The 57,521-nt window shown below is 35.5% G+C and overlaps 4 protein-coding genes, 1 long non-coding RNA gene and 3 pseudogenes across 8 annotated transcripts; 5 read left to right on the plus strand and 3 right to left on the minus strand.

Moving 5' to 3' along the window:
- Positions 1–2,823: 2,823 nt before the first annotated feature.
- On the minus strand, positions 2,824–8,207 carry LOC132171855 (adenine phosphoribosyltransferase-like protein, putative (DUF2358)). 2 transcript variants are annotated; one of them, XM_059583267.2, is made up of 9 exons: positions 8,144–8,207; positions 7,891–8,051; positions 7,045–7,151; positions 6,184–6,249; positions 5,408–5,490; positions 4,616–4,662; positions 4,138–4,216; positions 3,896–4,029; positions 2,824–3,086 (listed from the first exon to the last, which is right to left on the minus strand). In XM_059583267.2, the coding sequence occupies exons 1-8, from the start codon at positions 8,183–8,185 to the stop codon at positions 3,940–3,942; spliced, it is 675 nt and encodes a 224-aa protein (XP_059439250.2). In that variant the 5' UTR covers positions 8,186–8,207; the 3' UTR covers positions 2,824–3,086; positions 3,896–3,939. The 2 variants fall into 2 exon arrangements, with proteins under 2 accessions (XP_059439250.2, XP_088367935.1); XM_088511809.1 differs by having other exon boundaries at positions 2,824–3,094.
- Positions 8,208–9,767: 1,560 nt separating this feature from the next.
- Positions 9,768–10,731, plus strand: LOC132168975 (DNA damage-repair/toleration protein DRT102 pseudogene; annotated as a pseudogene).
- Positions 10,732–14,180: 3,449 nt separating this feature from the next.
- LOC132168976 (DNA damage-repair/toleration protein DRT102 pseudogene) lies at positions 14,181–15,049 on the plus strand (annotated as a pseudogene).
- Positions 15,050–17,841: 2,792 nt separating this feature from the next.
- LOC148587900 (calcium-transporting ATPase 12, plasma membrane-type-like) lies at positions 17,842–19,505 on the plus strand (annotated as a pseudogene).
- A 269-nt stretch (positions 19,506–19,774) lies between these two features.
- On the plus strand, positions 19,775–20,970 carry DRT102 (DNA-damage-repair/toleration protein DRT102). Its single transcript, XM_059582198.2, has one exon. It carries the CDS (start codon positions 19,869–19,871, stop codon positions 20,790–20,792), a length of 924 nt encoding a protein of 307 aa, XP_059438181.2. The 5' UTR covers positions 19,775–19,868; the 3' UTR covers positions 20,793–20,970.
- Positions 20,971–27,869: 6,899 nt separating this feature from the next.
- LOC132172645 (uncharacterized) lies at positions 27,870–30,908 on the minus strand. Its single transcript, XR_015909805.1, has 3 exons — positions 30,707–30,908; positions 30,356–30,402; positions 27,870–28,289 (listed from the first exon to the last, which is right to left on the minus strand). It is a non-coding gene; the product is annotated as an uncharacterized LOC132172645 (long non-coding RNA).
- Positions 30,909–35,087: 4,179 nt separating this feature from the next.
- ZDS (zeta-carotene desaturase) lies at positions 35,088–41,665 on the minus strand. Its single transcript, XM_059582981.2, has 14 exons — positions 41,397–41,665; positions 40,450–40,574; positions 40,056–40,190; positions 38,850–38,922; positions 38,603–38,676; positions 38,203–38,307; positions 37,486–37,730; positions 37,286–37,373; positions 36,973–37,015; positions 36,740–36,896; positions 36,459–36,587; positions 36,100–36,172; positions 35,536–35,700; positions 35,088–35,389 (listed from the first exon to the last, which is right to left on the minus strand). The coding sequence occupies exons 1-14, from the start codon at positions 41,566–41,568 to the stop codon at positions 35,222–35,224; spliced, it is 1,752 nt and encodes a 583-aa protein (XP_059438964.1). The 5' UTR covers positions 41,569–41,665; the 3' UTR covers positions 35,088–35,221.
- A 6,767-nt stretch (positions 41,666–48,432) lies between these two features.
- Positions 48,433–50,519, plus strand: LOC132171507 (uncharacterized). 3 transcript variants are annotated; one of them, XM_059582834.2, is made up of 3 exons: positions 48,433–48,486; positions 49,236–49,338; positions 49,452–50,519. In XM_059582834.2, the coding sequence occupies exon 3, from the start codon at positions 49,503–49,505 to the stop codon at positions 50,421–50,423; it is 921 nt and encodes a 306-aa protein (XP_059438817.2). In that variant the 5' UTR covers positions 48,433–48,486; positions 49,236–49,338; positions 49,452–49,502; the 3' UTR covers positions 50,424–50,519. The 3 variants fall into 3 exon arrangements, with proteins under 3 accessions (XP_059438817.2, XP_088367344.1, XP_059438816.2); XM_088511218.1 differs by lacking the exon at positions 48,433–48,486 and adding an exon at positions 48,564–48,586; XM_059582833.2 differs by lacking the exon at positions 48,433–48,486 and adding an exon at positions 48,601–48,991.
- The last annotated feature ends 7,002 nt before the right edge of the window (positions 50,520–57,521 follow it).

Raw genomic sequence — 57,521 nt, forward strand, 5'->3', positions numbered from 1 at the left:
ACTTGTTAGAAAATAAATAAATAAAAAAACAAGAACGGATAAATAACAGCAACATTAACCCAAAAACAAGGAGAGCAGTACCAGTGCTAGTGTATGAAAACTCTAGTAGGAAAGACCCTTCTAATGTAAAATCTTGAAAAATTATTTGAATTCATTGCAAACAGCTAACAGCTGAATGCGAAAATAATTATTTTTTCAAAATTTTTTCTCATTCATTCACAAATCTTTTCTTTTTCTTCTTAATTACAGATCATGAAAAGTGAATAAAAAATCAACTCAAACTAACAATCAATTACAAAAATTTGGACCTTTCAAATAATTTACCTACTATTTCTTCATCTCATACGTCATACCCTTTTGGGTCCTTTCTCTATATTTTCTACTTTTAAATCTTAAAAGCTTGTATGAAATAACAAAATTCACCAAAAACAGACAACCAAATACAAAGTTATACTTTTAAATCTACATGTGTCGCTTTCACAATTCCATAGGTTGCGTTTGGAATTTTCTTATGCCTTTTGGTGGGAAAATTAAATATAATATTATTTTTAATTACTAGATGCCTACTAGCATTATTTTCTTTTGAAGGCTGTAAAGCATCCCAACACTTTTTCTTAAATTCTTTTTCCCAAATGATCTGAACCCTACATTCATTTTAAAAAAAATAATAATATAAATCTATTTATTTATAAAATGGACCAGATCATTTGGGAAAAGGAATTTGGAGAAAAGTATTGGTATGTCTAGTATTATCTTTTTCTTTTAAAAGACTCCTTAAGAGTTTTGTTGTAACAATCGAAATGTTGCCTCTACAAGTTATTTTTTAGAAAAATGAGAAATTTCTTATGCTAATATTGTTTATTTAATTTCCTATATGCCTACTGGCAGAAATTAGATTATAGTGCATGGTTTTTCACCTAAAATAAAGAACCCTGCAAAATCCCCATGGTTTTAGAGGCATTCAAAATTAACTATTTAAACCAAAGTTTCTTTTTGAAACTATTTGAAGGTTTTCCAGAAGTCGTTTTAACAACTCCTACAATAACTTAACAACACTTTTCGTACCCATTGGTGGCTATACAAAGCAACAAAGGCGAATCTATTTGGCTTAACAAATAAAATGTTAAGCCTTTATAAGTTCCTTTTCAAAAAGGGCCAAAAAAAAAAAAAAAAAATTGATTCATTTTCTCCTTAGATCCTTCTCCCATCTTAATTTTTAAAATTACCATTAGATCTGTGGACTCATGTATGAGACTCACATGAACCTCATAAAAGGATCCAATGAGGATATATAGCATGGCTGTTTTTTTTTTTTTAAAAAAAAAAAAAGGGAAAAAGAAAAAGATCTTTTTAAGAATTCCTTAAAAAAACGACAATCATACAAAAGTCGCCGTCAATAATGTCTATAAGGTGACCCTACAAAACTAACCCCAATAGAATAGGAATATTTAGGGACAATAAGATATTGAAGTCCTCAATTTGTTTTTTCCTAATTTTTTTATTTTATTTTTTCCTGAGCAATTGAAGTGCTCAAAGTCAATTCCTTTGAAACCCCTCTTCCTTAATTTCATGGTTTACACTAGCTGATAGTGATAAATCCAAAGAGGTCCAAATTCAAGAGCCTATAAAAATGGGACCAAAGTCAATTTCCTTACCCCAGTGAAAAAGCAATGCAATAAGTTTTATCTCCATGCGCGCATGCACCACCACCTTCTAGGATTCCCTAATAAGCAATCATCTCATACATACATCACATTATATAGCAGAGTTACAGTGGCGGGTCCCATCAAGATTCAAGACAACCAGGGCCATCATCCCCATCCATCCATCCCCCAAAGTTTTCAAGTCTTTTAATTTAGATATGTTTAGGTGAGATGAAATCTTCACGTGGATAGGCTATCCATCTTAGCTGGAATCATATATAATGATAGCACATTTTTTAGTTGGATTGGATAATGGGTACTTGCAAAATAAAGAAAAGGTCGCAGGAAAGACGTCAGCTTTCAGGGTTTGGGAGCCTCCCATAGGCCATAGTTAAGTTAATAATAGTTTTAAGTACAAAATTGAATAGAAAGAGTTTATGACTGAAGATGTCAATACCTATTTAGAGTTGGTGACTCTTTTTATGCTAGGTTCCTTAGAGGTGGTCTTTGATGGCTGTATAATTATTTGTCAGGTAGTGAGCTTGTTTGAATGGGCCTTTAATTATTTATCTTCATATATATTAACTCTTTAAATTAATCGATGATTCACTTTGTCATCTTAAGGATATCTCTAACTAGGAAGGAAAAAATGATTTGAAAAACCTCCATCTTCTTTTCAAACTCTGCTTTATCTTGGGTTCCCTATTTTGTGGTCACATAACCACTCATAACACCAATCTACCAATCCACCTCTTATCAATACTCCAATCTAAATTCCCATTGTCACGCTGTAAAGTCTTTTTATTTTATATATGGTTTGATTTTGAATTTGAATTCTATTGTTCATTTAATTTTTGTATTGTTTCAATGTTAAAAGAAAATTTTTCTAATCACTTATTATATATCCAAGTTATCCAGTCTTAGCCATCTTTGTCAAGCTTAATAGATATAATTTATATTGTATACCAATCGGATTATACGTACTTCTTTGATCTTTTGAATTTTGTTTATGATTTTTTTTTTTTTGGCATTTTTATATACAATATAAGACGTAATATGTAAACAGAATAAAAAAAAAAAAAAATTAAATCAGCACAATTCTAATTTGTTTCCTAAAGATTAAAGTTCTTAGCTCCATCCTTATCTCCATCAGTGCAGATTGTCTGAGTGGCCATTTACATAGAGTTTGAAACTTTTCCTTCCAAACCATGAAGAGCTCACGTTAGTGCCTTTACAACCCATAATCTCTATATCTACATATTGTTATCTGTATATATAATGATTGTGTTCCCTTATGATAACAAAGGTATATAACGCAGAAACATAACTTTCTAATATTAAAAGGAAACACGTACAGTTGTGGAGCCTGCAGTGAGGACGAAATAGATAATTCTTGTGCGTGTGTATAGGTCTAAAACTTGAAAGTTAATGAGTACCTGGAGCCTGTTTCACCATAAAAAAAAATATAATGAGTGCCTCATTGCCTCACACAAATGGACAACATAATTCTTATGGCCAATCGAAAAGGGAGAACGGACATGTTTTCCTCCAATCTAGTCTATAAAATTACTGTCGCTTGAACATGTGAGAAGTATATGCATTTTTAATAGCATTAACAAAGTAGGAGGAAGTTTTTATTTAAAAAAAAATGTATTTCTTACATGCTATTAAGAAAACATGGATTCTCATATGCTAAGGGATGTTGGGGCACTTTTCGGTTGTTGTCTAGATGTTAGACGTCGGGTGAGAAAACCCCTTTAGGCCCAGGTTTGTTAGAGAGGGAGTCAAGCTCAAAACTCATGCGAACTAAACCAGCAAGTGGTAACCAGGACGCTACATGCCTGCAAAAAGACTCAAGCCCAAAATTCCCTCGAGACAAGAAGGTCCACGTGATTGCAATCAATAGTCATTATATTTAGTTGTAATGATAATGACTATTTCAGTTGTAACAATGGTCAACAATAATTTGTTAATGAATCCAACAGTTATACTTGCAATAACTCTACTGACATAGATAACACGATTCAGCAATGATATAGTTCACAGCAATGTTGTTCAGCAATGATATCTTCTAACTTTTCATGGCATTTAACTCTCTGACGGTCCTACTAAAATCACAAGCCAAAACTCGAGTCACCTCAAAAATTAAAGTAGTTGCATTCTCAAATTAGAGCTCTGTTGTATCTTTTTCCCAATGTTTTTGTCTTGATAGTCCCAAAACACCCATAGATTTAAAATCTATATATAATTACCTTGAAAATCGTTGACTTCTTCAGATTTATTGAGCCTTGAACATTCAATCGTTAGGCCTTCCAAAACTAGGGGTGAATATCTGCCCAATTGCTTCAAGCGCAGAAACATTCCAACTCTCAGCATGCCTAACAATCTGTTAAATGAAAAGATGTAGGCACCCGTAACTAGTGGCAATCGCAGCATACGCATAAGAAATCCATATATGCACATTGCATCAAAATAAAGAGCTTTTATTTCTCACATTAAACTCGTCATCCAATTCGTAGACTGTACTTCCATCAATGCAAATGAGGGGCTTCCATGGAAGTTTTAGGTAAGTCCTGCGAAGAAGATTAAAAGCAGTTTTAGAATGAATTAGGGTGGACCTACAGCTAGTGGTAAAATGAATATTAATAAAGGTTTCTGTAATCAATCATGAGGGAAAGTAATAATCAGGGAAGTTTAGTGGCAACAGGCCAATAGTGAACCAATTCCAGGTTAAGTCAGATGATTTTATCCACCAACGGTAGAGGTGATGAAATTAGGCTTGAAAGAGCAATTTTTTTTTTTTAAAAGACCCAACCAGGAGCATCTGCCCCTCCTAAGAAAATATGGACTCATAGAAATAAAAGAAGAGCATCAAGTGAATTCTTAAACACATCCCTCCCCTGAAGGGACCACAAAGACAAAACAGGATCTGAAATTATAATGCAAAATATAAGGTAGGCCCAGGCAAGCACCTTAGTTTCCATGTTGCTAGCACAAAATTAGTTTTGGAATTGATACCCTGCAGTGAAGTCATACTATCAGACACTAATGAACTCCAAAAATGTGGTAACGATATTTGATAATAAATAGAGGTGAACAGCATTGTAGAAGATCCCACATTCCATGCACTTCAAATTATAAGCAGACACCTTTACAAGAATCAGTCATACAAGAACAAAAAGTAACATGCTGAATAATGTGCCTCACAAAATCCTTCAGGATCTGGAAAATCCATGGAGTTTCCATCTGGTAGATATGGGGCAGATGGGATAGAACTCTAGTTTTAAGCTGCATAACACCTTATGCTTGTAACCAGAATCAGATCAAATAAAAACCAAAACTGATATTTCTTGTTGTTGCCTCCTAAAGGTACAAGATGAAAGCAGCATTTGCTGAAACTGAACTCATCTTTTCCTGAACAGGATGCTATTTACAATTTCCTTCCAAATACCAGAAAAGAAAATTCTGTAAACAGTCACCTGCCATCTTAAACCCCTTCCCCCACGGTCTAAAGAAAATCCAAAAAAAAAAAAAAGGGAGTAAAGCCTTTTCATCATCCATTTTCTCATTTACTAGATAGTAAAACTATACAGAAGACATATCAAACCCAACTCAAAAACAGTAGGAAAGAATGCTCGTGTTCTCATTTTTCCGTAGAAGCATTTAATAATCTTACCCTCTCCATCAGTCAACACATTTTAATGCAGATGCTCAGCTATTCTGTTATTAAAACTGAAATGAAATTTCACATAGAGAATGACTACCTTGTCAATCTTTTGCAATCCAATTGATGGACGGTCAAAGAAAGGAACAAGCAATTTCAAGTTGCGTGAATACAATGCCTTACCTGAAGAAGGAACAAATAGAGAAATTGGTTGATTCTCTCATAAATACTTGCATTTTAACACAAAGTGGCAATTTTTAGTCAGTTTTTGAAATTCACAAACAGGAGAGAGAGAGAGAGAGAGAGTCAGAGAGTCAGAGAGAGAGAGAGAGAGGTTCTAAGGAATCTAGTACTATTTATGCATGTCAGAAAATCCAGTTTGCATAGAGAGAACTAAGAACTTTCACTTCCACAGTACACAGATTGATGCGAAAACAAGATAGTGTTACTTATTACAGGTCAATCACTTGGATACGCAATGTGACTTGGAGGAAAATTGAACATATCAGTCAATCAACGAGACAAAATTTGCCTTTAAATTTAGCATAGGTAAGTCATAAGGTCATGATTAACACAAGGCCAGTGAGGTAATGGTTCACTTTAAACCTTTTTTTGTTTAATAAGTAATTGACCCCAAAGGGAGGGGAATAAGAAATTCGAACTAGTGATATCCGCTTCATGATGCGTGGTCCTTAGCCAATTGAGCTACCACTTGGAGTTCAATTTTCTTTAAACCTATGCTTATAGAATCTAATAAAGTGGAAGTCAGATATATTAAATAACTAATTACTATTAAGTAAAACGGTATAGTCATGTAAATCACATTGAAAGTAGAGAAAACATGCTAATCAGAAAATCCACCATAAGCCTTCTTACCTCGAAATCTAATAGTTGGATCTTCAAATATACAATCTTCAGCATAAATTGCAGAAGTAAACGTCCCTAATTCAAATGAAAAGATAGTATTACTGCTCATAGGCTAGCAAAAAAAAAAAGTAATTAACTAAATTTTGATATAAATAAAAAATAAAAATAAAAATTGATAAGTACACAAGGAAAGGTTTGTCTCTTTCAAACAGTTCAACTTAATAGATTGTGCTTTCCCCCTCTCTCAGTGTTCATGTGTGTTCAATACAAGTACTGAGTGAGTTTCATGTGATTGTAGGTATGTACAGCAGTGGATATGGCTTAAAGTGCCAATGGTACAAGAATTCCAATGGAAATTTTAAATTTAGGAAAGATAGTGTTGTGACATATGTTGAGGTATTTATTGTGAGATAATACAGTCAGATGGTGTATCCCTACACATTTTCGGGCAAAAGCATTTTCATCAGACAATTTTATTGGTCAATAGTTAATCAGAAAAATATGAAAGTCAAAATTTGGCACTAGGTCTAATACATTCAAAAGATTCAAACCAAGTCATGTTAATTAAAATGATCAACAGAATCAAGCATGTAGTAGGCTACTACTGATGGCCACCCTATTACAAAAATAACCAAAAGACCTTTTCTGTGTTTTTTTTTTTTTTTTTTTAATCTTTTATTAATATCATGATTCTCTGCAATTCATAAAGCATGGATATAAAAATTTGAGCATAAATGAAAAAATGTTCAACAATGCAAAGGTCAAGTTTCATTTAATTTTTTCGGCTCTTGTAGATGTGTTGATAACTGAGAGCCCGTCTGATAAAATTTTTGAAAAGTAAACACAAATTTTCAAGACAGAGCAAGGTACCTGTTACAAAGTAGGCATTCTCATAATCAGATTTGAGGATCATTACAACATCATCAACACCTGAAACTGAAATCTCTACTCTCTTTTTATCATCCACTCTTTCCAATCTGCAAAACACTAAGGGCTATAAAAAACTCGCAAACACACACACAGACATACCACGGATTTCTTTTGTCAGTCAATTGTATAATTAAGAATGCAACTAAAACAACACCTACTAGATAACTAGTTATAGTGGCCTAACCAGATCTCATATATCATTAATCAATTGTTCCACAAACGCTTTCCTTTATGATTAGAACAGGCCATGATGCTTAGCCACAGGCCCACAGTTTAGTCATTATCCGCAGCGCATGATGGTAAATTTGCCCCCTCAAAATACTCGGTTAAGAATCTTGTGATCTATTTTGCAAGCGGTAGAGTGGAACCGCTTTGAGCATTCATATCAACAGTTTCAAAATGCCATATCAGGAAATTGTTATATACATATTTATAAATAGTGAATTCATAATCAAAAGCAATACAATACGCCATAGCAGGAAATTTAAAAAGTTTTTGACCTTTGTATAACGCTGTGCTCAATTCATTTTTTTTCGAGAAAAACGAGGAAACAATGCCAAAAGGAAAGAAAGCTTTAAATCATCAACTTTGTATTAACTCTCAAATTTTCTCGCAAAACAAACAGAAAACGAAGGAGGTAAAAAGTCCAATAAAAACCGAGCTAAGGATCGAGTTAGGCTCAGTTGAGAGCAGGTTTGTGAGCATAACGACAAATAGAATAGTATAAGATCCTAATGAATTTCAAATAATTGGACTACATTTTCCCGGGAAACAAACGGAAAGTACCTGTTTTGGTTGTTGGAGGAGGAGGAGAAGAGTCTCAAAAGCTCAGTGACTCCGCTCACCGCGAGTTTCAAAATCTGCGGGGTTTGGGTTTCTCTCTTATTCATATTGTTCTTGTAATTGTCATCCGGTGTGCTGGAGGAGCATCGGAGGCCGTGGAGTCTCTGCAAGATTAACGGTGATGAAGGGGTCATTTGAATTTGAATCAGGGGAGCGAGGATAGAAGGTACTAGAAAGTGTAACTTTTTGGGCGTACCATTAAATGAGGAGCTGTTATACCGCAATACAACCCCGCCATTTCCACACTACGCGCTCTCCCTCTCTCTATGAGAAAGTGATCCTCTGCCTTTTGTTTCTCATCCGCCGGTTTTACTAGCCGGGATTTTATTTAATGTATCACTTTGAAATAAAAAGTTTAAAACTTTTTTTTTAATATTTAATATTTTTATTATTATTATTATAAGTGACATGTATGACAACATGATTAGTGTTCATGTGACACATTAACTCATTCGGTCAAATTATCTAACCACAATGATCTATATGTTTTTGGAGAGTGTTTTCACTTTTCAGGATTGTATGATTATTGTAAGATAAAAATGTAATTTTTTTTTACTTAAAAAAAAAAAAAAATTATTTGTCCTGATAATATGATGCACAAGTAATCAATTTTTGAATTTCAATTTTAAAGTTGAAAAATCTTGATTTGTAGTTGAGTATAAGGATTATAGGAACACAAATTTGTCATCTTCTTCTGCCAGTTCTGCCCTCATGCGTATCTCGACACCATCTTTACCAGCCTCCCGCAACCTTTTGCCACCTCACATACCTTCACCTAGCTTTCACGCACTCACATGTGGATCTCACTTGCCCTTGCATCCTAGCCGTCTTCATCACTGTTGAATTTTGGATTTTGTGATTTATTAATATCTTTTTAATGTATTTTTGTTTCAAAATTCGTTTCTCTTCTCATACCTCTTGAATGTGCCATCTTCAGTACATCATGTTTAACTGTCTTAACTGGCTACCAACTTTCTTGGTGTTTGAACCAAGAATTCATCGGGCCGCATAATTCATTTGATGTATTTTCTTTAACTTCAGCTTTCTCACATTGGTTCGGTTATTTTAAAGCTTATTATTGGGTTGTCCAACTCATTATTATTGTTATTGTTTGTAGTTAGTTTTTAATTTACTTAGACCCTCCTCAATAAGCTTTTTAAAATTCACTTTTTGCCAAAATTTGGTTAAATTTTACACACCAAAAAAAACAAGCGCTCCATCAAGCTCTTTATTTTTGGGCTTGAAAAAATATCTCCCCACATTTGAAGAACAAAATTATTTCTCTTACTTCATTTTTTTTTTTTAATATTTTCCTTCACACTTTTTCTCTCTCAATTTTATAGGTTTGTGAGGGGCTTTTGAGAATAAAAAATGAATGAAGATAATAATAAAAGTTATATTTAAATAAAATAGAGTAAAATTTAGAGGATTTATTATTTGATATTTTTACAGCCGCTAAATTGAACTTGAAAAAAAAAATGAATTTTTTAGCCAAATTTTAGCTAAATAATAGAGAGTTAATCGATAATGGTCTAATAATAACAACAACGACGCTCCTGTTGGCAGAGTCCAGGTTCATCACAGTTCACTCTCCCACTTCTCTCTGAGCTTCACTATCTATCACACAACTCAAAGTTAGTTAACATTAGCTTAACTTCATCTTTCAGTTAGTTTCAGTTATTGTTCATTCTGTTTATTCTGTTTTAGTCTAACTTGAAGTTAGTTAGTTAGTTGAGTTCTGTTATCAATGTGACCAAGTATATATATAAGTTGAATTCTTTCATTTCATTGTAATTCATTAAGATTGAATACACAGATAATACAATATTACAATTCTCTCTCTCAACTTGTTCAATCTTCTTCTTCCTTTCTCTTCTGCTCTTTACTCTGTTTTTCACGACTGCTTAAACAGAGCAAGCTTTGCTTGACAGTTGACACTATCCTTACGCCACCACCATGGCAGAGCCCACCTCCACGACCCGCCCCCACAAAATCATAGCCGGAGCGGACTCCTTCGGCTGCGCCCTCAAGGACGCGCTCGTCTCCCAACTGCGCTCCCTCGACATCGAAGTCGAGGATCTGGGCACCTCCTCCTATGGCTCCATCGCAGCCGAGGTCGGTCGCCGCGTATCCTCCTCCCCCGCCGACACCCGGGGCCTCATCGCCTATGGCTCTAGCGTCGGGTTCGCCATCTTCGCCGACAAGTTTCCGGGCGTCTTCGCCGCCACCTGCCTAGCCAGCGAGGAAGCCCTCAACGGCCGCTCCATCAACAAGTCCAATGCCCTCGCCCTCGCCTGCCTGTCCACCTCCCCGGAGTCTGCCGTCGAGATCCTCAACACCTGGCTCAACACCCCCTTCAAGTCCCCTTGCCCCGCCTCCGGCTCCAACCCCTGGCCCGAATGTTGTTTGGTGAACGACATGGAATTCAGCCCGATCGACACGATTCCAGGTGGATCGATGAAGATCCTGAGGGAGAGCCCAACCTCGGCGATTGTGAGGTTCAAGGCCGGGAGTGAGGAGCCTGCTCACCACCATACCTTCGGGCTCCAACAGGTGGTGTTGGAGGGGAAGAAGAGAGTGTGGAATATCACAAAGGAGGAGAGGTACGATTTGGGGGTTGGCGACTATTTGTTCACTCGGGCAGGGGATGTGCATAGGGCTCAGTATTATACAGATACTGAGCTCTTCATCACGTGGGATGGAAAGTGGGATATGATCTTCACCCAGGATCTTGAGGCTGCCAAGGCTGCTATTGACAAGGAATTAGAAAATGGGTCTAAGTGAAGAAAAAGAAAAAATGGAACTATATTTTGAATAGTAGTAGTCTTTTTCATCAAATAAAACTGTTTGACATTTGCATTTTTAGGTTGAATTAGATGATCTGGTCATCCAATCTTTTGTTTGAATTCAGCAAATAGACCAGTGCCTTAATTAGTCTAGTGGTGATTTAGAAATTGTGGACTTCTGTTTGTGTCAAATAGTGCACTCCTAACAAAAGTCTTTGTCAATCAAAGCTTTTATTATAAACTTCTGTTTGCAAATGCTTGAGTTCTTGTCCAATCTCAATGTTTCTCCTCCTTGAGATAGGTAGAAATTGAAAGAAAATGTTCATCTTTGAAAGATCCTTTGGCTGCCTCTTTTGTTGATTCGCATTCTCATAAATATAGAGGTCAATTAGATTTCTCTTTGAAGTTTGATCCCCAACTAGGTAAGGCCATGCCATCTACTCCCATTTCTTTCCATTGTTCCCTCGATGGAGTAATTGGTTTGAAGGAAATTTTTGTCATTTTATCAATACTTCTAATATCATGCACACATATATTTATAAAAATACATGCATGAGAAATGAAATCAATAAATGTTATTTTTTGTATTATTACGGGAATATTTTGATTAATCGATAGTATACACCTAAGGTATGTTTGGTACATAAAATGGCTATTCCATTGAAAAAAATGAATAGCTTTGATTGGAAATGGAATACCTTGGAAAAGTCATTCACATGAGAATGATTATTCCAAGTGTTAAGAGTATATATGATAAGGAGGAGAGTCATCCTTATATCATTACTCTAGAAGACATAACGGTATTGCTGACATAGGGAGTCCTCCTGGAATCCTCCCAAATGTGATGTGTCATTCAAAATCATTAATAGATTAAAATTTAATAATAATAATCTCAAATTTAATATTAATTTTAAAAGTCAAATCATATTTGAGAGAATTTTAAAAAAATTGTAGTCATTTTTATATCATTACTCTATCTTCTATGTGAGAAAACCGTTGGGTCCGCCTGCCAAATTTTAAATTTCAGTTGCGTCATTTGAATGAGGGGAGCGAGGATCGAAGGCGCTAGAAATTAAGTGTAACTTTTGGGTGTACCATTAAATGAGGAGCTCTTATACTGCAATAGAACCCCGCCATTTCCACGCCATGCGCTCCTCTGCCTTTTGTTTCTCATCTGCCGGTTTTAGTAGCCGGGATATTATTTAATGTATCACTTTGAAATAAAAAGTTTAAAACTATTTTTTTTGAATATTTAATGATTTATTTTTTATTATAAGTGACATGTATGATAACATGATTAATATATTCTGTCAAATTATGATTTTAGGAATTATTTTTAGTATTGTAAGATAAAAATGTAGTTTCTTTTCCACTTAAAAGAAAACTCATTTTTCCTTTTAATATAATGCATGAGTAATCAATTTTTGAATTTCAATTTTAAAGTTAAAAATTCTTGATTTGTAGTTGAGTATAAGGATTATAAGAACACCAATTTGTCATCTTCTTCTGCCAGTTCCGCCCTCTAGTGAGTCTCGACACCATCTTTACCAGCCTCCCGTTACCTCTTGCCGCCTCACATGCCTTCATCTAGCTTTCACGCACTCGCACGTGGATCTTACTTGTCCCTGCGTCCTAGCCGTTTTCATTACTGGTGTTGCTGATTTATTTATATTATTTTTTGTGTATTTTGGTTGTGTTTTTTTTTTTGGTGGAGGTTAGAGCATCCCTACCAAAGACCGATGTTTGTTGGGGTTCGAAAAAGGTGAAGAGATCTTTCGACATTCATGTCTCTTCTCCTATCTATTGAATGTGCTGTTTTTGGTACGCCATGTTTAACTGCCTTAACTGGCAATCAATTTTCTTGGTGTTCGAACCAAGAATTCATCGGGCCGCGCGCATAATTCTTTTGATGTATTTTCTTTAACTTCAGCTTTCTCACATTGGTCCAATTATTTTAAAGCTTATTATTGGGTTGTCCAACCCATTATTATTGTTATTGTTTGTAGTTAGTTTTTAATTTACTTAGACCATCCTCAACAAGCTTTTTAAAATTCACTTTTAGCAAAAATTTGGTTAAATTTTACAAAAAAAAAAACCCTCCATCAAGCTCTCTATTTTCCTCTTCATTTTAGGGCTTGTCAAATATCTCCCCACATTTGAAGAATAAAATTAGGGTAAAGTCCACATACCCCCCTCAAACTACCACCCAATTGACAATGTCCCTCCCAAACTTTTAATTGTGACAATGTCCCCTCCAAACTACCAAAACATTGTCAATGTCCCCCTCAAAGCTAGCAATAAGACAAAAATGTCCCTATAGATTTTTCAATAAGACAGAAATATCCCTATAAATAAATAAAAAAAATGATTTTTTTTAAAAAACGAAAAATTTTAATTTAAAAATAATATTTAAAAAAAAAACAATTTTTTAAACAAAAATTTTTATTATTTTTTTTAAAACGGAAATTTTATTTTTTTATAAAAAAATCTATTTTTTATTTAGTTTTAAAAAACAAAAAATTTCATTTTATTAAGCGATTTTTTTTTTTAAACGTAAATTTTTATTTAAATAAAATTATAAAACAAGAATAAAATAAAATAACGAAAATTTTCAATTTTTATATAAAAAAAAAAATCGAAATTTTTTTAATTTTTTTCTTATAAAATTGATTTTAAAAAAAGAAAAAATTGGCCAAGTTTGGAATTTTTTTTTTTTTTGTTAGTTTTAGGTTTTTTTCTATAAGTTTTAGTATTTTTTTTTTAATATTTTACTAAGGGTAATTTCGTCATTGGGGGGAACATTGACAATTTTTGGTAGTTTGTGGGGGACATTGTCACAATTGAAAGTTTGGGGGGACATTGTCAATTGAGTGGTAGTTTGAGGGGGTTATGTGGACTTTCCCCATAAAATTATTTCTCTACTCTATTTTTTTTATGTTTTTATATTTTTCTTCGCACTTTTTCTCTTTCATTTTTACATGTTTGTGAGGCGCTTTTGAGAATACAAAATGAATGAAGATATAATAAAAATTATATTTAAATAAAATAGAATAAAATTTAGAGGGTTTATTATTTGATATACGCCACTCACAACTCCCACTTCTCTCTGAGCTTCAGACAACTCAAGCTTAACTTCATCTTTCAGTTAGTTTCAGTTATTGTTCATTCTGTTTATTCTGTTTTAGTCTAACTTGAAGTTAGTTAGTTAGTTGAGTTCTGTTATCAATGTAACCAAGTCTATATATGAGTTGAATTCTTTCATTTCATTGTAATTCATTAAGATTGAATACACAGATAATACAATATTACAATTCTCTCTCTCTCAACTTGTTCAATCTTCTTCTTCCTTTCTTCTTCCTTTCTCTTCTGCTCTTTACTCTGTTTTTCACGACTGCTTAAACAGAGCAAGCTTTGCTTGACAGTTGACACTATCCTTACGCCACCACCATGGCAGAGCCCACTTCCGCGACCCGCCCCTACAAAATCATATCCGGAGCGGACTACTTCGGCTGCGCCTTCAAGGACGAGCTCGTCTCCCACCTGCGCTCCCTCCACATAGACGTCGAGGATCTGGGCACCTCCTCCTACTACCTCGTCGCAGCCGAGGTCGGTCGTTGCGTATCCTCCTCCCCCGCCGACACCCGGGGCCTCGTCGCCTGCGGCACTGGCGTCGGGGTCTCCATCTTCGCCAACAAGTTTCCAGGCGTCTTCGCCGCCACCTGCCTAACCCCCGAGGAAGCCCTCAACGCCTGGCTCAACACCCCCTTAAGTCCCCTTGCCCTGCCTCCGGCTCCAACCCCTGGCCCGAAGATATCCAGTCCTTCCTCGACAACTCGCTCCCCGAGATGCCCAAGATCGGAGCCCAGCTCCAATCGGATTCCGATTCAACAACACCCTGTGCCTTACATTGTTGGGTGAAGGACATGAAATTCAGCCCGATCGACACGATTCCAGGTGGGTCGATGAAGATCCTGAGGGAGAGCCCAACCTCGGCGATTGTGAGGTTCAAGGCCGGGAGTGTGGAGCCTGCTCACCACCATACCTTCGGGCACGAACAGGTGGTGTTGGAGGGGAAGAAGATCGTGTGGAATATCACAAAGGAGGAGAGGTACGATTTGGGGGTTGGCGACTATTTGTTCACTCCGGCAGGGGATGTGCATAGGGTGAAGTATTATGAATATACTGAGTGCTTCATCACGTGTGATGGAAAGTGGGATATGCTATTGACAAGGAATTACAAAATGGGTCTGAGTGAAAAAGAAAAAAAAAAATTGGCTTTTGTTTTGATGTCTCTCATGGAAGGTTTAGCGATATGATTTCAATATATAGGCTGAAATGGCTTCTCAAAGAAAAAAAAAGAAAAAGATTTTCATCTTTTCAATCTTCAAATTCCCTTTTAGTCTTTTTCATCAAATAAACTGTCTGACATTTGCATTTTTAGGTCATCCAATCTTTTGTTTGAATTCAGCAAATAGAGTGCCTTAGTCTTTATCAATCAAATTAAGCTTTTATTATAAACTTCTGTTTGCAAATGCTTTAGTTTTTGTGGAACATGTTAAGATAGCATATCTTTGGGCCTTCGGCCATGTCTGAACTCTGTTTTTCCTTTAGCAGCTTAACATGAAAAAGGATTCAGGTTGTTTGACAATGGGTGGAAACTTTTAAATAACTATATATAAGCTCAAATTACCTCATAATTGTGGAAATGTTGTCACTATTCCTCACCTTTGAAGAAAACAGAAAACAGGCCAGGGTTACTGAAAAAGTAACTATGAACCCCTCTTCATCTTCTCTTAAGGTCCAGGCTAGGAGGAAAGAGTTTATAATTTTTTCTTTTCTTTTTGTGTGCATGTGTATCTTTAAATTGGATAGTTAATATGGTACATCATGTCTGCCCTATAGACTATAGTTGTTAAGCTGGCGTAATGTTATATAGATTTTCTGTTGGCTGTCACTTAAAAATCATTCAGGTTACTCAACAATGAACGGGAACTTTTGGATAACTGTATTTAAGCTCAAATTAGCTTATAATGTTAAGTGATTATGTGGAACATGTTATTATTTGTTACCTTTAAGGAAAAAAAAAAAAAAAGTAACTATGATCTCATTTGCACCTTCTCTAAGGTCCAAGGAAACACTTGGTCGTTTCTTTCTACGAGTCATTTTTTCTTCCTCCTAATTTTTTTGTATTATTACGGGAATATTTTGATTAATCGATAGTATAACACTTGAGGTATGTTTGGTACGTAAAATGGCTATTCCATTGAAAAAATAAATAGCTTTTATTGGGAATGGAAGACATTGGAAAAGTCATTCCCATGAAAATGATTATTCCAAGTGTTAAGAGTATATATGATAAGACATAACGGTATTACCAACACAAGGAGTCTTCCTAGAATCCTCCTAAATGCGATGTGACATTTAAAATCATCAATAGATTAAAATTCAATAATGATTATCTCAAATTTAATAGTAATTTTAGAAGCCACGTCGCATTTGGAAGGACTCTAATACTTATTATATTATTTATGTCTTAACCATGTGCGTACACCGTTGCGTCCGCCTGCTTTTTTTTTTTTTTTTCTTTTTTTTTTTATTGGTAAGTGATATGTCATATGTGGAAGGTTTTTCAGTTGTAGTAAAAAAAACCAAGCTATATCAGAAGCGGACAAGTGCACGTAAGAGAAAAGTTGGCCTGGTGGACTGCCTCGAGCTTAAATAGGCCATATATTGTTGGAGCCTGAGAGGCCAGCCTGCAGAAGAGCAAGAGCTTCTCAATCTTCAAGTAATTCGTTTCTGCATTTCATTATTTGAGTAAGTTTTTTTATATATCTATGTTCTTCATCATTTCCATTACGATTGATCTATTTGAGTTGTATTACAGGTTTGATCTATATATTATATATATGCATGTCACTCGAATCTCTCTCAATAGCTAGTAAGACTGAGGGAAATCTCATGTATATATATCCATGGCAGATAATGCTGAGGAGTGTTTCTCTTCATCTTGACAGAAATTCATCATCCATTTCCTCCAGCTTGGATGAAACAGGAGTAGTAAGTTTTCTATCGTCTCCCTTGTGAACATGAAGTTAGTTGGTGGTTCAGCATATGCAAGCAATGTTGCTTATAACAGTAAGGTCAAAGCCAGCAAAGTTAAAGAAGTTCAAGCTGTCAAGAGATCGAGCGTAGTTCCCTACGCTCGATCGCAAGCAAGCAGGCCTGGCCCACAATGGCTCGAGCGCAGACTCATACACAGACAATCCCCGTAACAACAAGAAATCAGAAAATCAATATGGAAAGTTTTGGATCATCCCACGTCCACCTATGACAACATACAGAGAAGATTCTCCAGCGTATACAGCCTGCAATCAGAGATATTCTAGAGGGAAAGATGCTCATTCATTGGTTGGCTTGGACAACAAGAAAGCATGCTAGAAGATTTGCTTAGTTCTAGAATATTTTGTAATATTTGATTTTGTCTTGTAATATTCTCACTAGGTCAAATTGTAGTATATATACTACGTTATTTTAAGTGTAATGTATCAACTTTGGTTATATCAATACAAAGTATTTTCATGGTATCAGAGCCCTAGACATGCGCCAAACCTTGTTCCTATTTTGCCTTGCTAATCCTTGCCAATCGTTGCTATGGCTTCTTCCTCTTCTTCATCCATCTTCACTCCACCAAACCTTAACCAGAATGGCTCTATTAAACTTGATAACAACAATTACCGCATGTGGTTGATGCAAGTACTTCCTATACTGCGCACCCATGACCTGATGGGTATCATTGATGGTTCAGAACCGTGCCCTTAGAAATTCATCACAGATGACAAAGGAAAGGAGATTCTCAATCCAGATCGAATTCATTGACCAGAACAAAAAGGATCAATATATCCTTAGTATTATCACCAACTCTCTCACTGAAAAGGTATTAGGACTAAATACCTCGAAGCAAGCATGGACATTTGGTGTCAACGGCATGGCCGACGGTTTACTCGACGGGGTCATCACAATTGCTGTTATAGTCATGGTGGTGGCACAGAACTATTCAGAGCTTCACCTTTCACAGAATATGTCAGGAAAGCAAAAACCATCATAAATAATGCCTCGAAAAGTTATAGTCAAGAGAGAGGGTCACGAAAAGGAAGTGTCCAGCTCTGATGTTTTAGTAGGCGACATAGTTCCCCTCAAGAAGAATCGTCTGGTCCCTGCTGATGGTTTGTTCTTCAAATCTGGAGAATCCCTAAAACTCGAACTGGATCATTGTTCCACCATTGATGCTAATAAGCCATTTCTGTTCTATGGTGCCAAGGTGACAGGTGGATCCGGTGGCATGCTGGTTACATCAGTGGGCACGGGTACAATATTGGGTCAGATGATGAGCCAAATGGGAGGTTGCGTACCTTAATAGCCACGCTTACTAGTTACTATGTCGCTGCTGGGAGTAAAGGGAGGAATCCCTTATGTAATCTCGCGCTATATTGATTATTGGCGGAACAAGATGCTGTCTGAAAAGGCCTTTTCTCAAAAGCCTTTGGCTAATTGGCTCACCATGGGCTCCGTGTCAACTATCTGCATCAACACAACTGCTTGGATGACACTAAAACAACCAGAAGTTGGCATGGAGAAAAGCGAAGCAATTATAGAAGCTTTGAAAAATTCACGAGTTAACATCATATTGGTTTCAGAAGATCGTAAAGTGTCATGGTTGGAAGCCATAGCTCTCGAGTCAAATGGGTTGGTGTTTGAAGGTGAAAACTTTCGAAATTACAGTAATGAAGAGAGGATGATGAGTAAAGTAGATAATATCAGTATCACCATGATGGAAAGCTGCTCCCCATCCGATAAGCTCCTTCTGGTGCAGTGTTTGAAGAAAAAGGGCAAGAGAGTAGCTATGGTTGGAGGAAAAACAAACGACATTCCAGCACTGAAAGAAGCTGATGTGGGGCTTGTGATGGAGAGTACTTATAGCAGCGAAATGGCCATAGAAAGTTCTGACATCATCATCAGGGACGGCAACTTCAGTTTCTTGGTCACCATTGTAAAGTGCGGGAGATGTACATACGCCAATATTCGCGAGTATATCCAATTTGAACTCTCTATGAATATTGCAGGGCTGTTGATACTCACCATCACAACCATATCTTTTGGATATTCCCCAATTTCGGTACGTAATCCAATTGCCATGGCCAACCTGGGTTTCGACCTTTCTAGGTGGCCTTGCATTAATGACCGAGCCACCGACAGAGCTAGGCAAAACGAACCACTTATCAACAAGGCAATCTGGAGAAACCTTGTTGTCGGTCAAGCTCTATATCAGACTGTCATCTTAGTACTGTTCTTCCAATTATCTTTAACAGTTTTGTTCTCTGCCAAGTGTTTGACATAGTCAACGCAAGGGAGCCCGAGAATTATAAGAAGAATGTGTTTAGGGGCATTATTCATCGTAACCCATGCTTTTGGGTGGCTGTGGGTGGGTGCATGTTACGTATTCTGGTGCTCCAGGTAGCCTTTATTGGGACTGCACACATCCTTATATGCAAATTTGAATTGGGTGCAGTGGTTCGTTTGCCTTCTAATTGGAATGACTTTATTGGCAACCGATTGGGCTACAAAATGGACATCAGGATGCATCATGGCTTGGTGCCCGGCCTAGACCATTTGGCTCACCATTTGGGAACCATTGGCATGACACCCTCAGCACCCTCACAATCTACTTCTAATGTTGAGCTGCCACTCATGATCACTTGCGTTTATGAGTGTTAAAAAGTCATTGTATTTAGGAATTTTGAAGAGATGGCACTTATAAAGAAATGCAAACCGTTGTGCGTTTGTAGAACTACTGTTTCCCTCACTGCTTTCATCATTTATATTAAATTTATAGATAAATTGTAAAGAAAAAATTTTATATATATTTTTTTATTTATCTTATTTTTAATCACGTTGTAAAAGTTTTTTTTTTTTTTTTTTAAAAAAAAAATTTGTTTATAATATGATAAACTTTTATCTACGATTTCAACTAAACTACAAACTCAAACCCATTATTATTATCATACGATCACACTCACTCAAACTCGGTCGCTTTTACGCCACTCACAACTTCCACTCCTCTTTCCTTACGCCACCACCATGGCCGAGCCCACCTCCGCGACCCGCCCCCACAAAATCATAGCCGGAGCGGACTCCTTCGGCTGCGCCCTCAAGGACGCGCTCGTCTCCCACCTGCGCTCCCTCCACATCGACGTCGAGGATCTGGGCACCTCCTCCTACTACTCCGTCGCAGCCGAGGTCGGTCGCCGCGTATCCTCCTCCCCCGCCGACACCCGGGGCCTCGTCGCCTGCGGCACTGGCGTCGGGGTCTCCATCTTCGCCAACAAGTTTCCGGGCGTCTTCGCCGCCACCTGCCTAACCCCCGAGGAAGCCCTCAATGCCCGCTCCATCAACAACTCCAACGTCCTCGCCGTCTCCGGCATGTCCACCTCCCCGGAATCCGCCGTCGAGATCCTCAACGCCTGGCTCAACACCCCCTTCAAGTCCCCTTGCCCTGCCTCCGGATCCAACCCCTGGCCCGAAGATATCCAGTCCTTCCTCGACAACTCGCTCTCCGAGATGCCCAAGATCGGAGCCCAGCCCCAATCCGATTCCGATTCAACAATACCCTGTGCCTTATGTTGTTTGGTGAAGAACAGGGAATTGAACCCGATCGACCTGATTCCAGGTGGGTCGATGAAGATCCTGAGGGAGAGCCCGACCTCGGCGATTGTGAGGTTCAAGGCCGGGAGTGTGGAGCCTGCTCACCACCATACCTTCGGGCACGACCTGGTGGTGTTGGAGGGGAAGAAGAGCGTGTGGAATATCACAAAGAAGGAGAGGTATGATTTGGTGGTTGGCGACTATTTGTTCACTCCGGCAGGGGATGTGCATAGGGTGAAGTATTATGAAGATACTGAGTTCTTCATCAAGTGGGATGGAAAGTGGGATATGTTCTTCGACGAGGATCTTGAGGCTGCCAAGACTGCTATTGACAAGGAATTAGAAAATGGGTCTAAGTGAAAAAAATAAAAATAAAGATAGAACTATATTTTGAATAGTAGTAGTTGTTGTGTGCTCGATGTTTTATGAGATTGACTGCAGTGTTTTCATCAAGGAGGAATCAGGTTGTCTTGTAATAAAACAAGTATGTACATAAACCGCCTCTTGTCTTGGAATATGATGTTGGTTTTTGTATTGATGTCTTATTGTTACTTTTATTTAATGTATCTGCTGTTTTTGATATGATCTATGACGCTATTATGTTCTGGTTTTTGGTGGGGGGTGTTTCATGCTTAGCATGGGGATCCCTCCAGTCATTCAATTAGCTTAGTTTAGCTGTTCATGCTTCAAGTTGATTGGAGTAGTGCTTCCAAGCAATCCATCTATGGGAAGTTGCGATGAATAAGCTCTTGGGTCTCACTGGGTTTATTATGGTCTTTGTTCAGACGTCTCATGGAAGGTTTAGCGATATGATTTCAATAGGCTGAAATGCCTTCTCAAAAATTGATACTCTCCATGTATGGGTGAATTGGGCAATTCATTGATTATGTAACTTGTTTATTGAAAAAAAAAAAAAAAATCCATCTTTTCAAACGTGAAAGTTCATAGCTGCATCCAGCTGCCCAATTTAAACTCTTTCTACCTTCAAATGCCCTTCTAGTCTTTTTCAGCAAATAAACTGTTTGGCGTTTGCATTTTTAGGTTGAATTAGATGATCTGGTCATCCATTCTTTTGTTTGAATTCAGAAAATAGCGTGCCTTCGTCTAGTGGTGATTTAGAAATTGTGGATTGTTGTTGTGTCAAACAGAGCACTCCTAACAAAAGTCTTTGTCAGTCAAAGCTTTTATTATAAACTTACGTTTGCAAATGCTTGAGTTTTTGTCCAATCTCAATGTTTCTCCTCCTTGAGGTCTGCAGTGATAGGTAGATTGAAAGAAAATGATCATCTTTGAAAGATCCTTGGCTGCCTCTGTTTTTTCAACGTATTGCCCAACCCTGGTCAGCCATAGACTCCATTTCAGGGTTGCTCACCTTCTTGCTGGTCATTGACCCTGTTGATTCGCATTTTCATAAATATAAAGGTCTATTAGATTTCTCTTTGATCCCCAACTATGTAAGGCCATGCTATCTACTCCCATTTCCTTTCATGGTTCCCTCGATGGAGTAATGTGGAGCAATATAGTCTGATCAGCAGTTGTTGAGATAGCATATCTTTGGGCTTTTGTCCATGTCTAGACTCTGTTTTTCCTTAGCAGCATAACATGGATCAGCCTGGCTGTCACTCTGAAAAGGATTCAGGTTGTTTGACAATGGGTGGAAACTTTTGGAAAAAGAAAAAGAAAAAGAAAAAAAAAAAGAAAAGAAAGAAAGTAACTATGATCTCATTTGCACCTTCACTAAGGTCCGAGGAAACAGTCGGTCGTTTCTTTCTACCGGTCATTTCTTCTTCCTCCTAATTTTTTTGTTATACTGGTACGCTACGGCATATTTAACTCGCATATATTTATACTCATAATTTAAAGGTTTAGGCTATGGCATTTTAACAAAGGACAAAACTTTTTTCCAAATTGGTATGGATGAAATATCTTTTAACCTATTTAAAATGATGTCAAGTGTCTATAAGCACATTAAATTTTTAAGGTCATTAATAGTAGTTTACTAATTAAGGTTAACTTATTAATTTACTAATTAAGGTTAGCTTTTCTTCTTCTTCTTTTTTTTTTTTTGTTTTTTTTGGTTAAACGTTAGACTAACTTCTTTTTTTTCTTATGGTTAGAACTAACATTTAAATGAAGACCTAACGTTAGCTTAGGAAAAAAAAAAAAAAGGCTTAGAAAGAAAAACACCTAACATTGTTTTCTCACATCTAAACAAGGTGAAGTTGAAGAGTCATGACAGAAGTATACATTTTTCTCAATTTTCTGTTTCTCAAGTTCTTTGTATATGCTGGCTGAAAGACTCTTGCTTCAGGAGAAGAAGGCATATGTTATTGGGATTTTTTGGCATATACGTGAAAACTAATATCATATTAAGGTACTCTTCTTGATATTTTAACAACTGAGTCTTCGTATTTTGGATAAGAATTTGATTAATTTTAATCTCTATTTAGCTATCCCATTAGCAGAGAGTTATCTAACATTTTGATTTTTTTTAAACTATTCATTTATTCCATTAACAGTGAGTTTTCTAACGTTGTATTTTTTTTATTTTCAATCATTCGTTTATCACATTAACAGAGAGTTATCTGATGTTGTTGTATTTTTTTTTTTTTTTTTTTTTTGACTTCGATTTTTCTTGTTTTTTCATCACTTTTATTTTTAAGGGTTAATAACTTTTTTAGTACCTGTGATTGCATTTTTTTTTTTCCCACCTAAGTTTTCAAAATGGTCACAAATGGTACCTGACCTATGGGAAAAGACCAACTTGATACCTCCATTAGATTCCGTGAGAGAAAATTAATGGTATGTCATGTGTCACTCCCAAAATATGCCACGTGTCCTTAAAAAAATAATAATAATAAACATAAGGGAAAATTATCCTTTCCCCCATGAACTACTATACGATGATCATTTCCTTCATCAACTACCAACGTTACATTATGACCCCATTAAACTACCATTTTGTTACCAAAACACCCATTCCATCAGTCAAGATCATTAAGTCGGACGGTCAACCTTGTGAATAGTGTCGTGAATAGTACCTACCCCGTGAACAGTACGGTTGACCGTCAGACTTAATGGCCTTAACTGACGGAAGAGGGGTTTTGGTAAAGAAATTATTAACAATGCAATACCAATGTGAAACAGATAAATGAAAGAGAGAAATGAGAGGAAATATCTCTTTATATTGCATTGAATGAATTGTTCTTTGTACATTTTCAATATATATACCATATACAAGATGCTATAAGAATAACAAATACCTGTTATGTACAACTGATTTAACAGAAAAGAAAAACTACTTTCTAACTTCCATGCTAACTAATCTTCAACTTAAATTTGATTCCAGCTTTGTACACGTGCATATATTCTCTGTAACTGGACTTGATCATGCATTCGATCGCACTTGACTTGCATTCTTCTTGTTATTGAGCTCGAGCTGTGCTCGATTGCACTCAACTTGCATTCTTCCTATTACTGCGCTCGATCACTGTGCTCGAGCGTACACCTGCGCTCTCTCTTAATTCGCTCGCTTACACTCCCCCTCAAGATGAAGGGAATATATTGAAAACATTCATCTTGGAGACTAGATTCATAAATGGACCTAAACCAAGAGATTTGGTGAACAAATCAGCAACTTGATGTTGAGAAGTAACATGCAAAGTGCGGATCGGATAGGGGAAAAGGGCGATATCCACCCCGCCCCGACCCGCACCCACCCCTAATAATCCCCGTGTGACTTCCTGCAATTACCTGTGAATCTCCCTTCAATCCACCCATGAAAATCTACAAGGACAATATTGTTTCATTAACATGGTACTAATATGCAATCCAACTACTAACCGTCCAAGTAACATAGCCTATCTTTTTTAAAGGATTCCTAGGATTAGTTCAGCTTATCAATTGTGTTTTTTTTTTTTACTAGTAATATAATGTATATCAAAAGCACAGAGGGGCACAACCCTAGTACAAAGGAAGTATATAAGAGAACGCATAAGTAGAAGAAGAAAAAAGTACAAGAAAGCCATTACTTAAAAGAAAATTAACATGGAAGCACATCTATTGTTGGGGTAACGCCCAAGTAGTTGAAGAAAAAAAAAAACAAGAAAACCATCATTTTGACCAATGCAGAGGAGGGTCTAGCTCTGGAGGGGTTAGCTGTGGCGGGGCCTGCTATGGCGAGAACGGCTGCGGCAGGGCCAACTCTGGTCATCATTTTGACCTCTGCAACAACAAGATATTATGAACACAATGCCACAAAGTTCTATTTCAAAACATTTTGGACAATAATTTCAAAAGCAATTAGGGAAAACTATCTGTTAATTAGTCACAAAAATCTCACACTACCATTATGTTTGCAACACTAGGTGCAACCCAAGTATACATGAAACAAACAAGAGAAATGTCAAACCAAAAGAAGAAAAAGGATCTAAGAAAATAACAAAAGCTAGAAAAATGAAAGCAATTCAGGCCAATTGTCCATTGGTTAAGGGTGTTGAAGAAGGATTATAAGAACCCGGCTCTCACACACACCATCATTCACTAACTTAAGCTGAACAGTGTTGTTTATGTGGTATTTTAGGCAGAAAAATGTTACTTGTATAATGTTTTGGGTTTAACAGATTGACTACTTAGTTACTATTGATGTTTTGGCAGACCAATTTGCTTATTTGGGTATATTTGTTGCTGGATTTAAACTGTCAATTGAGTTACTAATAATTTCTCTTTGACTTAGCTGAATATATGTTTAGATATGAGTTTTTGACAATGTTAAGGTAGAAGAGTCTTGAAAGATCTAAGTAGATAAAGAAGGGAAACACATGTTGTCCATATGAGTGACTGGCAAAATTTCAATAGTGTGTCAATGAGGTCGTAGAAGTATAAAGAAATTTCAAATTCGGCCCCCAAAACGACTAAAGAAATCCCGCGAGACAATCGACACTTAGCACTAGAATCTGTAAGGGTAATACTATTTGATTAACAAGGCACTAATTTGCAGTCAACCTACTAATCGTTCAAGTAACATAGCTTAACTGTCTTTTTTAAAGGATTATTAGATTAGTTATGCTTTTTTATCATTGTGTTTTTTTCTTTTTTGATAGATAATGTAATGCATATCAAAAGGAGAGAGGGCACAATCTTATTACACAAGAAGTCAACAAGAGAACAGAAAAAGTACAAGAAAACCATTACTTAAAAGGAAAGTAACATGGAAGCACATCTATTGTTGGGGTCTTGACACACAGGCAGTACCATGGAATTACATATAGTTTGGAATATTGACAGCAAAGTGTAAAGGAAATTAACAACTATGGGACGGTAAAACAAAGGTATATAAAAGTGCGTTTTTTTTTTTTAAGTCATTACATATTTGTAATTTCGCTTAGACAAGATGCTGCACATGAATAGAGACTCTTCTAGCCACTAGTTACACTCAAAGGATGTGTTTTCGTTCCAATAACAAGAAAGTGAGGAAACCCACATCAATAGCCAAGCAAAATTAAATAACTAGTACAACCATAAGGAAAAGGATCCTGGACCAGAGAATGTAAAGGGCTAGGATTTCTTTTTAAAAATCTTAGGGCCCAAATAGGACACATGTCCCACTACTAAAATAATAATAAAATATTATTTATGATTTAAAAAAGAAAAAAGAAAAAAAAAGGGGTGGTAGACCACCCTATGTTTGCCCTAGGGGGTGGCCAGCCACCCCTAGGGTGGCTTCTTGCTCCCCTGATCGACCGGTCTGGGGTGTTGGGGGTGGTCCGGCCACCCTCGAACCACCCCAAGTGCCAAACGAAAAAAAAATACTGGGTTGGCCCTTGAGGGTGGCCAAACCACCACTAAGGGCCCTAGGGGTGGCTTCTTCCTTACCACCCTTCAATTTTTTTTAATTTTTAGATTTAATTTTTTAAATTAAATTAATAAATAATTAATATTTTAATGAGGTAAAACGGTGCATTTTAAATGGCCCTAACAGCTGTTAAAAAATTTTGACAATAAGAATTTTATTATCATTTCAATTAACCCAAGAAGTAAATTGTCAAAAAAAAAACCTAGGGAGTTTAATTTTGACGCGTTAACTTAGGGACTTATAATATATTTTCCCTTAAATTTATTATATTTTTATTATTTTATGTTTTTTGATCAAATCTTGTTTTCACAATTTACCATAATTTCAGTTAAATATTTTACATGTTAAACCTTAATTGTGGTTTTAAACACCACAATCTATATCCTTTCACCCTGTCCGCATAACTTAAAAATATACATTTATTTGACCTAAGCTCAAACTTACCAACATTCACATGACTAAATCAAAGAAAATTTTGTTTTAAAGCTTGAAATGTTGAATTTGATCAAGAGTATGGAACATTCACATTAGGCAACGCAAAATTTATACCATTTCTTTCTCTTCAAAAAGACCACAAAAGCAGAAAATTTGGAGTCTATTGACACATCTTTAGGAATAGAAACATACTACACATTCCCCACTCCCACACTCTTTGACGTGCTTTTCAAAACCATCATTAGATCAAAATCCATTAATTAATTTAAATTCCACGTCAGCAAATACAAGAATGGGAGTGTAGCATTTATTGAATGGAATAAAACCCGCTCCAATAAATGAAGAACTCAGCAAAATTCCCTTCAACGCCATAGTTGTCGACCACGCCATGATATAACTTCACAACCATTTTGGGAAAAATGGATCTAAAATATGAACTTCTATTTCATCTCAAGTTGTTAGATGCTTCTGCAATAAGGCCCGCTCCACTACATGAAGAACTCAGCAAAATTCCCTTCAATGCCATAGTTGTCGACCACACCATGATATAACTTCAAAACCATTTGGGAAAAAATGGATCTAAAATATGATCTTCTATTTCATCTCGAGTTTTTAGATGCTTCTGCAACAAGGCCCGCTCCACTACGTGAAGAACTCAGCAAAAACCCTTCAATGCCATAGTTGTCGACCACGCCATGATATAACTTCACAACCATTTTAGGGAAAAATGATCTAAAATATGATTCTATTTCATCTCGAGTTTTTAGATTCTTCTGCAATAGCCACAAAAAATATAAAATTATTGCCAAATATCACCTAAAGCCTCAAGAAAATATAGTTTTAAAACGTATTCAAGCTACAAATACTTAAAAAGAAAGCTTCATGTGACATATGAAAGGTCGGCAAAACCAACTAGAACATTTAGAAACATAGATCATTTATAGGAATGCAAGGTAACATACAAGAAGAATGCATACGGAGAATAAAATTTGATACTAGCCAAATAAGCCTAGAATTAACTACAATCGCTCTTACAATTGCAATACTCAATTAGCTTGGCACATAGAGGTGAGTTATTGAGTCCAGTGCCTCTCACATTTGCCCTATTTTTTATGAATACATCCCATTGAGTGCTGACGATGTATCTCCTCCATTATATCCCCGTCATAAATTCAATTTTTATAGCTTAATAATCTCACTTTTCTACTAACCAAGAAAACCAATCCCAAAATGTGTAACACAACTCAAAGATTTCTTACCACATTATGCTGAGTAAGTGGGCTGTTGGGAGATTGTTTTCTTCCCACAACTACAAGTCATGTGCCAAAAACTTTAACAATTCCACTCGAGCACCTTTAAACATGAGGGAAGTTTTTAATTTTACCAGATCTGAAAGACTACATACAAAATTCTTCATTACTGCAAATGATTCTTCTCCAATGTCTATCATCTTTAGTATGGGAACACAATGGTCATTCTTTTCTACAAGCCACATATACTCCATTTCAAGATTAGTAAGCTCCGAAGCCTTGCATAACTTCAACTTCATTGTTGAAAGGAGGAGAGCTCTGTAATTAAGAGAAAGAGAAAACTACGGTTTTTAGCGTTTAAGTAAAGAGAGAGCATTCATATTAAACTACCAAACTTAAGCTACATCTTACCTAGAAAACTCAATTTTTTTTATTTTAACTAGCCACTTAAAATATGCATTAATATGTTACTCTTTGTTGCTTATGTGGGGATCAAGAAGGCAGGCATTATCCTCGATAGGATTCCATTCTAGAGTTAAGGAAGACATAGATTTCCAAAAAAAATTTCTTAAAATACTCCAACATTACATATTAACTAGCATATAACCTGTAGGTGTTTTAGAGGAAACATCTAGAAAAATATAGTAAAAAAAAAAAAAAAAAATAGTAAGGAAAACAAAAGTGTAATATATTGAAGTATATGTCCAACAATACATTTTGCTAAGAAGTATATATATATATATATATACAAAACATACAGAAATGTAGATTACTACACAATCACTAATACCTTTACAACTTATAACCTATCCACATTAGTTCGTAAACTTCAAAACCTTACAACCAAAACCAAAATACATTTAAATAATGAAGAATAAGTAATCGCTTTGCCCTTTAGAACCTAGTGAGCTTTAAGCATGCCCAACATGCTAAATTTCTCTTCATAGCATGTGAATCCAACATAGATTAAATAGAAACATTGGCAATTCTCAATTACTACTAAGGTGCTAGCAAACAGCCTAAAAGGAGTTTTGGAGAAGACCATTTCCAAGACGCAAAGTGCTTTTACCAAATGAAGACAAATCCCAAATCCCATTATTATTGCGAATGAAAGCCTTGATGGCAGGTTAAGATCGGAGGAGCCGAGCGTCGTGTGTAAAATGGACTTGGAAAAAGCATATGATCATGTTAATTAACTTAATTGGGACTTTTTGCTGCATATGCTCAAGACGTGTGGTTTAGGGGAAAATTGGTGCTCTTGGATATCCTACTGTATTTTTTCAGTGCGGTTTTCAACCATGATAAATTTTCAACCATGATAAATGACACTCCTAAGGGTTTCTTCAGTAGCTCCCGAGATCTGTAACAAGGGGATCCTCTCTCCCCTTTGCTATTTGTTTTTGTGGAGGTTTTGAGCCGCATGATTTCTGCAACGGTAAATGATGGGCTGATAGAAGGATTTAAAGTAGGTAATGTTACTGTATCCCATCTTTTATTCGCCGATGATACGTTGATTTTGTGCAAGGCTTGTCCCACTCAGTTGGGTTATCTAAGGACTATCTTCTTGTTATTTGGAGCAGCTTTAGGCTTGAAGGTCAACTTGGTTAAATCAGTGCTAATTCCCGTAGGTAATGTGCAACAAGTGGGTAGATTGGCTAGAATATTGGGATGTAGGGTTTCCACTCTACTGGTTCTGTACCTAGGGCTCCCATTGGGGGCTTCCCATTAGGCATTACACATTTGGGATGGAGTCATTGAGAGGATTGAACAATGCTTGGCCGGTTGGAAACGGATGTATCTGTCCAAGGGTGGCAAAGTCACTCTCATCGAGAGTACCCTTGCAAATATACCTACGTACCCTTCCCTTTATTTTTGATAAGGGGAAATTATATAATAAAAAGTGTAAGGCACCTACACAAGTAGTCTACATAGGCACCAAAACTAGAAAGAGCACAAAAAAAACCCAACCAAAATATGAAATGGATTCATGAATAGTGCATCCCCCATGTAGCATGAGATTGATCACAAATGGAGAAAAAAATGTGAAAAGCATGTTTTTTCTTTTTTTTTACATAATTGAATGGCGAAAGATTTTATAGATTTGGTTAGCCATTTTAGGTGAATGGTTAAGTCATTGTGCATACGCTTAACTCAAACTCTAAAAGGTTGATTCTATTAAAATTATTGATACATGGGTTTAGATAATCAAATGTTGTAAACTTTTCGCTCTTTATTTACAGCAATGTTGAGCAACCCAACAATCCAATAGAAATAAGCAGTAAAAACGAGATTTTTATGAAATCTAAAAGAGTATTATAGTTCTAGGGAATCTATATGCGTGATATATATTTCATGAATGTGGACTGAGGGTGGAAATAACTTACGAAGTAACCGTTTTCCCGTTAGTTCATTGGCCTCTAAAGATCGAATCCTGTCACAAGATAACAAAAACAAACAAAATAAAAATAACAAATTAAATATCGATACAAATGACGGCGTAAGCCTCAAATTGCATTAGAACTAAATTGACAATAAAGCAAATTATTAGAAACTATAAAGTCAATTTAAACAACACATTTAGATCACAAAACGATTCATACGGTTCTAAGTTTAAAATAAATAAATAAATGACAAATAATCCTCACAATAACAAGATATCTTACTCTCAAATCAACCAAAAACAATATTAAGATGTTCATAAGAATATGAAAAAAAATAAAAAATAAAAAATAAACCTTGTAATACAACTGGTGCTTGCAATCTGTTTTCCTTCGAGACAGAGGATTTCGAAGGAGTAGATCCTTCTGCATCCAACCTGCAAACCATGGAACTTTAGCTGTTAACATTAATCAGGCATTTTACTTGGATTTGCCATTTCCCCAACTAGAGGTGGGGTCGGGTCGGGTATTGTCCATTTTGGTCACCCAACCCGTCACATGCGGGTTTTAAAAATTGAAACCGTCACCTAGCTACAGTTGACTTTATCTGCCAGGTATCAGGGTTGCGGGACGAGTGAGAACGGGGCGGGTTCGGGTTGATTTTGTGGAAAATTCCATAAACAAATAGGGGTTGATTCTGTGTGAACTGGGAAGTTCCAGAACCAGAAGGCAGAAAACTAAGAGAAGCTCCAGAAGGCAGAAACGAAGATTAAGGCCTCATTTGGTTCACAGAATATCTAGTCCATTGGAAAAAGATTAGCTACTATTGAGAATAGAAAAGTGTGGAATAGATTAGCTATTCCCATTATTTTGTTTGGTTGTAACGCTGGAATAGACTAACTAATCTTATTCATTCGTTTGATATAATGCAATATGTTGTTGAATTGAATCATATTGTGATCAAATTTTCTAAAATACCCTTATAATACAAATACAATTTATATTATTAAGGACTTTCATTCTCTCTTTTTTTTTTTTAAACATAAACAAGTTTAATATAACTTTTTTTTTTCTTTTTTGTTTTTAATTATGTCAAGTATGTGGCCTTTTTTTTTTTTTTTTTTTTGCAATTATGCTATAAAATTATTTATATAAAAAAAAAATCTAGTTGCAGAAAACGGAATCAAACTCAATCTTGAAATCAAAAAAATATAGTTGGAGAATGTACAAAAAATCAAAAGAAATAAGAAAAACAGAATTTAAAAAAAAAAAAAAAAAAAAAAAAAAAAAAAAAAAAAACTGAGAAACGAAACAAAGAAGGGAGATAGCATAGAGAAAAAAAAAAAAAAATTGTTTGCACTTGCAGAAAAATTGTACCAGAAAAATCAGAGAGAAAAGAGAAACGGAGAGATATATATATATAAAGAGAGAGAGAGACAGAGAACGAAATTTAATCCCACAAGTAGAGTTCTTTGTGGCAATTTACATAATTAATTTAATCCCATAGGAAATGATTAGCTAAGCCACTCATTTTTTAGTGGCTTAGCTAATCTTGTGTGTATGAGATTAGTAGTCCCATGAGAATAGACTATTCTTAGGAATAGAGTGTTACCAAACAAAGAATTAGCTATACCTAGTGTTAATTAATCAAATCCAAGGGTCTATTCCGCAAACGAAACGGGACCTAAGAGAGAGAGAGAGCGAAAGTGATAGAATGAAAGAGATGGTGATCGGTGAGCAAAATAAATAAACCTGCTGATCGAAGCTCTGGTAGACGGTAAGCACAGCTGAGCGAGAGCGGGAGCGGCGTAGGGAGGTACCGTACCGGCACAGGGAAAGTAAAGAAGCGGCAGGGGAGGTAAGGTCTGGACTTTGGAAGTTTTGGAGCTGGGTCAAGGAGAGCAAGAGCGAGAGATACAGAGAGAGACGCGAGACAAAGCAGAGAGTGAGAGGAGAGGAGGGGGAACAGGCACTGAAATGGATCTAGGTTTTTTTTCTTTTACTAGTTGGGATGGCACGTGCAATGCACGTGCTTCATTCCCTAAATATATATCATTATAATTGTTACTATTATAATTTTAATAATATACATATATTATCCTATAAATAGATTTAATGTCTAAATTATTGAACAAATATACATAAAACTTTCTGAAAAGTAAGACAATAAAATTGAGTAAATATGATGTACCTAAAGAAAACGAAAGAGGTTTAATTTAGATATCACACATAAGTTGTTACTTCAAATCAAAGGGTATTGAAAAATTCAAAAATATCTCAACCAACCTCTTCTCAAAAACATATAACATATGAATTTTGTTATCAACAATAATTGGAGTCATGTATACTGGTACTACAGAAGTAATATCAAATTAATATGAAGACAATGTAAATACATTGATGAAAGGAAGTAATCTTTCCATTGACGAGATTCAAGTTCCCCTCTCAATAATGGGTGCATTACTCATCCTCTTAAAAATGGGAAGAGAGTGGAAAAAAAGAAGTGTGTTTAAAGCGGAAAAATGGAGAGGGAGGGAGACAGAGAGAGAAATAAGCAAAAAAGTCAAACAAAAACTCTGGAACCTTGCTAAAAGACAAAAACAAATGACTTCAATTCCTTTATTCCTCACAACATCAGTTCTATGGGCAAACTAAGTAAGGGCCAAATCATCATTTTAACACCAAAACAATGCAAACTGAAATACTATCTAGAAGGCGGTGCCAAAAGACGAAAGAAAACAAAATAAATTAATTTATTCCTAACAATTGAATGGTTCAGTAAAATATGAAAGGGCAAAATGACACTATCAAAGAAAATGTCACTGTTTAACAGGAGGGCAAAATGGTAATTTAAATATAAAAGACAAAAATATCTGGACAGCTTTTTAAATTCATTAGATTCAGAAATGAAAAATTAGTAGTTTCGCAATCTAAAGAAATGTCAAAACACAAAAATAATTTTATCTAACTAAATCATAATGAACAAAGAGTAAAGATAAAATAGCAAATTTAAAGTGTAAAATAAAAGTTACTGTTTGAAAGTCATTCCCACTTTTTATATATTTTTAAGTAAAGATAACTGGGTTGGGCTGGGCTGGGCGAGGCGGTTTGACGGGTTTGGCAGAATTTTGCCAACCAGACCTCAACGGTGTGGTCCATCGTGTGGATGTGCTTTATACAAGATGACAATAACTTAACCCACACTCAAACGAAAAATTACAAATAAACCATTAAGGTTTTTTTTTTTTTTTTTTGACATATCCACACAAGAAGAGGGAGGAGGGATTCGAACTAGTGACATTCGCTTCATAAAGTGTGATATTTAGTCGATTAAGCTATCTCTTGGGGACACCATTAAGGTTATTGAAATGACTTCGAATGGACCACTTGTCGGAACGAACAAACGTCATCGCCTTGGGAGAGCTTTTTTGTGTTTTTTATTACCGAATAATCCAAATCCTAGCCATTCCAATGTTGAGGTTACATTTCAACGTCTTGGGAGAGCAATTATTTTCACAGTTTTTTTTTTACTGGGTTGTATTTTTACGTTTGCAACGGTCCAACCCTAGCTATTTTCCAGCTCATATGCCATCTTTTACGATAGTTTTTCCTACAATTTTTTATATCATTAAAATATTATTTTTTTACAAAATATAAGATCTTTCTATATTCTCAATTTTTTCACAAAATCACAACACAATAGCAACCATTGAGGGTTAGTTAAATACAGAAAATCTAATGTGAGTAAATTTTTGTAATTTTTTTAAAATTTTCTCTAAACATAAGGAAGAAAATGTCATATAGGGCATTTACTGCTAATACTTTATGGATTCAGCTTTTATGCAGTGGTAAAAACTACCGCAAAAAAGCGATTATCCAAAACTGCACCATTTGGTGTAGTTTTGGATAATCGCTTTTTTGCGGTAGTTTTTACTACTGCATAAAAGCTGAATCCTTGGTGCAGTTTTGGAAAGGAAAAACTTAGGTTTTTTTTAAGGGTTAAATACTCTTTTACTCCGTAGGGTTTAAACTCTTTATTTTTTCTTTCTTAAGGTTTCATTTTTATCACAAGAGGTACCTGTGGTTTTCATAAAAAAACAGAGATGTTACCTCCGTTAAAATTCCGTCCAAAACTTAATGAAACATCACATCAACACTAATTGCCACGTGCCATATAATTAATTTTGTTAAGAAACTATTTAAAAAAAAAAATTAAAAAGATCAAAAAAAAAAATGGTGGTGGCTGGCTACCCAATTTGGAGAAAATTTCTGTCATTTATCAAATTAGTTTGAAGAAAATTTTTGTCATTTTACCAATACTTCTAATATCATGAAAGCATATATTTATACAAATACATGCATGAGAAATGAAATGAATAAATAGCACTCTGGAACTCCTCTATTTACCTAACTAATGTTATTTTTTGTATTATTATGGGAATATTTTGATTAATTGACAGTATAACATTTAAGGTATGTTTGGTACGCGAAATAACTATTCCATTGAAAAAATTAATAGCTGTTATTGGGAATGGAATAGCCTTGGAAAAGTCATTCTCATGAGAATGATTATTCCAAGTGTGAAGAGTATATATGATAAGGATGAGAATGATTATTCCAAGTGTGAAGAGTATATATGATAAGGATTCCAGCAAACTACTTCCTTGGATGCCAACATAGCCCTTGATTTCTTCTTGAGAAGAACTAAAATGCAATAAATCATACAGACAAGATGAAATTGATTGCATGATTCTATTGAAATTAATGTTTCATGCTTTACATAATTTCCTGATATTACATACATGTGCCACCACCTACTCTCCACAATTTTGAGGTGGTTTCTTGGTACTCTGAAAAATAAATGACCGTGTATTAGACTAGACTCAGCTCATCAGTAACATTGGAAGCTTTCGTATGTCCTTGAGATTCAATGGTAGCAAGCTTCTTCCGCAATGAAACCAACTCTTCCCCAGCATCACATATGTAGGCAGAAGCTTGCCTGCCAGACAAAGTTGCCCCCTCCATGCTGTCTATGTAATCCTGCACAAGGTAGAAGAACCATTTAGACTTCATATGCTAGTTTCTTTTATAATTTTATTCTGAAGGAGTTGCCGGCACAAATGTTAAGCAGCAACATGCATGAAACAACCAAGTATTATGTAACAGATTCAGGGCAGTGAAGTTACCTGTTTTGTATATGAACCAGAAAGGAAGAAATTCTTTATTGGCGTCTTCTGATCCGGTCTAAATGGATCTTTACCAGGCCCCTCACGATATAGAGACTGCCCAATCTTGACAACAGATGACCAAGTGACTTCTAAACCTTGAGATGATGGGAATAAATCCAAAACCTGATAAATAAATAAAAAAGACAATCATGAGGAAACAACTTAAGAAGATGCAAAACCCTCTGCTCTTGACAGTGCCTTGGACCGGCAATGTGTTGTCACAAGATCCTTGTTGTCAAATGATTTCCTAGACAGTTTTCTGAAGTTAAATCGTTATTGTGAGAAATTTTTCAAAACATTCAAACTCCTGTTCTTGCAATCTCTTTTCGATTAAATGACTGCTTTACGTTGTCTATTTTCAGATCTTCAGGATACCCTAAATTTTAAATATTCAAAAAGCAAATTCCAAAACATGATAACTGGAGTAGGAAAGAATGCGTGAAAGCAATTTACCCTTAGGTTTCTTTTGAGTGCAGGTGAGGATATTTGAGAAAGAAGAATTGTGTTTTAGACGGAACTAACCTGTTTTGCAACTCTTGCTATGATTTCATCATTTGGCAAAGGCATGTAAGGATCACCTGGTGTGAGAACACATCTGCAGGAGAGGAATCGCTTTTTTGACTTGGTTGGTGAATTCCAAAGTAAACATTAATGGAGAAATAAAGACATGAGAAGAGAAATTCACTCAAAAAAGCATGCATGTGGAAGGTCTTTACAACTTAATATCAGGGCTTGCAAAGTTTCAAATTCTATCTGCAAGTTAATATTCAGCCAATCACCAAATAAATTATTTTTGAATAAAAGCCTTCCAGAACATGTGTTGGCAGTAAATATTGCCACAACCAAATGCACAATGATCACAATAAGAAAGGTTTCCTTACTGGAGCAATGAACCTTGTCCCTCAATGTAGTAATCTTCTGGAGATGAAAGTGCTAGGTCTGCAAAGCAAGAGAAATCTGCATCTGGAGTATAAAGAAGGTTATCTAACCCCGCTGCTTGCCTCAATTGCCTACCAGTCAGAAAAAAATGTTTCAAGAAGAAATGAAAGCAACAAAGCCTTAGGCTTCCAGGAATGGAACAGAAACAGATTTTACGTTGGTCCTCATAGCAATAGCATTTCACCTCTCCACGCCAATAACATGATATAGATGAGATGATTACCTTGACCGTTCTAAATCCTGCAACTCTGTGACCCAACCACTGTATCTTAGTTGCACTGTAACAACAGGCACTCCAACTAGTTCATAAATATTATTGAAAAACTCCAATTCCCTCCACTGGGTTGGAAGTAATCTTTTGATCCCAGGTACATCACATGCTGCCACCAAAAGAACAGTCAGAATATTCACCTGACATAAATAAACAAATACACAGAGGAAGAGCAAGCCACAAACCTGCAACATAAGCATCAGCTTTCACAATTTTCTTGTTAGTAGCCTGAGATAAAAACAAAACAAAACAAACTAGGAATTTAACCCTTAAAGAAGAATCCAACAGTCCAAAATACATGCCTCACAGATAAAAATCCCAGATTTGTACTGGACATGGAGGAAAATCATCAGGTATAGAGATAGACATATCTAGTAGATGAACGGTTAACTAACTTCAAAAGATTTTCAGCTCAAATTAGCTAATCTTAGCAACTTCTAAATGCAGGTAAGAAAGCTTCTAAAAAATTTTAAAGGAGCAGGATGACAAGCAAATCACCTTAGAAATAGCAAGTCCTGTAACATAGGTATCTCCATCAGCAGATTTATCATAGAGTATTTCTCTACACCCCCACCTAAGGTGGAACCTGTTCTAGCATAGGAGGAGAGGAAGAAATCAACATAGGAGAAAACAAACTGCAAATATTGAGTTGTCATCCATCATGGTCATGTAAAGTTCCCATGTTCTACAAATAATACCTTCCCCCTTTGTCGGTGATATACTTTCTAATTGGACCACTCAAGTGAACATCTGGAGAACCCTTGAGCATGCGTAGTAGGGAAGCCTCCGTCTTAGTGGCAAATAATGAGAATATAGTAAGCATGCAACGAGCACTGATATTATCACAATCAATAAACCCAAGGGCATAGGCAACAGGATCCCACATTCTCTGAATACTCATGCGCGTGCCGCCTTTGGACAAGAACCAATCAGAGAAGCTGATCTGTGAAAAATAAACAAAATTTTGAAACGAAGAAAAAAAAAAAAAAAAAAAAGAATCATATAAAAAAATACAAGTACATAAACAAAATTTGTAAATCAAAAAGATATAGCCACAAAACAAAACAAAAAAAGGTTTAGATTCAATTGAACTGTCGCCAAAGGCCACATACTAAAAGCTTGCCTCTCCAAATATGAAAATAAGAAAGACCAACCCCGAACAGAAAAATACTATAGAAAGGTGAAGGTGAACGAAAAAAAAAAAAAAAAAAAAAGTCCCCATGATTCCCTCCTGACAATTTTGTGTTCAAGTCTCTTGAAAGTATTAGTCAAATCTTAAAGAAAGATGTAAAGGACATTACTGCTCCCCAGATGTGTCCCGATGATTGTGTGTTAATTTGTGGGCCTAGAGTGTCCCCCTCAGAAACCAAAAGAAAAATAATAAAGGAAAAAAAAAAAAAAAAAATTCCTCTTACACTATCCAAATTCCGTATGTCCCTCATTGCACCATCTGGATCAACAAGAGCCTTCACAACAGGACTTAGGGCAAGAGCCACAGCATTTCTTGCTTTATCATAAGTCTGCATTTTTACAGTGTTAGAAAGGAATAGATCAGTAAAAAAATCCAAAAGCTGCAAAAAGCTTCAGCAACATTTTCAGCATTCCTAAAGGACCATAAGAAGATCATAACATCTGCATTGTGCCTTCTTTTTCTTTCCAATGCCCCACAGAATGTCAAAATTAAGTTTGACAGACTGATGCCAAAAATATGGCATATAACTAAGAACTGGTAAGCAAGTACGTGAACATAATAGATGATCATGGCATGAAAATATGCTGCCATAAAGGCAGTGGACATGGCATAAAAAGAACTACCTTGAGCTGATTTGTAGATAAAAATGCACGCATTCCATGTAATGGTGCACCAATTGGAAATCGAAAATCAAGTTCTGCAGTTGAAAATCAAAGTTATTAGCAATGTATTTTTGGGTAGAAATTATTTATGACACACAATATACAAGACTGACCATGGCAAAAGCAATTTGCAAATAAGTAAAATGAAATTATTAAACATAATAAATATAAAGTAAAAATTGATTTTAGAACAACCATGAAAGCATACCACCAATTTGACCCCCTTTGTTTACAAATGTGTGAGTATGATCCTTCACAAGTAGATTTTTATCTGCACCCACCTAGGTTCAAGTAGAGAAAATTTATCAGAGACCATATAGATACAGACCCTTTTATTTTAAGAAGAATACATGGGTTTAATTTCAATTCAGGAGATTTCACAAGATATTGATCCAAAAAAGAAGATAAGCTGGAGTAAGTGCTGAGCAGGCTCATATCTGAATCAGCCCATCACATCTCAAAACAGTTTAGACCTTCCATCGTAGACAAATAAAATCCCCTTTATATTTAGATAACACAACATGATTCAATGTTGCAGAGCACAACTTTAGGTTATATCAAACATGACTACACCATCTTTTGGACATTGTTACTGATGCAATCCATGAATTAAGATTAAATATTATCCATAAAGCCACAAGTTTATACATTCACTGTATTTCAAAATTGATGCACGAGGTGCCCAATTTTAGTTCATTAATGGATCAATTAACAATTAGGGAAGTTGAAAGATGCATTTGGGCCAAACTCATTGCAACCAAAATGGATGATAAGGTATCAAACCAATTCCAAAAGAAACCACTGGAACAAAGTCAAACACGCATTCATATTCTTTCACTTCATACCCAAAAGACTAATATTTAAATTACTAAGGTAGCATGAGCATGATATGTTAGGGAATGGTAGGTTGGCAAAGAGGCAGTTTGACTAGTACAATGTATGACATAGATATAGCAGCAAAAATATTTGATTCAGGAACATCCCAACCTAATTATTCCTCTAAATGAAAATTATCTGTTAATGTGGAATGCCATTTTATGATTTATACTATGAACCTAAAAAAGTATAATATTCTCACCATGTAATCAAGTTAGATATCTTTATCATTGTCATAATATTAGGATAAATGAATGAGGCCAAAAGCTGCTTCATGGAAGTAACTCAATTCAATTTTTGAGTTTTAAACATGGAGGAATACATAGAAGGTACCTTCTACGGGTTATTATCACAAAAGCCATAAGATGGCATATTAATAAGTGTAGATAGATTTTTTACTCTTTTTTTTCCTTCACAAATCACATTTCCATTGTATGCTGTAGTTACATGTGTTTTCTCACTACACAATACAGGTTTGTAACAGGTGCAAATAGAGACTAAATTTTCATATCACTGCAACCAAGCAAGTTATGTTCACCTTTTTCATCAAACGGAAAAGATTATTGTAGCAACCGAAGAAAACATGCAGTCCCATTTCAATGTGGTTACCACGTTTGTCAACAAAAGAACCTACTTTTCCACCAATAAAAGACCTTGACTCGTATATATCAACCTGAAAAAACAAGAGCAGGCATGTAACTGATTTCCTCATGCTGTAAAAGCATTAAAATCACAGAAGCTAGAATACTATCAAGTGTAGTTCCACTGAAAAAACTCTGCAGAATAATCCAAAATGGCAATTTTATATCTAAATCTTCATTTTGAAATTAAAAATGGTGTGATTGTGGTATGATCAAGATTTTGGAAAATTGCTGGACATATAGAAAACATATCGCCAGCATTTGAGGACAAGAGAATAAGATGAGCAAAACCTCATGGCCTTGATCCAAAAGTTCAACTGCTGTTGACATGCCCGCTAGCCCAGCTCCAATAATAGCAACTTTCAGCTTAGGTCCGCGATAATGTTCAGGTTCTGGTGGAAACAATCCTTTTGGAGCTGGCATGTAAATCACTCATTTAAGTATACTGAAATCCAAGGATAGCACCTAGAACTACTGATTTCCAACCAAATACTATCAGAAGACTTTGATCTTTTGGTTATTTTTGGTAATATTGAAATGGAGCAGTCTCTATTATGGTATTACATTGATAAATCTGCAAAATTGAGTACCTTTAATCAAAATAAATTAACTATATGTTCCAACATTTTTCAGGCCCAGAACTACAAGATAGTAGTGAGCCCTTTCCAACTTATTTGCTTAGCTTGTCCAGAAAAGATAACAATAAGGGGCAGAAAACCAACTCATTTGTTTAGCTTGTCCAGAAAAGAAAACAAAAAGGGGCAGAAAAATCCATTTGTTTACAAATTTTCACGACTGCACTAACTCATGCATGTCCTAGGATATACTTCAATAGAGGGATAATCAGGACCCATCAAATATAACTTTTTTTACATACCCAAATGAGAAGAACAAAAACTACTGGGGGAACAACTTTTCAGATAAATAAGCACCCGAATGTTAGAAAACTACTCCATAACTTCATCCAATAGAATTCCCCAATAAATAAATAAATAATTAAAAAAATTAAAAAAAGAAGGCAAAATCCAATTCTCAAAATCGGCACAAATTTACACAATTCGCAGATAACTAACCATCAACCCCCTCAAGTTCAGACAAAACGAACTCAACCCGTCAATCAGAACCAAAAATGTATCACCAAAAAACAAAATACTAAATACCCAGAAAGCCAAAAAGCACAAAAACGAAAATTTTTGAGATAAAATAATAAAATTTTGAAAAAGCAAAAGAGCAATTACCATTAACACTCATGTCAGAAACTTTAGTATCCAAAGAGTCCAAAGAGGAGCGAACGCAGACCCTCTGGCTCTTCACCTGAGCCATCGGCCACCTCCCCCCGAATAACACCCCGGCCGCATCCCTCCGAGTCCCGGTGACAGAAGTCCCCGGAAAAAGAACCCAAGAAGCCATGGCTGAAAACCCAAAACTAGAAATTTAAAGCTAAAGAAACTGATAGCTCCCTCTCTCTCAATACAAGCTACTAACTAATTTGTATTAAAAATAAAAAATAAAAAAGTAAATTTAGACTCAACGATTGTAGAGAGAGATAGAGGGGGGAGTATCTGAGGTATAAGATTCGCTTAGCAGTGGTCTGGGAAGTTAATGCGGTTGAACAGGGTGGGTTCACGTACGTGAAGTGGAGGTTCCGCTAACGATAATGCGCCACCAAAGCTTATGACAAACTAGCGGAATTTCATTTTTCCCCCTTGTCTTCTTTGATATTCATTCGATTTGGCCGTTTTAAGCCTTTAAGGCTTCATTTGGTAGAAAATTGGTCATAAACAAAGAATGGACGACAAAAATGAGAAGATAGAAAAGATGTTCCAACTTTTTTATCCCAATTCTAGATAAGTGTACACATGTACAAGGATTGAGATCTCATCCATGCAATCATATGAACGGTTGAGATCATGATAACAAAACAAAAAATCAAAAATAGGGTAGAAGAAAATAATAATAATAATAATAATAAAAGGTGGTGGCATGTAGAGGCGGTTGGTGTTTAGCCAGTATTTTATGTTTGCGTTGTTCGTTAGGTGATAGTAATAACACCATGTTTACGGCCGGGCTTAGAGTGTTAAATGAATAGCGTTGTTGTAGGTAATAGTTGCTCTGACTCATAAAACCAGTCAAATTATAATTAAAGCATTTTAGAATTATTTGTAAAGTATAATCTTACTTAATAAGAAATTAATGTAAAACTTAACATTTATGAATATCTTTAAAATCTATCGTGCAATGTGAACAATTAATCTTCTTAATCGAAGACAACTTTTTCATGATTTCACACATATTACTATATTAGGTTGCATTTGACACACAGATTGATGAGGAAACCCTCCCACATTGAAAGGGAAAAGGTTTAGGTTATTTGAATGTTTTACCTTGAAGAACAAAGTACAACATAGAGTTTTAAAATAGGATAATTTGAATTAAAAAAAAAAGAGAGAGAGAGAGAGAGAGAGAGAGAATTTTATTATAATTCTATGAATTTTATCAAGATCTCAATTTATTCTTTAGATTTTTAAATTGGCATTTTAATTTTTTTTGTTTCTTTTTAAGTTTTTGTATTTTCATTTCACTCATTCTGTGTAAAATTAATTAGCAAACACTAACTCCATTAATGCCATATAAGCAATTTTATCATGTCATGTGTTAAAAAAATAATTTTTATTATATTAAAAAACGCATTATTGAGCATTTTCAAGTATCATTTTCCCAATACTCTTTTTATCTTTTTATTTCTTGTTTTTCTTTTAAAAAATAAACAAGTGAACGTGAATGTACAACATAAATAAAAATGTTAAGAGAATGTTACTTATAAATACTTAGTAGCATTTCTCTTAAAAAAAAAAAAAAAAGCCAAAACAAATTAAAAATATATACATATATATAGATAGAAGGAGATGGAGCTACAAGGGCCGCAAGCCACCCCCACAAATTAAAATCAATTATTGATAATACGAAAGATTTGTTGATCATTTAATTAATTACACCACTTACACGTAAATAATCCAACAAAATAATATTACCTTAAAACAAATTATCTTAACGAGAAATAGAGCCCACGAGTTGATCTACATTCATCCTTCATGCGTGGCATTATTGTTGCAACCCAATCTGCTACTTGTGTGTGAAGTGTACACGTCCAAGATAGGGAAAGAGTGGCCGGTGAGGTAGCATACTGCTTAAGGTCTATTGAGACACGTGTGACAGTATTAATGGTCGGCTAGGACAAAATTAGGCAGATTGACTTTACTTTATCAGCCGAAAAATGATTGGATAGGCAAATTTAGGCAGATTGACTTAAAGCACAAGCAACAGACTCTCTAAAATCTATTTTCTTTTCTATATTTATGAAAAATTCCTAAAAACTCATAAAAAAAACACCTTCCAAATTTAACCAACATCAAATGGCATTTACAGTGTTTTTCAATGCATTGGGAAACACTGTAGACTCTCTATGCATTATTAAATTATAAAACATCTTATTCTCTCTCATTTCTCCTTCACATGTCCCAACAATTCTCTCTCCTCTCTCGTAGTTGCAATGATAAAAAAAAAATATTTAATTCATTTATGGAAAAATAAATGAATCTCTTGTAAAGTGTTTTTTTATAGGAAATCAAAAAGTAGTTTTATTCCATAAATTGAGAAAAAATGTTTGGAAAGCTGCTGCTAGTACTCTTAAGCTAATATATATTGATGTATCAATTTCCAGCCAATTGGGCTAAGCATAAGAGGCCCATTAAAGCCGAACACTTGAACCCAAAAAGACCAACTACTTGGGCCTAATAGCTCGGCCAACCCCCGAACTAAGAAGCAAGGAAGGGCTAGGCATAAGAGGCCCATTAAAGCCGAACACTTGAGTCCAAAAACACCAACTACTTGGGCCTAATAGCTCGGCCAACCCCCGAACTAAGAAGCAAGGAAGGGCGCATAGTAGAGGACCGCCCCTCCCGCCACCTCAACATATTATCCTTATATTTTTTTACAAGAAATCGAGTAACGTCTATAATGCAAACAAAAACGTACATGGCATTGCTTGACATTCGATAACGACTATTGAGGCGTACGCCACTAAAAGACACTCAATACCAATGATGATTAAACCGAAATTAACCGTCAATTGACTTTTGTGGTTCGAAAATCGGTATGAATTTTTATACTGGTGTCGATTTGGTTAATCGGTATAAAATTATTTTTATCGGTTAACCGAACCAAACTGACATTGGTATAAAAAATTTATAGTGGACCTTTGTTAAAGTTTGTAACAAATTTGTGAACATTTAAAACCATGAGAAGCAAAAGAATTTTTCACTGAAAATATATATGTTAGAAAAGTGTTACACTCGTTAAAGCTCCTTATCCTCGTTAAAACTCCAAGCCCGTATAGAAAAGATGTTATTTGGGCCCCCAAGATTGATCTCAGCCCAAAAACAACCAATTTTTTACTCATTTAAAAATATCATTGACCCAATTAAAAAAGGCCAACAGTTAACCGATTAACTGACCAAAATTAATTTATTACCAAAATTAACCGAAATTTTCATAATACTTTCTTATCGAAATGCTATCGGTGAATTACCCGACAATTGTTAACTGACCGATATTGACTTTTAAGAACCGATACCCACCTTTACTTGCGAGTCCAATATACAACTTTTTCTTTTGTCTGAAAACCTTTCACCTACTTGGGCATTGGAGGTATTCATTGCCACAAGCCTTCATACTCGTTCTTTCCTTCTCTTGCATACCCTCCCAACCTGGGCTTGATTGTGATTGTGTGATTTACTGCATCATCATATGTATTCCTTATTGGATGGATAACTTGGCTAATTATACCTTCGGTTGTTTTATGAAAGAGCTAAAACAATATAGCTATTAAGCTAATCACGGTCCCACTTCTCTTGCATACTCTTCACAACATTAAATTTTCCGGCCAACAACCAAGGAGATTTCTGAATCTAACTTCTAACTTCAACCAAGTTCAATCACAATCTCCTCAATCCTCATATCCACTCCTTTATTTGCTCGACAAACAACTGAAATTGACACCATCTACTCCTTCCCTGATCATGTGTATTCAAAATGATTCATTTCCAACAAATCCAAATTGAAGATGGCGATTTCCATGATCGTGAAGAAATCCCCATCTTGGAATAATATTTTTCTTTAGGTTTCGTTTGTTTTGACGTAAAATGATTTATAGAAAATGTTTTTCAGTGTTTGGTGCGAGGAAAAATAATAATCAACGAAAAATATTTTTCGTTTAACTGAAAATTTTTCTTTAATTTTCAGAAAATAGTTTACATTTTTAAAAATTGTAAACAATTTTTTGAGTTTAAGCATCTCATTCTCAAACCGACAAACTTAACCAAAACCTCGTCAAAACTCGGTTAAAAGCTAACTAAGACACCGTCGAAACCCACCGAAACACCATCGAGACCCCCAGTTACTTGCACAAGTCCATGAAGAAACAAAAGTTTGGCATGATACTTTTGGTCCGATGATTGCGCCCAAATCATGCCGTGCTCAATAAGCTAGTAGAAGTTTTCCTACAAAGAAGCGTGTAAACTACATTATTAAAGTTAAATTTGTCTAGGATGGACCTGGTAGTTGGGCCTAAGATGATTGAGGTCTAAAGTCTAAAGTCTAAAGATGATAATTAGATGGTTGCCAACTCGACATCCCGTTTCAGTTGAGAATTTATTAAATCTCAAATTATACAAAAATTTAGGATGTTGCTTCATTAGATTAAGGAGTAAGTTTTGGGTTAGACTACTTAATTTTCTTTGTGTCCGAATTTTTCTTCATAAAGACCACTCAATTAAATAAATAAAAATTCCAAGTTTTGCGCAAAACAGCGAGTCAAACTTATTTCAGAAGTTTGAATATTATATTGGATCCATCCCATTAATTCTCTCTCATTTCTTGGCAATTGTATTTTATTTTATTTATTTTTGTTTTGGTTTAAAAATGGATATTGTTGATGCAGTTTTTGATATAGTTTGAGAGCATTAAAGGAATCTCGGTTCGGAAACTAGGGAGACTCCGATGTTTAAGTTAATACTCTTATGTGGAGTCAAAATATAGCATGATCTAAGGTTTATTGAGAAGGATTTGATCGATCCCTTTACCTCATGCGTTGCGTCCATTTTATAGGGTTTTATGCAATTACTTTTCGTCGTTACAGGCTCCACGTTCATCTGGTGGTTGATAGACCATAGTTTGTCTTCATTCAAATAGTAGAAGGCGGTTGAGAGATAATTTCCTGAAATTCTGAATTATTATAAAACTCTACGTAACTGTAATTTATCTGAATGAAATTGCGTGAGTGGGACCTATAATAAATTTTATCCCCAATGGATATCATTAAATTTATTTTAACTCGCGCCACTAATGTTAAATTGAATAACAGTATAAAGTCAACCACTCTTAATTGGTAGCTTGGATCCAAAAAAGTAGAAGTTACATGGGTTGACCAGACAAAAATGAAAATAAATAATAAAAATCTAAATCGAAGAAGTAATTTGTGTGTTTGTTTTTTTAAAATATTTATATGTGAATATTTTTAAATCAAATTTAAATATCTTTTTCAGTAATTTTTTTTTCTACAAGTTGTTTACCATTATAACAAACGAATTTGTACATTGAATTTGGCTTGTCTTTTGTGAAAAATTCACTCGTAAAAAAAAATAAACGGTGAAAATAGCTTCAAATGAAAAAATAATTTAAATTCTTCCATATTCATAAGAAAATGTGAAGACCCCAAAAAAAAAAAAAAAAAAAAAGTTTTTTGAATTGGGCTTATACAGGGCCTAACAAGTTGAGTCCGAATAATTGGTCTAAATTTGGGCTGTAAAGCACTACAACCGACCACGGACAAGTACACGTGAACACCACGTCTAATCTCCCACAAAGTAAGAATTAACAAATCCCCGCTCTCGTAATCTTTGCTGTCCTTTACATTAACAACGGTTCTTTCTCCACACGCCACCAGGCGCGTGCCGCACACAGTTCAACCTCAAAAGGTGGATTCCCTTCGTCCTGACTCCTGAACCGTACTTTTGTGTGTGATGGGATGGTTGAGCAGTGGTGGAGCCATTTCAAACTGTCTCATTTCTACTGGCGCGTGAACCCCACGCTCCATGAGATGTCCTCCATGACTTGAGATTTTCCAGTACAAAGCCAAAAAAGCTTTGGCCTCCCTCGACATTTTGCTCAATCACCCTTTAGAATCAAATCCACCCTTTCAATTTATTTTTTATTTTTTTTAAAAAAAAGAAGATTTGGAGAGAAAATATAGTGGAGAGAGATATAATGGGGTTGGCAGTGATGGTGTCTGGTGGAGCCAAAAATGGGTATTCCTGGTCAAGCCACTTCTGGGCTTTTTTGAATTTTGACTGCACTCACTGTCAGAGTATATATGTCAAGTATTTTGACTGTGTCAACAATATCAACAATAATTACCTATTTAGCTTCTGAACAAACAAGAAAAAAATTGATGGGTTAAATAAATAATTTTTTTAAAAAAAAATCCAAAATTACTAGCTATTTTCAAAAAGCTCTATATAAATTGAAAGGTGTAAAACTTAAATATATCAAACTACTGGCAAATAAGCCACTTTGTTAGAGCTGGCCGATAGGTTAGATGGAAAAGTGGTCGCCTTCGATGGCAAATAAGCCACTTTGTTAGGGTTGACGAATAAGTTAGATGAAAATGTGATAGCCTGCTTTGTATAAATTGCATGTGACCACTTTTTTGTTTTTCTTCTTATAATATCTTTATTTTAAAAAAAATTAAAATAAAAACTAAAATGCTTAAAAAATAAAAACCCAAAGAGTGACTAAACCAGGAGGAGGGGTGGTCACGAGCCACCCTTAACCCACTGAGGGAGATTATGGAGTTGATCGGCCATCTTAGAATTTATTTTAAAAGAAATTAGAAAAAGTTAGTTTTAATAATTATAAATAGTAAATTCGGGTTTTTCAATTGCTAAGGTAAGGGTATTTTTGAAGATTTTGGTCAAAATTTGTTTTTTCATTCAGTCAAACAGTAACGTCAAGTCTTTTGACTTTTTTGTTGCATAATGATAGTTTGATGTAGGCAAGCATTGTAGCTATGGATTTATAGGAATTTTTTTGAAAATGATAAATACCTCAGGTTAAATGTATATAACCCAGAAATGAAATAGTGTGTTTATTTATTTATTTTTGTGAGTATGTTTATTCTCTTGGTGAAGGTAAGAACTGGTCTTCTGGGCTCTGTGACTGCACTCACTGTCAAAGCATTTGTCTTTTTCAACACGCAAGAATGAAAATTAGGTATGCATACATGATTTATCATCGTGCTCGCATGTCATGAATCCCAATTCTCAGACCCTTCCTTTTTCTCTCCTTTCCTACCTTTAAATACTTCACAACGGTGAGACGCTAAAATACACAAACACGTAAAACTACACAAACATACATACGCATATATATGTTTTATGTTAAATGTTTTAACCATCAAATCTCAGAAAGCTTGCTCCTGTCAATGTTGTGCCTTTGCAAATCTCTCTATCCAAAATGTGAGAGAGACTAAACTCTGAGTTGAGTCTCTGTTTGTTAGTAAATTTGTTGTCTCACTTTCTCATGTGGGTATGTCAGCTAAAAGGAAAGTCCTTTAGAGAGAGAGAGAGAATATGAGAAAGGGCATGCTTTTTTCCGTTCAGTGTAGAGTAATCTTCAAAACCCAGCCTTTCCAGCAATACCCAGTTGCTACTTGCTCCAATACCGTTTTTGTCTCCATCACCTTGATTGGGACTATTTAAGCGGTCGCCATCTTGGGGTATATTTGCATTTTATCTCTATTCCCTTCTTTCTTAAATGTTTCTTGGTGGGTCTGCGTCCTTTTTTTTTGTTTTAATTCTTGTGTGGTTTTGGCAGAGGTTTTGACAGTGAAACAACTCTACTTTTTCTTGTCTGCTTCTCTGTTTCTAGTTATTTACTCCCTACACATTCCCAAAATTTGTCTTCAATTTAGATGTGCACATTATAGTGCTTTCTATGAACTTTTGGATTAATTGCCTCAGAAATGCATCAAAGAGTCCATACCCAGTTCAAATCAGCGCTTGAGAAGCAGATTTGGGAGCACTTCTGAGATGGGTTTTTGATTTTGTCTCTGATCAGTTTGAGGTAATGGTCTCTTCTTGCTTTCTATGTTGGTTTCGTTTTTGAGTTGCCTATTTTCTGAGTCCTTTCCATTTGTCTTTGTTTTTTCTTCTTCTTTTTTCGTTCGACTCCCAAAGTGGGTACCAACTATTTGTCAAGAAACCAGAAAGAAATTTTAGGATTAGTAAATGCAAGTTCTTGGTGTGAAGATGAGAGATTTCCCATCTTGTTTTGGTGAAAATGGGGTTCAAGTTGCTGATTCTTCCTCATCGAACTCTACTAGGGCTGCCCAGAATTTAGTTACTTGTGTCTATCAATGCCGGTTACGTGGCCGGTCTTGCTTGATTACTATCACATGGAGTAAGAATTTGATGGGTCAAGGCCTTGGAGTTGGGATCGACGATTCGTCAAATCAGTGTCTCTGTAAGGTTGATATTAAACCCTGGTTGTTCTCCAAGAGAAGAGGATCCAAGAGTTTAGAAGCCTATTCTTGTAAAATTGATATATATTGGGACCTTTCTTCGGCGAAATTCGGACCCGGGCCTGAGCCTTTGGAAGGATTTTTTGTTGCGGTTCTCGTTGATCGGCAAATGGTTCTCCTTCTTGGGGATTTGAGAAAAGAAGCTTTCAAGAAAACTAGTGCCAGCCCCGTGCCTTCTAATGCTGTTTTCATTGCGAAGAGAGAGCATATTTTTGGCAAGAAAGTGTTCTGTACCAAGGCTCAATTTTGTGATAATGGTCAAATTCACGATCTTGTCATCGAATGTGACACTTTTAATGTCAATGATCCGTGCCTGGTGATCCGCGTAGATAGCAAGCCCGTAATGCAGGTGAAGCGGCTTCGGTGGAAGTTCCGGGGGAATCATACCATTCTGGTTGATGGGCTTGCCATAGAAGTTTTGTGGGATGTTCATAATTGGCTCTTTGGTGCATCACTTGGAAATGCTGTTTTTATGTTCCAGACATGCCTCTCGGCTGAGAAGTTGTGGGCTAGCCAGCCCCTTGCCGATCCAAGTCTAATGCCATTGTCTTTCTCGCAGAGATTTTCGGATTCTAAATCACAATGTCTAGGTTTCTCGCTGATTTTGTATGCTTGGAAGAATGAATAGAGAGATTTAATAGATTCTTCATTGAGTGCTAACAGAAGCTTTTAGTGAGTGTTGATTTTTATAAACTCTGTGATCGGATTTCACTAAATTTAATTACATGGTCCATTTCTTTTCTTCTTGTCCTTTTCCCTCTTCCGTGACATGAACCATTCATAGATTAGAGATAATTTTGATATTACTTGGCTGTATATCCTTCCTACATTGTAAATTTCATTGTTTTTATTGGGAATTTTATTCAAATAGTGATCATCTAAAGCTTCTCTTTGTTACCCTTCAAGTTTATTTATGCAACAAGCAGTGTAGTTTGGTGTATCTTTCTAACTTGTTGCATTGAGAGCTCCCTTCATCAGCAATGTGTGAAGCTGGTGTGCCTTTACTGTGAGTATGCCCTTCATTTTAAGTCAAAATCAATATTAAAGAACTAGACCTATTTCAGCATTTCCCTCTTGGCAAACAACTATTACTTGGGTTCAAATTCTTTTTGTTATAGGAGCTGAAGATATGGTGCTACAGCAAAGATGAATTCAGTATGGATACATGTTTGGCTTCCATGAAACAGGCACTAAATCCCTAATTTTCCCGCTCATTTCCTTGGTTTAACTGGCATGGGTACTTCTGCATATGATTTATCTACTTATGGCCAACAATCCATCAATGCAGGTATGATGCCCTAACTTAGCCATCACCCAACATCTTAACCACGTGAGGTTTAAATGTCCATTCTAACGGGTGGCAACATATTCTTTTGCTCCCTAAAACGTAATTTACTATAGAGGGGAAATATTGTTGTTATTTCCATGATTAATTAATCTGTGGCTGGAAGAAGAAGGAAAAAAAAGGTACAATAGTTTTGGAAGCATCAACAAGGTTCATTTCCTATGTCAAACTTCATGATAACAAAGGTTATTGGATTTTTAAGATTCAGGAACTTTTGTACAAGCATAAACAAAAGAGCACTGGAATTAAAAAGTCATGGAAATTATTTGATTTTTTTTTTCGCATTAGAATATTAAATTGAAATTAATTTCATATGTAGAAGAGTTCTCTTGTCCCCAGTAACCAACCACAATAGACAGAAGAAGATAAATATCATTCTCAATTACTGCAGGAATGTAACACATGGCAGGTAATTTCTAGCATTAAGTTTGTTGCATAAAGTGTGAATGTGGGCTAAATTCGAGATTAAATTTCTTTGGAAAATGCTGTAAATTTACAGAACAAAATATTAGAATGAAAATGTATGGAGAATGAATAAGTGAAAATAATATGGTTTTCTTGGCCTTGGCTGAAGTAGAAGAGGAGTAGCATGCTGCTGTCCTAGATTGTAGAGTGGTGGATAGATGGTTGTTGAAGCAAAACTGTAACAGCTTAGAAAGTAGTCTCATATTGGAAAAATGAATTAGATTATAAAGGTGCTCATAGTTGCTAAATTTCACATTGGTTTCTTATTACATAAGACTAGGCTTTATAAGTGATTCTAGGGAGCTCCAATTGTAATATGACTAGTCCTTTTGGAGTAATAACGCAGATATGGCTATAGCTTTTCTTGGATCATCACAAGTGGTATCAGAGCTACTTAGTAATATTGTGTGGAGCTGGAAAACTGCATGACATGGGCCTTGACCTTGACGAGAACATCATAGATTTGAGTAGGGGAGATTGTGAACTCCAAAAAGTTAGTTTCATGTTGGAAAGATAAATTACCCACATTAAGTGAGTAGATTATAAGGTGCTTATGAGTGTTAAGTCCCATATTGGTTCCTTACCAGGTGATACTGTATTTTATACGTGATTATAGGGAGTTCCAATTGTAACTTAACTAGTCATTTTAGAGTAATAGCGCGGATATGACTAGTGTTTTCCTAAAATTGTCACAAAAAGAGTGGAGAGAATGTTAGTGTCCTCTTAAACTACAACTCCTGCATTAGCTCATTCTTTGTTATTCATTTGTGGGAATTTAAGCAGTTTAGGCTGAAAATGATGAATGTTAAGACATGCTGATAAAGTTCAAGTCAGCAGGTACTTTCCCTGAAAACTGAAAAGAGGAGGGGAGAAGGGGGAGTTTGGCAAGTGATTTAAGTTGTGATTAGTTAATTGTTAATCTTGTATGTTTGCTAAAGAAATTATTCTTACCAAATCTTTGTCCCAACTCTTACTTGTGTGAGGTTTAAGCATGTTCGATAAAGTTACACACTGCAATGTCCTTCAGAGTTTCCTTACTTTCTTTTGGTACCTTAGATAAAAACCTAAACACTCTCTCTGCATTGCTATTTCCTGTTCATTATGTAGTTCCAAGAAGTCCGCCACTGGCTGCCTAAAAGTTTGTATTTATTTCTCTAATTATTGCCCCCTCGAAACTTATTGTGGTGTTGGAAACCTCAGAAAAGCATGGGATGTCACAGATTTCCTGCTAATCCTACTTGTAGACTCAAAGCAGAGACTAGAATTCTCCAACTTATGATTGGTGTATCAGTTTTAAAGAACTGCAGCCTATGCAAATTGAACTTCTCGATGCCATGGTTGGTCTTAAGTGATCTCTTTGTTGACGGGGATTGTTCTAGTACTTTTCTTGGTGCTAGAGTAGTTTTTGTAAGGTTAATTATATGGTAAAACATGGTATTCTATGATTTAGATTTCAGAATCTATCTGTTCACTTTCAGGTTGGCCTGTGGGCTTCTGTCTCTTTAGATATGGACACACAGTTCCTATTTGTCCTTGAAGTACTCTGCCACACACACAGAAGAATATCTGTCTTGGAAAGAAAATAGTCTACACAATTTGTAAACAGGAGAATGGTAAGTAATCAGGAGATTTGATTGTCAATGATGTTTGTGTTTTTTCCCATCTTACAGGCTGTTATTGGACTCCAAAGGAAACCAATTATTAGTTAAAAGCCTCTTTTACTGTTTGTAACTGTCCTTTTGTCTATGACTCCAGAAGAATATTTGGATAATGACAATCCATTGTCTAAGCAGTATGAATTCTATAATTAAAGAATTATGGATGTGTTCAAACTAGATGATCAATTTCCTTAGTGTTTTTTCATATTATAGAGATTAAGATGGTCCATTAAATTTACCTGAGTCATGTTTTGTGAATGAAATGAAGATTCCCGTGATGCCAAAGATTACACATTGACAATCTTGGACATAAATACATATAATGTTCTTGAGCATTCTCCATTTACTGTCTCCTTTTATGAGAGCTTCTGACCACTTTGTGTGAGAGAAAGCCAATGTTCGTGAGGAACATAAATACTTGTACATTAAATCTGCATGCTCCTGAATGCGACCTTTTCATCTCCCACCGACATTTACTGCTGTTAATTTATTTTTTTTCGGGCATATCCCTGTTGTTGAATTCGAGTAACTGAAAGAGCAGAACTGTTTTGTTACCATTTTTTTTTTTTTTTTTACACAATTTGAACCTTTAATTTTTATCTTATCACTATTTTTACTTCATGTATCTTGCCAGAATATCGATGCAATCTCCACCGTTCATTCTGAAAAATTGGACACATTTTACAACGACAACTTTCCATCTATCAGGCCTTTTACCCGATAAATATTGGCACTTTTCCTGTTTGCCCAGTAGATACAGACGTCTCCCCCTTTTACCTAGATCTACTAGCTTATCTTTACCTAATGGGAAATGCTACTTTTTTCATTTTCATCTATTTCCATCTATATTTTATTTCAAATTTACTATTTACTGTGGGTGATACAAATTTAATGATGAATTTAAAAAGAAATTAATGGGATGTAGAAGAATAATAAGGTTCTTTTGTAATACATGTTTAAGCTTTTCCACGTTCGTCGCCAGCGGTTGAAGTAAAATTTTAGACGGTCAGACCAGTAGTGGATCACCTGCAAAACAAAGGAAAAGATATTGAGAGGGGCGGCAAAAAACTTCCAATACTTAAGTTAGTGAAATATTTTAAGGGGAGAGAGTCATTCGTGCGTACCTCAGGTGCACCACTTTTAATAGGAAAGACTCTTATGTCCAACATAATAACATCGATGTCAATGGTGTGTAATTTTTCTTGTAGGACGTGACTTTCCTTGTTGCAATTAATGGCCATTAAGGGATTGATGTGTATAGTTTTCATATAGAGAATCTTCTAAAAGTGATTGATTTGAGTGAACCTAAGATGATTATTTAGTGTATAACCAAGTATATTGGAGGTCTCCTATCTCTTGTATTTCTTTTTTTAAGTTGCTTTATATCAAACTCTAGCAAGTTATATAACTCCAAAAATACTCCTAAAAGGACTTATAAAAATATAGTGTAACTCTCTCGAAATTAATTAACTGATAAATAACTCAGAATATCACCATAATCTTCCTAAGCTTATTTATTAAAGAAATAAGTCGAAGAGTTACTAGGAGTAGAACCCCCTGATAAGAGGGCAATGCAACAGAAGAAAAACATCTTTTTAGACCACAAGATATCCATTACAATTGAATCACATCATATAATAGCTAGTCATATCATAACCTACCAAAATAAGGATAAGATAAATGAGGTACAACACCAGTGCCTCGATGAGGTACAATTGCCAGCCACCACTAATTGTCCAACCGAGTCCATCGTCGAGTGATCCACATAACTAGTGGAATCGTAAGGTACAACCACCATCTGTAAATGGTTGCACTGGTCACTTTCAGCTGTTGGATCAAAGGCAAACAACTTAAACTTCGACCAAAGGGTTTAGACCATATACCAATATGCACATGACCCAGATTATTCACTTATATTTCCCATGATAGCCATGTCATATGATGTCATTAATCAATTTCTTTTAATGTATAAATTTACAAAAATTATAGCAGGAATCATTCATCTTCCAAAAACTCAATTTGTACAAAAGTATAGTTCACATCATTGTACAAAGCATTCTATGTGAGTATAGACCATAGAGTGTGATAAATAAAGCAGACATACCAAAAAGCTTGATAAAAGGTTTTCATGTGAATCTTACTCATTTCATTTGTGTGAATCTTCTAAATATACGTCCTCGTACTCTCCAACACTGTTCTCTGCAAAATATCCTAACGTAAGAAGGTTTTTTTTTTTTTTTTTTGACATGTCCGCACAAGAGGGGGAAGAGGGATTCGAACTAGTGACCTCCACTTCACTAAGTGTGGTCCCAACCGATTGAGCTACCTCTTGGGAATTAACGTAAGAAGGTTTAATTGGGATAAATGCTCAAATAAAAAACACATGGACCAATTTGACACCTACATTAATTTTCAAAAATGATTTGTGAAAAAATCCCATAAGAAATTCAATATTTGAATAAGCTCTAATACAATGGTGTTATTGCGACACATTTTAATTTATAAACTCCATCTTCATAATTGATATTGAAAAATTATTATAATTGTATAATTTGTATTAATACAATTTTGACCCAAAATACTATACTATATACTATTTTGGGTGTAAAATATCCACACAAAAATATATATATATATATATTTGCAATATCGATTTTATTTGAGATGAAAATATCCTTTTCCAGGCAAGCGCCAGCATTCAGTGGAAGTGTTAGTACAAAGATGCGGTTTTGTAGGAATGCAAAATTCCAGAAAAAGAAAAAGAAAAATATTCCAAAATTCAACCCCACCCATGTGCAATAATAGGACCACCCGCGCGTCACAACGTGCGCGACAAATTCGCGTGACTTCACCCTTCCCTAACTCCCCACGCACGCGTGTTAAGATTGGTTGCGGTGCATTTTTATGTCGGTTCTGCAACGGACATTTCCTGTTATCACTCCCGTGAGCTGAGCTGTCCCCATAGCATTCTCCTGATTCCACGTAATTTTCATTTTAGGTGACTTCAGATTAAAGAAAAAATAATAATAAATAAAAAAAGTGTAAAAAATAATTTCAGATCGGTGACGTTATTAAACAAAATATTCATTAAAACCCCTAAACCAAGATTAATTTCATTATCATCTTAACTTAAATTATATCCACATAAATAAATAAATCAAAAAAATATTCACCAAAATAGAGTTATGAGATGGCAAAAAACACTTAACCGAATACATTAACAAACTATAGATAATTAGAGAAATGATGACAGCATCATGAGGGGAGCTCTCAAGGATTGAACTGACAAATTATGAGCCCCAAAAGATACCCTATATTTTGGTTAGAGACTTTAATAGAGGCATCAAACAATGATAATTTTATAAGGGAAAGCAAATGGTCAAGGAGGAACTTTTTGTGCCATCTTTGTTCAAGTAATTAATACACTTGTGCATCATAATTTATACCATTCAGCCGATTCTCACGACAGGCAATCAAATATATTCATCACGGAACTATTCCTTGATGTGGATATGGATAAGCAGATTTATGGGTTGGGGGGGAGGGGGCGGGGTAAAAATTCATTTTTATAGTCTTCAATAAAAGTTTTACACATTAAATAAAAATACCAAATATAATAGATATGATAGATGATATTCACTTGCATCTTTTGCGGCTTGCTAGTTGGACCGCGTCAATGGCAGAGCTAGATAATTCATATTGTAGAGGCTGCTTAATTTTTAATTTTTTTTTTCTTAAGGTTTTTTTTTTTTTTTTTTTTTTTTTTTTTTTTACATCGTGTAATGAACTGGTACTTTTTCCTTTTTTTTTTTTCTTCTTTTTCTAATCCCTGGTACTTAAATACAATGAGGAATTGAGCCTAGAATTGCATCAAATTCTCCAATTAAATGTTTAAATTTTAACAAAGAATATTCTCAACATTTAATAACCAAAATATCCAAATTACAAGATCACTTAGATTAGAAATTGAGCTTAGAGTAGGAGAAAATAAAAATAATTTTTATTATTATTATTATTATTTTTGAGGGTGCCGCGAGTGTGGAACTTAGGTAGGAAAAAAAAGTTTTTTTTTTTTTTTTAATCTTCGAGGGTGTTGTGGCACCCCCAAAGCTCAATGTGGCTCCACTACTAGACCACGTTGAAAGTCTCAAGATGTGGTAACTCGAGAGCACATTCGGTTGCTAAATGAACCGCTTCCCACAATGTATTTGGAAGCATTTCCGCGTATTCATTTTTCTCTTCCCCTTTTGATTAAGAG

This window comes from Corylus avellana, chromosome 1, assembly GCF_965113065.1.
Source record: "Corylus avellana chromosome 1, dhCorAvel1.hap1.2, whole genome shotgun sequence".
Lineage (NCBI taxonomy): Eukaryota > Viridiplantae > Streptophyta > Magnoliopsida > Fagales > Betulaceae > Corylus > Corylus avellana.

Bases quoted from the DNA above. Each gene is read 5' to 3' on its own strand.
- LOC132171855 (XM_059583267.2), bottom strand. From the start codon at position 8,185: ATGGCGGGGTTGTATTGCGGTATAACAGCTCCTCATTTAATG. The intron at 5,491-6,183 runs GTAAGAAGGCTT...TTCCTTCTTCAG, and splicing joins TCCAACTATTAGATTTCGAG to GTAAGGCATTGTATTCACGC. The intron at 4,217-4,615 runs GTGCTTGCCTGG...TCTTCTTCGCAG, and splicing joins CTAGCAACATGGAAACTAAG to GACTTACCTAAAACTTCCAT.
- DRT102 (XM_059582198.2), top strand. From the start codon at position 19,869: ATGGCCGAGCCCACCTCCGCGACCCGCCCCCACAAAATCATAGCCGGA.
- ZDS (XM_059582981.2), bottom strand. From the start codon at position 41,568: ATGGCTTCTTGGGTTCTTTTTCCGGGGACTTCTGTCACCGGGACTCGG. The intron at 40,191-40,449 runs GTTTTGCTCATC...TTGTTTTTTCAG, and splicing joins TTTTGGATCAAGGCCATGAG to GTTGATATATACGAGTCAAG. The intron at 36,173-36,458 runs GTAAGGAAACCT...CCTCTCCTGCAG, and splicing joins GGACAAGGTTCATTGCTCCA to ATGTGTTCTCACACCAGGTG.
- LOC132171507 (XM_059582834.2), top strand. From the start codon at position 49,503: ATGCAAGTTCTTGGTGTGAAGATGAGAGATTTCCCATCTTGTTTTGGT.